At 40.7% G+C, this 60,948-nt stretch overlaps 3 protein-coding genes across 8 annotated transcripts; 2 read left to right on the plus strand and 1 right to left on the minus strand.

The window, feature by feature from the left end:
• The first annotated feature begins 2,669 nt into the window (after nucleotides 1-2,669).
• Nucleotides 2,670-24,201, plus strand: LOC133124522 (AP-1 complex subunit sigma-2). 2 transcript variants are annotated; one of them, XM_061235800.1, is made up of 5 exons: nucleotides 2,670-2,787; nucleotides 4,410-4,588; nucleotides 8,503-8,611; nucleotides 9,387-9,524; nucleotides 22,724-24,201. In XM_061235800.1, exons 2-5 carry the CDS (start codon nucleotides 4,410-4,412, stop codon nucleotides 22,769-22,771), a joined length of 474 nt encoding a protein of 157 aa, XP_061091784.1. In that variant the 5' UTR covers nucleotides 2,670-2,787; the 3' UTR covers nucleotides 22,772-24,201. The 2 variants fall into 2 exon arrangements, with proteins under 2 accessions (XP_061091784.1, XP_061091783.1); XM_061235799.1 differs by lacking the exon at nucleotides 22,724-24,201 and adding an exon at nucleotides 18,199-18,791.
• Nucleotides 24,202-27,632: 3,431 nt separating this feature from the next.
• On the plus strand, nucleotides 27,633-40,817 carry rbb4l (retinoblastoma binding protein 4, like). 4 transcript variants are annotated; one of them, XM_061237061.1, is made up of 12 exons: nucleotides 27,633-27,820; nucleotides 30,866-31,010; nucleotides 31,116-31,261; nucleotides 32,195-32,368; nucleotides 32,833-32,951; nucleotides 33,299-33,459; nucleotides 33,811-33,937; nucleotides 34,928-35,005; nucleotides 36,508-36,587; nucleotides 36,967-37,024; nucleotides 37,439-37,549; nucleotides 39,989-40,817. In XM_061237061.1, exons 1-12 carry the CDS (start codon nucleotides 27,805-27,807, stop codon nucleotides 40,055-40,057), a joined length of 1,284 nt encoding a protein of 427 aa, XP_061093045.1. In that variant the 5' UTR covers nucleotides 27,633-27,804; the 3' UTR covers nucleotides 40,058-40,817. The 4 variants fall into 4 exon arrangements, with proteins under 4 accessions (XP_061093045.1, XP_061093047.1, XP_061093048.1 ...); XM_061237063.1 differs by having other exon boundaries at nucleotides 36,511-36,587; XM_061237064.1 differs by having other exon boundaries at nucleotides 32,836-32,951.
• A 2,650-nt stretch (nucleotides 40,818-43,467) lies between these two features.
• Nucleotides 43,468-55,309, minus strand: txlng (taxilin gamma). Of its 2 annotated transcripts, none has more exons than XM_061237059.1 (10): nucleotides 55,170-55,309; nucleotides 53,270-53,528; nucleotides 52,765-52,856; nucleotides 52,238-52,408; nucleotides 50,535-50,729; nucleotides 48,329-48,448; nucleotides 47,281-47,355; nucleotides 46,612-46,704; nucleotides 46,191-46,286; nucleotides 43,468-44,780 (listed from the first exon to the last, which is right to left on the minus strand). In XM_061237059.1, the coding sequence occupies exons 1-10, from the start codon at nucleotides 55,218-55,220 to the stop codon at nucleotides 44,484-44,486; spliced, it is 1,449 nt and encodes a 482-aa protein (XP_061093043.1). In that variant the 5' UTR covers nucleotides 55,221-55,309; the 3' UTR covers nucleotides 43,468-44,483. The 2 variants fall into 2 exon arrangements, with proteins under 2 accessions (XP_061093043.1, XP_061093044.1); XM_061237060.1 differs by having other exon boundaries at nucleotides 53,270-53,483; nucleotides 55,170-55,299.
• Nucleotides 55,310-60,948: the final 5,639 nt, after the last annotated feature.

Here is a 60,948-nt window from a genome sequence, read left to right on the forward strand (position 1 = left end):
CAAGCTCTTTCAAAATAGGGTTATTTCCCCTAGTTGATCAGGTGCTTGCAGTCTGCCTTGGCCATTCCGCAGCTCTCTTGGTAGGTGGAGTGCAGAATGGAAGAGTGTGACTCCCTTGCAAATCTACAGATGGGTTACAATTTTCTATTTAATCAATTGGCAGATGATTTAAGCCTAAGCATATTACGAGTGCATTTACATGGTGGTAAGCAAACGCTTGAGCTATAGATATGTGCAGTTACAAATCAACAAGTGTTATCATCAAGGTGCAAGGTGTCTGCAGAACAACAACATAAAGGGAAAGGGGTTTGAACAGTGGGTATAGCCTATCTTTTTAAACATTTTCAGAAAAAAGTGAGTGCCTTCATGAATAATTGGTGAAGGTTGTTCCACCACTGGAGGAAATTGGGAAGGAAGGGATATTGTACAAAGGCATTTACATCTATGCGGCTTTTCCAGTGTGGTCGACACCGCTTACATTCATTCATACAGCGATTCAAGCAAAGTAACTAGCATCACTACAGCATCACTACATGACCTGGGAATCAAACCTGCATCCTTTGAAACTGCAAGCTCATTTCTCTTAAACACTAATGTAAAATGAAACAAGACTCGTTTTCTGAAGCATGAGCAAAAACAGGATGTCAGAATGTGATTGTGAAACCTGCATGGGTGGAGGAGGCAGAAGTGTGAAATAACCAAAGAGAACAATGTATCAGAAAGTCAAAACAAGATGAGCCACACAAATAAGTCAGGATAAGCTATTGCATGTTGCGAGGTGAAATTCTCTGATCAAATCCCAACTGTCATATTACAGGTATATAATATAGGTAATAGAGGTAAAATATAGGTATATTCTCATACTCTGACTCTGGTTTTTAAATGGGTAATACGTTAGGTACACCTATGAAAAGGGAGTGTTAACTGCTTCCACATTAAACAGACTGAAACTGGGACATCTATTGCAAAATATGTTTAAACACACGTAAAAAGAAATAAAAATCAGGAATTTGGAAATGTTCTCTTTGTATATTTTTGTGTGGTTAGGGTAAATAATCAGGGAAGCTGTTTTGTGATGAACACTAATGCTACTTATAGTGTTCTTTGTGTACTGTATATGGCCAGTAAATGATTATTCTCAAGTGATGCTGTGTAGTTGGCTGGGATACACATGTGAAGTAAATCTATTTATAAATGTATATCCATATTTTTCAGCCCCTGTGTAAAAAGCAATCTATTCTATTCTATCTATTGTTGTTTTGAATTGATTTTATGAGAGACAGAATGTCATTCAGAATATGTAGATCCTTCATAATTAGGGTCACCAGTTTCTTCAAAGCACTTTTTCCACCTGCATTTCTGCCATGCTTCATCATAAGGTCAGCAGATCTTTCTTTCATCACGTGATAAACAATTATTATGCTCCACCTTCATAGTCATTCATGTTGATACCTCAATTAATTGATAGCAGTGTTCCCACACTGTTAACCGCTGCATTCAGAGCAGTTCTTACAATGACATTTGTATAGTGTCACACTCATTGCTTTATTTAATCTGTGGGCCTACGCACATCAATTGCAGTTAAATTACCTTTACCAAAAAATGCTAAATAGAAGGCGATTCATAATAATAATGAAATGGTTTCAAGCTGTGCTATTCTAATAAAGCAATAAAAAGATAAAAAGAGATTAACTGAAATTAAACTATTAGTTTTAAACTTTGTGAATGTTTTAAATAGTATCATCTGTTACTGTGTGACAATGCTTGGTGGAAAATTGATACAATGTATCCATATGGAGAGACATATCTTTTCGCATTGACAGAGTTGGTTGGAACAGACAAAGATTTCCTCATCTCTATCTAGAAATCCCCCAGCGCCACTGCAAGGTTGTTTTCTTGTCAAATCATGGATTCAAGTCCGTTTTTATCATGTTTGCAGACTTATATGGGGTCAAAATTTCTAACAGGCATCTGTGCACTTGTTGAAAAAAACATGGTTTATTTTAAATATGCTGTCAGTTTCTCTGCCACTTCTCTGAATGTTTTGATTTTGATATTTGTTATTTTGATTACATTTTGCATTTGGTGAGTTTGCTGTTCGGTATTATTTATTTTTTTGTAATTCCGTCATACAGGTATCCCAGTTTTCCTACTCTGAGAACCATTAGATCATTTGGTTCTATTAACATGAACTGTGTCCTCAACCTTCATATTTGGGGTTTATCTGACCCCAAGTCATGTTTGACATCTTTTGAAAACCAGTTAACAAGATCATATTGATGATTGATTGATCTATTGTAAATGCTGATCTATTGTTGTTTTGAATTGATTTTATGAGGGTCACAAGGGTTGTAATTGGAGTTTAATCGTCTAGACACCGTCGACATGAGACCGTAAACAAGGGGACAGTTATGGTTGCTTCCTGCAATGGCCGCTCTAGGTAATTTCCAGATCTAGGATCAGCTTGTTGAACACAAACCTTTTACTGTACACTTTCTGTACTGATCTGGAATCAGCTTTTTGGGGGAAACCGACTGTACTGACTGTAGCTAAAACAGCAGTGGGGAGCTTTGTAGATGTGGGCGGGAATAACGGAATTTCTGAACCAATGAAAAACACAGAAGCTATTCGGTAAACCAATGAAGAAATAGCGGCTCCTTGATGGTCGTACGCGATTCCCACAGATAAAAAGGAAGGTGAGCTGAGCTGAGTATCTTGTAAATATTGAACTCTCAAGCAGCGTATGCCCACGTTTTGTGCATCAAGCGGCTAAATACAGGTTTCAAGGTAAGTCGTTAGGAGCTCTATGCATATTAGAGGAAGATTTTATTTCGCAAAATGGGAAAATATAGCTCTTCAGTGTTGTCTGTTAAAAGTCTAGACGTAGCAACTGCTGGGTTTCTGCTCGCTCGCTCGCTCGCTAGCAAGCTAACTGGCTAACGTTAGCGAGCTAGATAAATAACAACTCTGCAGAAAATGGAGTAGGCTGTACAACTCAATTTCACCGGCAATAGCCTAAAATACATTTATCTCGCGACCGTGTTCACGTTTCAGTTGTAGTATTGAAAGGTTGTCTGTCTTCTGAATCTGGAACTACAGTAGCTAGCTAACTAGCTCGCTAGCTCAGTAGGGATGGGCTGTAATGTGTGCACGGATGCTCCAGACGTGAGCGGCGGATTAGTGTCCCACTCACTCAGCACGAGTCCAGTCATACGTACAAAGAAGGCAGATGTCTTGCTAAAGTTTATTTAGATTTTTTATTCTTTTTACAATAGAATGCGAAAAGAACTCGCCATAATTAGTGCTATTAATCATGTTAAAATACATCGCTGAACAAATGAATTTGACCTAAAAAAAACAAAAGCAAAAAAGAAAAACCTCCTCAATAAATAACACACAATTTAAAGGTTCATGACTGTGAGCGGTGGTTTTTTAGCTCCCTCGTTGAAATGTGTTTCGGTCTGTGTTTAGATTAGCTGGTTACATCGATTATGGCAGATCATCGAGTTAACTAGCTAAACAAGTCCGAGAGATTTGTGGAGTGAAGATCCTAACGTGACATTTGAATTAAAGTGCCTGATAATTTTATTATCCACGTTAATTTCCCCCCTTTGCGGTTTATCGTATTAAGTATCGTAAGTTAATGAGATATTTCGGTGTTTTTGCGCAACGTGACGATTTTAGATGTATTGCCGGTGTGCTTTGCCGTCTTTTTACATTTACGTATAAACACATTTAAAATGTATTTGTAATTTATTGGCGCCGTCTGACAGTGTGCCTTCCATCTTAAATTTCTGGTGAATAATTGCCAACGTATAGTGCTTTGGCACGAGTTTAAAGAAGAGAATCTAGAACATTGATATCAATTTGTCAACATGGTCTAATGTTCTTCCATGTCAAGGGCACATGAGGCGGGTGTGTGGGGTAAAAATGCAGTTTAGCGGAAAGGAATGCAGCTTCAACACGTTTATATTTTGTATCCACTACTGTATTCATTCACTTGTACATTGTAGCAACTATGAAACCAGTGTGTTCAATGCCATATCTCTGTCGAAGTTTTAAAGAGCTGTGAATCTCGCTCCTGACATAGCTCAGCACATACCACTACACACTAAGCTGAACAAACTTATAACCAGGACACTGGACCATGGACGACATGGTTCCTTGTATTACTGTTTGATACAATTCTTGTTGTCTTTATAACGAGGATGGTAATGATAATGGTGGTGATTGTTGTTATTATTAATTAAAATATTTTAGCAGATTCATCAGTGCACCGTTTTATTGTCCCATCTCTTTCAAGGCGATATGGTGATTTGAAAGCCAGTTGTACCGTCTGTCCTGTAGTCCCCACTCACCTGCATGCGTGGCAGTGACTGAGTATCCTCTGTGAACCGCACCTCTTTCAGATGCAGTTCATGCTGCTGTTCAGCCGGCAGGGGAAGCTGAGGCTGCAGAAGTGGTACGTGCCGCTGTCAGACAAGGAGAAGAAGAAGATCACCCGCGAGCTGGTGCAGACTGTGCTGGCACGCAAACCCAAGATGTGCAGCTTCCTGGAGTGGAGGGATCTCAAGATCGTTTACAAGAGGTCAGCTGCACCTCTGTCAGACCTCTGTCCACTGAGGCCGTTTGGTGTTTGGATATATCTTTAGGGCTTTTGCAGCTTTATTGGACAGTACAGTGCAGAGAGATAGGCAGAATGGGAGCGCGAGTGGGGGAAAGACATGGTCGTGTGTCCGGATTCTAACCATCAATGTTGTGGCTGGGGCTGGGCGATATGGCCATCGCGGTATAACGATTTTCCTTTTTGTAAGCTCAGTGACAACTATCTCCGGCATGCGGTGTTAGATTTTTAAATTTTTTAATTTAATGATACCTGATGCATTACCACACCGCCAAAGTGAAATGCTTCCGGGAAAAAAAAAAAAAAATCCCTTGTATCTTTTCAATCTTGATATGATAGCAACAGGGCCGTGCTGTTTCCATGTGGTTGATTAGAAACATGACTACAAGGATAAAGAGTGAAAAAGTAAACCATATGTTTTTCAAAACTAATAGGTAAGTTAACCAACATTGAATAATGATGTTTTTTCTCCCCTGGAAGCATTTCACTGAAGTTTGGAGATGTGCCAAGTATGACTAACGATGAAAAGAAGGAACAAACTATTGAAAGTACCGTGATGGCTTTATCACCCAGCCCTAGTTGTGGTTCACAGTGAGCATGTGGACAGTGCTCTACAGGCTATGGCACAAGGCACCCCCACAGCGTTTATACATTTAATCACAACACAGCCAGCAGACATGCCATGTCCCCTCGCTGCCCACTTGTAGCCCGTGTCGGAACAGCTGTTGGGTTTGCTTGTGTTTTCCAAATTGGCAGACAGCAGTCCCCTAGCAGGCAGTTGAGGCGAGGCCGTTTAAATGAATTATTGAGCGGTCCTGCCACTGGTAGACTGCCGTAATGCTGATTTGCAAAAGGCTGGCAGAACGACAGTTGGCAAAGACTGCGGTCTGATGGGTGCTGGCTTGCTGGGCAATAATTATTGAATCAATCAGATGAAATGATAAATTGGTGAAATATCTTGACACTGGTAGTTTGAGTACTGGTCTAATTAATGAAATATGTTCTTGGTGGGCCAGAGAAGTGTTGGGTTTTATACTCAAGGCAAAAAAAACCGTGTTGCCTCTTCTTGTGAGTTACCTGTCATGTCTGGAGGTGCAGTAATGCCCATGCCTCCTCAGTGTCGCATATCGGAGGTGAAACCAACTTTCCAATTTTTTTCATTTTCACCAATTGCATTTAAAACCAACTGACATTATTAGTATGTCTGACATATAATTTGCCACTCAGACATGCTCCATTATATCACACAATATATCCTCAACAAATACTGAACTGGATAACTTGCTAGCTTTAAATGTGAGTTTATGAACCAGCTGTTCTATCTTGCTATTGTTAGACAAATTATAGAATGGGTGACCACAGCACCAAACTTTTTGTTAGTACATTGAAATAGTCACTTCAATAAGACAAATGAAGGTATGAAGGTATGAAGTGAACAGTGTGAGATGGCAGAGATGTGGGAACCTACATTTTGGATAATGATGTAAATTCCTATTGTTCTGTAATTGTGTTGTTAGCTAACTTGTATAACTGTTACATGATGCATGTTACTGCATCAGAATATAATATAATGACCCCACCCAGTGCTGACTGAATATTCAGCGTTCATCTGAATAGGTGTGCTTATCTTGTGTATGTTTGCAGTCGAACCCAAAAAGTGTGTTGCTGTTGTTGGGGCCATTTTCTGTGCGTTCTTTTTATTCAGGATGCAATAACACTTATGAAATGAATTCAATTTCTGTTTTCTATGGGGTAGGGAAGTACTGGACCTTTCCTCCTGATATTCTCTGATGTTTTTGGTGGTTCCATTTCTGGCATGCAGGAAACTTTGGGCCAGTTTTGCAGACACAGATTAAGCTTAGTCCTAGACTAAATTAAAATTTGAATAGAGATTCTTGATACAAAATTTGAAGTAGTCCAGGATTAAGCTTAATCTGTGTCTGTAAAACTGGCCCATTATTTTGTTATGTTCAATCATAGTCAGTGGTTTCCGTCAGACTACACCCCTGTTGAGAGCTACTGTTTGTGTGACCTTGCAATACCAGGAAACAAATTCTCCATCAATCAACTATAGAGAGGAATAGAAGTACATTGGGTCCTTTTTACAAGGGCACTGGCAACATTACTGCGTATGTGGCTACATATTAAAGGAAGCATGAGGGCCTTTTACTTTGCATGGATCATATGGCTGCTGGTGTGGACAATCAGGGTTTTTAAATCTTCTTTGGTGTCATTTAAATTTCTAAAGAAAAACGCCAACATTTTGGGAAATGTGCCCTTTTTCGACTTATCCAGACTGAGACGACATGTTCAATTTAATTTCCATTTCTGTGCATTCACTGGCTCAATTTCCATGTTAGCATAACATGTTAGCTTAGCATAAAGATTTGAAGCCAGTAGCCTACCTCCATCAAAGTGAAGAAATAAAAGTTACTGCAACTCCGAAGTTGTCTTATTTACACAAGGTATCATATGTATTTGCATGTGCAGGAAAAAAATTAAAATGAGCAAGACCCTTAACCCGGCGGCACGGATGGTGCAGTGGGTAGCACTGCCACCTCACAGCAAGGAGGTCCTGGGTTCGTTGGCCGGGGCCTCTCTGTGCGGAGTTTGCATGTTCTCCCCTTGTTTGCGTGGGTTTCCTCCGGGTACTCCGGTTTCCTCCCCAGGTCCAAAGACATGCAGGTTAGGCTGATTGGAGAGTCTAAATTGCCCGTAGGTATGAGTGTGTGTGCCCTGCGATGGACTGGCGACCTGTCCAGGGTGAATTCCTGCCTTTCGCCCAATGTATGCTGGGATAGGCTCCCCTGCGACCCTGTTCAGGATAAGTAGGTTAGGATAATGAATGAATGAATGAATGAAGACGCTTAACCCCCAATTGCTGGCTGATGCCTTGCATGGCAGCCGTTTTTGTTGGTCTCTCTGGTCAAAGGGCCACCTCATAGAGTACCTCTATGGTGGGTTTTTTAAAAATTGAAATATAATAAAAATATTTTTATTTTTATAGCCTATTCCTCATGCCCCTGTCTTACAAAGCATTTTCAGAACCAAAGTCAACTCCAGCAGCTCCAGGGGCTCACATTCAGTGTTCATTACTGTAATTCCATTTGCTACTAATGTACTAATAACTAATGTACTGCTCTTTTAAAAACATAGCCTACATGTAATAAGCATTCATCTCTGAAAACTGTATGTTCTTGAAGATTATATTCAATGTCATGGTCACTGCAAATCTGTGGAGAAGCAAGGGGGTCACCTCTCGCATCTGTCTGAGGTTGCCATTTACCAAAAATAAGCAGTGTAAGCATGTTTGTTGTTCTGTTTCCACACAGACATCTAACTATGCCATTTACCTAACTAGGCCTGTTCCATTTACCAAATATAAGCTGTTTCCGCTTCAGTTCTGTTTCCACACAGATGGGCAGAATTACCTGCTAGTTGTTTCTTGTCACAGACCAATCAATGTAATAGTCGCAGTGTAATAGTCTTGGCTGCAGAATATGTTGACTTGGTCCTGTGCGACTGCACCTAAAGTGATTGATGGAAACCTCATTGCTCAGCACTGTACTGGTGAAGCCACAATAACGGCCCTTTTGCCAGCTCATCATGTTGTGAAGATGTTCCAGGAGAACACTGCAGAACATGCTGTAACAAAGGCACAGAATGGCAGCCTGGTGGAAGACCACAACTTTCACACTAGCCCACCAGTCTACTGCTTTTATGCGGTTAACTCTGAAACTGACTGGAAGGTACACAAATGAAAAGAATTAAAATCCTTTATTGATTATGATTATTGATTATTGCATTATGGTGCTTGCTCTCATTTTGTCACTACAATCCATTGAGTTTGTGATGACAGTGACCCTGTTGTTTTCCAGGTATGCCAGCCTGTACTTCTGCTGTGCCATTGAGAACCAGGACAATGAGCTCATCACACTGGAGATCATCCACCGATATGTGGAGCTACTGGATAAGTACTTTGGCAGCGTGAGTCACCTCACCCTTTTAACATCCGCAACAGTTCATTATTTTATGCCAGTTAAGCTTTGAGTGATAAGATTTTAATGATGACTGCTTGATTTAGTTTTTAATTAGTATTATGATGCATCTACTGTTGTATAGGCAGCTGTCACACCTTGCGACGCAACCCATGGTGGAAAAACAAGTGCTTGGGTCAAAAAATTATTGGATTATTTTTATGAATGGATTTGTAAGGAATATGAATGTGTGTGTGTGTGATTACTTTAACAGTAGAGCACCCTTACAGCCTGTGCTAGCTTCTCTTCTCAGGATGTTTTCACATCTGCCTTGTTTGCTGGAGCCCAAACCAGATTGCGTTTGTCATTAGCTATTTTTCCCCACCTTGACTAATCTGGTTTCACACTCCACAAATTCTGCAGAAATGTGGTGCGTTTCCACATTATCATGATTTAGCATTTTCGGGAATTCTTTGAAAAGTGAGCCACTACTGACATTATCCTTTGTTTGCGTGTCCACTGCCTTATTTTGTGCGACTGCAGTGGATTAGTGCCACTGCTTATTTATAGCTGAACTAAACCCATTTTGTACAAACAAACTCCAGCATGTTTTTTTTTAGTTATGCCCTTTGGTGCAAAAAGTGTTCATGTTTGTCTGTTGAACCGGAATTAGAAGCCAAACCGGTTCACACAAAGCCTTCCAAATGAACCGAGTGCAGAAGCCACCGCGGAGTAGCTGTAGCGCCTCCGGTCTGCCAGTGTGCGTTACTGCAGTTCCCTCACAGGTGTGCGAGCTGGACATCATCTTCAACTTTGAGAAGGCGTATTTCATCCTGGACGAGTTCCTGCTGGGCGGAGAGGCCCAGGAGACCTCCAAGAAGAACGTGCTGAAGGCCATCGAGCAGGCTGACCTTCTGCAAGAGGTAAGGCAGAGAAATCCCCCACCCCCTACCTCTCTGTGCGGGCTCCCTCACATCTCTCACCCTGAGGGTGTTCTCCCTGGAGGACGGGAACCAGAGCCTTCACATCTGTCAGCTGTTGAGACATTATTGGAGGAAGCAGCTGTGGCTCGAGCCCCTCCAAGCCTGTTTTCGCTGCCGGTCCTTATTAGCCTGAGCTGATATGATGATGTGAGAGTAATGGGCAAACAGGGACTGTGCTTCCACAGCTTACACTTGATGTGTTGATACGCACATAATGTACGTATAGATGAGTCACATATGCCTGCAAACACATACACACGTGTATGTATAGGATGGCTTATTTATTAATTTATCCTTATTTATTTGTGTTGTTTTTTTTGTCTTTCACAAAAGACATGTGTTCAGGGATACAGAAATATGCATAATATGCAATTGTTAATATTAAACTTTCATAATAAGAATTAAATCAATTATTCACACTCACCCTTGTACTGGTAGGGTGTTGTGTGCACTTAAGTTGGTCGATGGTGAATTCTTATCGTTTTCTTCCTTTCTTCCCAAATGTGTATTGGAACCATGTTGCCACAACCAAGATACTGTGACTACTGCATTGCTGGAACTTCACAGTTCACATATATATTTCTCTCATTCCTCACTCTCGTTTCTGAATTTCAGAATTTAGACTTACAGATTCGCCTCTTTCCAGGTACAGTCCACTAATGCTAACCGCAGTTAATTGTATTAGCCTGTTAGCTATAGCTGTGTATATTGGCAAGTTGATCACCTACAGGCCTCCACATGCCAGTAACCACATAGATGCACATTTCTTAAAAGAATCAAATGTGTGAAGAAATAATGTTTGTTCAGGGCTGCTCCCTTACAGAATGTAATGTGTATAGCAATAAAAATATTTAAGTAAAAACATTTCTTTTAAGATCTGAAAAGATTATTATAGTAATTATAGTTGTGATAGATATTACAATTGTGATATAGTTTACATATTTACTATATATTACAATAAGTTTTATTTTAATTAGACTTTTTAAAGGTGGTTACTGGCATGAGGCAGACTAGTTTGAAAAATACCTTGCATTTTTACACTCTTAATTCCATGTAATAAATCAAGACTGCCTTAGACGCTGTGTAGGTGCAGTGCATTAGCATACATTCCCTCCTGGGAATATAAAACTATTGTTAGCGCAACCCCCAGACTTCCTTAATCTTAGTTGTTTGTGTCCCTGAATTTGTTCTGTAGTCTGCTACTGTGAAACACAGATTCTAATGGTCCTGTTAGTAATATTCCTGTTAGTCCCTTTTTAGCAGCAAATCCATAATCCATTTTATGGATTTGAAAATAAAATTTGAAGACCACTTCATTAGCTGGTCATAGAGCCAAAAAGCAGACCAGATAGCAATGGGAGATTTGGTTAAATGAACCCTATATTGGGTAGAGCTACAATGAGGCATCAATCACTTGTTGGACCAATCAAAATATTTTGGCTCCCTACAGGGAAAAAAATACAAAATTTGGCTCAAATCCGTGATTCACTATGGCATATAGTAGCCCTGCTCATTTTTGGTTAATGAGTCCTCAATCTACCATCACTGGGAAACCCATTCGCTGTTACGCAATTGCAGATTTTTCAGCATTGAGCAAAGAAAGCCCTGATATAACACACTGTTTCATATCCACAGAATGCAGAGAAATCTCTATTGTTTTGTTCAGTCCCAAGGCTCAATTACCAAAAAAACATAAAATGAGGACATGCGGTGTTTGACTTTGACTTTGTTTGACTGTAACACAGCTTTATACACATGTATACTAGAAACAAAATTATTAATTCTCTCAATTTGGCAGCTATGCTTTAGCCAGATCTGTCACCGATAATTCGACTATAAATTCGTACCATAATAGCAAAGGTGCTACGGTTACCTACGTAGAATGATTTCCTGTTTTATTTTTAAATGTCATGAAATCAATCAAGGGTAGATGTGGTCTTTCCTATAGCCTTTTTGAAAAGAGTAGCAGGACGACAGGCAAGCAGGCAGCCGCCCACGATGGGCTCCAGCAACAAAGCACGATTGCAGAGAACAAAAGCTGCAGAGAACAAAAGCACAGCCTTGACCTAAATGTGCAGTCTGCTGAGTGGAGGGGAGGAGAATGACAATGATTTCTCATCAGAAAAACAGCCTGTCCCTTTAACACTTCAGCAGCTTGGCGCTAGTGTAGCATCTTCAGTTGTGTGTGTGTGTATGTGTTGTGTTGTACAGATAGCTGTAGCGTTTACCCTAAGACTTTTATTTTAATGTTCAGAAAGCCGTAGTCCTTCCTATTGTCATTTACCAGCCATTCAAGAACTGGAATTTACTACAGTGTATTGTAAATATGTGCACTTTTTGAAATATATTTCACTATTCTGAATAAAAAATAACAAAAGCAAGATAAAATTACATGAATGTAAATTTAAATTACACAATAATTTGTGCATTTGCCCTAGTATTGCAATATCTTTTAATAAAATTACATAACATCCATTAGTGTAATTCGTCTAATTGGAGTGGAGCAGCAGGTGAGACTTTGGGATGGACCCCAAGCGAGTGCATAAATGGAAGGGGTAAAATAAAACATAAGTTTTCCACAGCCCAAACTGCTAAAGCGGGCAAGACGCACAAGTTAAGTGTAGAAAAGTATGCTATGCATAGTGTCGCAATATGCTTTAATAAATGTATTTTCAGTTCACCTAGTCTTTTATAAGAGTCTAGTTTCACAATTTTTGTTAAATTGTCAAAGTTAATATACTGGCGGATTTAATTTCCGTAGCATAGTTTTAGAATGAGTTGCTATATGTAGTAGGAAACTATGCTTCAGTCCAGGCTTGCTTCTGTTGTAAGCAGTTAAACACCTCAGCTATAAATTGATGTTTTATGGGATATTTTATTTCAGTAGATGTTCAGTTTTCAAAAGGTGTAATTGTAGCTGATACAGATGGGTCTTTGGTGCCACTTGTCACTGTAGACACTCTTTTCATCTTGTAGCATCGCAGACGGTACTGGAAAATATAGGTTGGTTTTTTTGGTTTTCTTTTTTTTCTTCCCCTGTTGTAGGTTGACTATACTGTAGTTCTGACACCTGCAGTCCTTACATCCCTCTACATAGTATAGTGTCTCCACAGTGTGTCATGCAGCCAGATCGTTGTGTAATTTAGCTCCACTTTATTCAAATCTCTTTTAGTTGTGTTTCTTTTCGTTTTTTGTTTGTCATCAGTAGTTGACCTGGTTGCACCTGGCCCATATTCATAAAGTGCGGGAGGGTGTTAATCTAGGACAAACTTTTTATGTTTTGTTTTAGTTTAATGAATAAACTTACTGAGTGACTTTGTCATGGATACAGTTGGGTGGTGGACAGGGGAAATCTGGTCGGAGATTGAAACTCATACAGTAAATTGAAACCTTTTGTGAATATGGACCCTGGTCTCCTTTGAAAATTATTTCTCATCTCAGTTGGACCTTGTGAAATGCAGGGATAGTGTATGGGGGATTGGACAGTCGTAGCATCACCCTACACCCGAGAAGAAAAAATCTTCAATTGGAGCTCCACCAATTGAAAAGGACTTTGGCTAAAGGCAGTAGAACAACAGCAGCGCTGATTGCTGGATACGCTTGCAGTTGGCCTGCAGACAGCCAGGAAGTAGTATCCACCAATCACAATTGCTGTGATTCTATAGATTTGTTTCCAGTGTCCTCCAAGATTAGTGGAGTCCTCCATTTTCTACCAGTGAAGTGACATGTGTCTGGATTTCATTATCCCTTGAAAAATGCAGGTAAAATTAACCAACAAAGAATTTGCAAGAGGATCCTGGGAGTTTTCACCATCCCAGGAGCAGGCTGAACGAGGCGGGTGGCTCTGACTTGCACAGTTTTGTATTGTGTTGTGTAGATCCAGAGTGAAGACTGGGGCGGTCTGGCTTCTGAGGATATCTAGCACAGAAAGAGGAGGCTGGTTCCTCTGAAGGTTGTTCCCCTGGCTGTTGGTAAATACCAGACAGGCCCAAAGAGGCAGTGTGGTCCTGCAGAGTGTGCAGAGAGTGCAGTTTGGATGCACCACACTTTGATACTCTTGGCTTGTGTCGTGTCCCGGGAAAATGCACAAGGCTATATCGAAGTGACCAGGCTTTTAAAACCCCCAAATTGCATGCCTGGGGAAAGCCTTTTTGAAATGATGTATATTCCTTATGATACTTTTTAACATCTTTTTTTTCCCCATTCAGTTTGAAGTGTTTTTTTTTTTTTTTTTTTTTTTTTTTTTTTTCTCTCCCTTTTCTGCTTGGTGAGAACATTATGAGTGCTTTTCAAGATCTCTTACTTGCCCAGGGGAAAGTGTTTGGTGTTTTTTTCTCTGTGACTTTGTTACCCCTGTTGTCTTCCTTCATGGTGAAATCACTCATGGGACTGTGATTGGTTCTTGAGAGGAAGTGATAGTGACTGCTGCTCATCACTCGTGTCATGCATCACCGGTGCAATCAGCTCCAGTAGTGCTCTTGCTCACATGCAGGCAAGAAGAATACTAATGAACCATCTCATAAAGATGGTCATTACACACCTCATGATCTAGGTATCTGTATTATCTGCACAGTTCTCCTATTTCTGGGGGGATTTTTCCTTTAATAACAGCCAGTGCCATTCTGATGAAATTGGATTAAGAGGCCCACGGCTGTCTGAGCCGTATGAGGGTGCTTTTCTACAGAAGAGGACATAATTGGCAACAAGATGACCTTATGTCATTAACCTTTTAATGGAATTTTTGTGTGGGTGTCAACACAATACAAGCAACAAATGTGTCTACTCACGTTTTGCTAGCATGTGGAAGATATGGCTCGAGACTGTTATCTAGCTATCGGAGAACTAACTGTGATTTTTCTTGTGGAAAAAAAAAAACTTTATATAATGTAAAACTTCCCAGAGGAATATTCTGCTGAAGCCTTAGTTCTCCGTGCAGTGATGTGCCCTGACATTCTAGATCATTCTTGACTATACTCATCTTGTTCTCATTGCTGCAAGCTCCTCTGGCAATTTGGGTGAGCGTAACCAAGCTCTCCTCTGAAATATGTGATCAAACCTGACTTTGCAGTTCACCAGCTAAGCCAGCACGGACATGTCACAGAAGGACTGTTTGTGTACATCTGGTGCAGCTAGACTGTGACCACCCTGACCAGTAGGGCGTCACTGGTGAGCATTGGCAAGGAGTCCTCATTACTCAATCCTCCCCCTCCCCCACCCCTTCAACCCTCACTGCAGAAGACTTTGCCATATTCTTTGACAGGAAAGTTGCGGACATCTGCGATTTTTGCGATGCGATGTCCTCCAACACACTAGTCAGTCCTCTCTCCAGGCAACCCTCCCACTCCTTAGTCAATACCCCCACTCTCCCTCTGCCTTCTCTACTCTTACAGATGACATTCCTCTACTCCCATCTCAACCGTCCTACTACCTGCTCCCTGGATCCCATCCTTACACCCCAATATTTTGATAGAAACCCATCAAGAAACCCACCCTTGACCCCACTGTAATCTAGAACCACCTTTCTGTCTCCCATTTCTCTCCAAAACTTTTGAATGTACACCTTTTCCTTTTCTGCCATGGAATAACCTTGTTGATCCTCCCCAGACTGGCTTCAGGGCTGACCATTGAATTCAGTCTATCATCGCTGCAGTCAGTGAGGAGCTACACACTGCAAAGGCAGCTTCTTTCCTGTGTTTTTTTTTTATCCTGCTTGACCTCTCTCCAGTATTTAACGCTGTTGGCCACCAACTGCCATCTTCCCTGACTACCTTGATCACTGGGGATTCGCGATATAGCTCTCAACTGGTTTACTTTCTGAGCTGTTTCTCCTACCAGGGTGCAATTTTGAGGACCTCAGGATCCCCTTTAACCGGTATCCCCGAAGGCTCAGTCCTCTATACAAAGTCCCCTGACTCATCTCCCATAGCCAGTTTTATCATCCCTATGTATATGATGCACAACTATTCTCTCCTTCCTCTCCTCTGATACTCTGGTCTCAGCGTCTCATCTCACCCAGTTCTCATAGCCTCTCAGGCAGATCTCTGTTATTTCTTCAAAAGATCATCAGACCGTATACACCAACTTTTTTGGTGCCCTGACGTCCTTTAGATATAGATTTTCTTTCTTTACATTTCTTTAGATTTTCTTTCTTTACAGTTCTTTATATCAGCTTGCTAATGTGCACCTTTCTCGATAAGTCTGCAAGCTGTAGGTCAGGTGCTCTGAAAATGATCAGAGAGCTGCTGAAATGCAAAGATACAAAAGTTCAACTTGTGGCGTGAGGTGTGAATATAAGAGCCAGTGGTTAAATGAAGTTTAAATCCATCTGGCTACCTATGATTGATGTCTAATGTCTCTATCAGGCAAGTATATACAGTTGTGATCTGGTGGATCATTGCCATTTATCAGTGGTCCAGTTTTGGCAAAAAGTGTAATTCACACCGGTCTCTACCCTGTAGGCATACTGGTTCCCAGTATGGCTTCTGAGTCCTCTGGTCTGTTCCAGCACTAGAAGTACAGAGGTGAATATATTTATGTGGAAGTTTTATTTGTTCCACCTCTAGTTAATGGAGGACGTTGTAGTCGTTTTCCCTCCCACCCCCCTCCCCAGGCTTAGAGTTGCAAGACCATTTCTACTCCTCTCCTACCGTTTTTGCCCTTCAGAGAACACCGTGAGCATAGCAGCTAGTTACTCTGAGGCATATGTATGTGTGTGTATTGCCCTTGGTAGCTCTAGAAATGTGTATTATGTAGTAGATTTAATAAGAGTGCACTAGACTGCAGTGTCACAGGTAAGTTCGTGATCGGTAATGCTACGCTAAAGGAGGAAAAACTGCTTGCTAGTAATTTGCCTCGGTCCTAATCTGCAACATTTAACCGTAACCAGGGCTCAAAATTAATTTTACTGGGTGGCATTGGTGGTCCCAACTTCAGAATGTTAGCACCAACTTAAAATTAAAGGTGCAACAATTAAATTATGTAGAAAAGTGTGGATGTCTTGGTTGACATCTTGTGATTGCTGGAGACGCACATACTTTGCAGCAACTGTCAGAATGAGAAAATGTGAGAAACCGCGCAGGTCTGTGCACCTATGCTAGCATCTTTACAGCCATTCATTTGTGTGAACGATAATATTAAATAATTAAGTTAGCTAGCTAGCTACCATTATTGTTACTGTGTACCAGCTGCCATTAATGTTTTCTCAGTTAATGGAGTGTGTTGGTAAAATGGTATGTTAATTACTGTGACTTGTGTTTTCTTGATGCATTACTACACTTTGTTTCTTTAGTTTTAGATGGCAAGGCATGGTTAGTGGTGCCAAGGATGCAGGGAATGTGTATCTGTCCTGTCACAAATGGCAATAAATTCCAGGGTGAAATGCCAGCATTTGTTTATTGTTTAAATGGAATGAACAGTCTTTGGATAGGCTTTATGAGTTTAGAACGTTTTGAAATGGTGAAATGCCAGCATTCTATTCGCCTGTTGTGATTTTTTTCACATTGATGCTACATTTTCATGGAATGTTTCATTTTAACCGATCGAAAATCACGATAGATGTAAGGAAAAGTTATCCTTCATGTGCTTTGTTTTTAAACGTAAGTCTACACCTACGCTGTTTTCCATTGCTAAAATGAAACCGGTGCAAGTCACACCAGGGAAATTATTTGCAGTTGCTCCAAATTTGTATTTCCAGGTTGCATATGTACCACAACCAATGGAATTTTGAGCCCTGATAACCTTTCTCAACCCTGTCTCCTTAGCCTTGTTTCTGTGGTTTTATACTGGGAGTTACAGTGTGCGTGAAGATAAAACATGCACTGCAGTAACAGCAAATATCGTTTATACAGCTATTTATTGTGCATCATATTCCAGTACAGCTCATTAAAGATACCAAAATTCCTCAAAAAATAAAATGATGCTGCATTTCTTTGCTGTAAAAAGTTACAACTTTGGGTGCTTCCTGTTAAAGCACTGTTCCAGTGTGTGAATGGGCCTCAGTGTTGTATTGAATGTCAGTGCTTACTGTGGCCAGCAGCCCCACAGGGTATTGCACAATTGGCTGTAGCTTTGCCGAGAGGGAGGCCCACAAAAGCTGCTCATGAAGTCTTTTCTTCAGCTCATGTCAGTGTGAGTTCACTCCCTGTTGCCTGTGGTCTAAAAGAAGAGAGACTTGTCATCTGAGTTTGATCAGGTCCTGATTTGATTGTCTGAGCTCTCCTGATTTGATAGTGGAGGGTACAGCAATGAATGCAGCTTGTGAAGACAATTCGGCCTTCCAAATTGGAAGAGAAGGGTAAAATGCATTAAGTTATTGGTTAGCTGGTTTGGCTGTGTTGAGGGCAGGAGGCCATCAGAAAAGGCTATTCAATAAAACCACAACTCTGTGTCCTCTCTCCCACCACCCCTCTCCACCCCAGTGTGTAGTTCAGCCTTGAGACCAGTGAGTGGGTATTGGGTACCCCAACACTTCTCTCTGTGTTTTTGTACCCCGTTACCCCCCCCCCCCCCCCCCCATTATTTTGTTTGTCGACTTTGTGGAATTGTTCTGTCCCCGGCAGACTTCCTGCACTATGACTTGAGTGTCATTTATTTTTTCCGCATTTCTCTCCCATAGCTCCAACATGACTATTTTAACCAGCCTGTGTGCTGTGTTGCCACCACTCCAGCCTGCCCTGAATGCAGAGTCCTGGCCCCCTGCCCACGTCTGCACCTGGCTCAATGTCGTCCTGCTGAACAGCCACATCTGTTGGTCCTGGGGCTAGACCCCTTTACTGAACTCCAGCGAACCTGTCACACATGCATCTCTCATCACCGTCTTCCCACCCAGTCTTCTTTCAGTGTGTGTGTTACTTTAGATGTCAGGGAAACTCTTACATATTACTGGCTCTCATTTTATATTATTTTGAAAGTACAAGTAATTAGCTGAGGCTTTTATCCAAAGTAACGTACAGTTGATTAGATTAAGCAAGGGACAATATCCCCCCGGAGCAATGCAGGGTTAAAGGCCTTGTTGAAGTGTCCAACAGTTGTGCTGATGTTATCATGACTACATCAGGGTTTGAACCACCAAGCCTTTGGGCCCCAGTCATGTCTCTTAACCTTAAGCTGAAGGCTGGCCCCAAGTATGTCAGAACGACGGATATGCATGTGACCCTTTCACAGGGTGGCTTCAATAGATCTTTGGGAGAAAATAAATACATAGCAGTAGTGTTACTGTTTAGTGCTTTATTTTTCTTTTGGTTTGTTTGTTTGGTTCATTTATTGCAGGGTGTCAAATCATATCGGAAAAGGGCTGGTGTGGGTGCAGCTTTTTTCTTTAAACCCAGCACAAGGACATCTGATTCATCTAATGAACTAATGGTCTTCAATAGTGACCTTAAGTCAAATCAGGTGTGGTAGTGATGGCCTAAAACAAAAATTGGCATCCATATCAGCATCGGTATTCGAGAGTCTCCATGGTAACCATTGATTGAGTATGTACACTCAGTGAGCAATTTATTAAGTAGACCTGTGCACCAGCTTGTTAATGCAAATATTTCATAAGCCAATCATGTGGCAGCAACTAAATTCATGAAGGCATGCAGATGTAGTCAAGATGTTCAGCTGTTGGCCAGACCAAATGTCAGAATGGGGAAAAAATTTGATCCAAGTGACTTTGACCGTGGAATGATTGTGCCGGACAGGGTGGTTTGAGTATCTCAGAAACTGCTCACTGCAAACTGATTTTCACACACAACAGTTTTTAGAGAATGGTGTGAAAAACAAAAAACATCCAGTGGGCAGCGGTTCTGCAGGCAAAAATGCATTGTTAATGAGGTCACAGGAGAAGGGCCTGACAGTAATGCAAATAACCACGAAATTGCATATTTGCAAACAACAAAGCCAACAACAAACCTCTAAGTAGATGGGCTACAGCAGCAGAAAACCAAGAAGTTAAAAAATAAGTCTAGTAAATACCCTATGAAGTCCTCACTGAGTCTATAGCTCATTTTAAAAACATGAAATACAGAACATGTGGTTATGGAATAGTTTTACGGATGGAATAGTTTTACAACAAAAATACCTACACCCTCGCTCATAAATTTAGAATCGTCCTGCTTTTTCCTTATTTTAATGTTTTATTCTCTCTGTTTGTATTCAAACAATTCACACAAGGTCAAAGCACAGTCTCTGAGCTTTTATTAAAGGGTATTTTTATACATTTTGTTTTCACCATGTAGTAATATCCAGACTGATGATGTTGATGCTGTCTTATTTTCAGGTTGTCCTACAAGCGATACTAAGACCATTTACCATTTGAATGGATCTCTATGGGAATTGGGGGGTGGGACTCGATTCAACTGTATGTAAAGCTGATGCAGTTTGGAACACATTTGTTGGCTTATTTTTTCGATTCAGTTTAACAGAAAAATTTGTCAGGAGAAATAATAAAAGATTTACAAAAATACCCTTTAATAAAAGCTCTGGGTTTGGGCTTTGACTGCGTGAGCTGTTCAATTGCAAAGAGAAAATCAGAAAAGGGCAAAGTGATTCCAAAGTGGGGGTGTATTTATACCTCATGTTGGAAGAAAGATCATGATAGAATGGCTGTTTGCTGTTTGGTGGTTAATGGGTATGTAACAGACATTGTAACAATATTGTATTTGCTGCTGTTGGTGAAACATTCAAAATTAACTATATATATCGATAGTTTCACATTAACGCTTGTGAAACATATTTTGCCCATTATATTTATGACACCAGTTGAACTAATTCGGCACCCATTTTGTGTTTCCACACTTGTCATTGCTGCTTGAAGCTGTACAGAAATGCAGAATTCTGTTTTCGTCATAGTGTTGATCAATTTGTACAACTGAATGTCATTGTGTTAGTGAATTTTTTACTTCTTTCGTTTGTTTGAATGTGTTTGGTAGTAGCATAGAATAATAAATCTCGAAGACATGCCTAGATGTGCCAGTAATTGTTCTGAAAAATGTTTGAACGGTCGGTCCCATTTTGAGTTGACACATACATGTATTGAAACCATATGTAAAGGACTTTGTTACTCAAATCTTTCAGTTTGGTTACCTAATGTATTTATGTAATACGCAGGTACACACATGGGCATAATACAAGCAGGCTGTTACTTCTGGTTCTGGAGGTTCACAGCATTGATGAATTTCAAGCAGCAGCTGAGCGATACCTGGAACAGGGGGTGATTCAGTTTTCCATTCGCTCTGGCTCCTGTACTGTAATTAAGACCTGGGTACTGTGGCTCTCCAGCGGACACCATTTGCATTTCACACGTTGAATTGTGGCCCGTTGCACATAATAGAAGCTGACTGTTGCTAGGCAGAAGCAGGTCACACAGCTGGCTAAGACTGGATGAAGGCTCATGTGTGCCTCCACTTTGAATATCCCTGAAGGACATCTGCCATAATTAAGATGTAGTTAATTCCAGTTTAACTTCTGGAAAAAGGAAGGCTTCTTTGTTTCAGATTATCTCTGTCTCTTAATGGCAAAAGACAAATCTTCCTGATAATCCTTTGTCTTGACTGTGAATCATTTGTTATTAAGGGGCAAAATGGAGTTTGGATATTATTTTTAGTAATTACAGTATAAACACCACGTACACAATACATGTCCTAGGATGCATTGCTTTCAACTTCATGAAAATTGTAATGTCTAGAGAGGTGTCATAACAAGGCAACAAGCAAGCAAAGGGCAAAGCAAGGTAATGTAAAACCTACCACAGATCTTTTTTTTAACCTTCTCCTCTGAGCACTTGACCTGTACTGTAGGGGCTAGGTTACATTGATATTTTCCATAGAAATGCACCGTTTAGACCTGGTATTTGCAATGAAATTAGTAGTTGAGTGCAGGAGTGAGAGCATCAATGCAGGAGAAGGACATTTTGTGCATACATTAAATATTTTAGGCCATGATTCCAGAATTATATGATAATGTGTTGATTTAGCCATCATTATGTCAGAATGATTTCTTATTTGCCTCTTAGGAGTGTGTGTTTTTATGCTTAAAACCTTTTATTTTACAATAAAATTCATTTTTGCAATGTCAAATCTAGTGAACTAAATCTGGTTACTTTGCTAGGCACATGGAAGATTTGAAAAAGAAGATTTGTTGACAAAGACAAATAGAATTGTAGGGTTTTGGTATATTCATCGAAGCTGCAAAAGTAACTCCTTTTGAAGCTCTTGTTTCTATACTGTGCTAAATTGAGAAATTAAATTGGAAATGGTGAGATTAATTTAAAAATATGTAATAAATTAGTTTTAGTACTTTAAAATGCCAGTCACATTTGCTGAATCTAATGACATTTAGAGCAGTCCCAGTGAAGCAGACCGGTTTGGCTTTTAATTGGATTTTCTATCCAGCAGGGAAAGACCTATATTTTATTAATAATTTATGAATCCTGGACATAGATCTGTAGTAAATTGAGAACGATCTTTCTGGGATGAAAGTGAGATGGTTTATACTTCCCTTGTCCCTCTGCACTGAATAAATGCTGACTCTTGTGCTTACACAATTCTCTTTATTTTGTGCTAATCCTCATGTTAGGATGCAAAAGTAAGTGTTGCTGACTATGTGTTCCATCTAGCAGTTAAAGAGACGGCACCTGAAACCTCGCACCTCTCCTTTAAAGGCAGGACACCTACTTATATGGTAGGTGTGGATCTGCAGTATTGGCATTCGCTGTACAGCATGCAGTTAAGGTTCACACCATCCATCAAACTGGACCTTGTAGCATAGCTTCATTAATTTGCTGATTTAGTTTGTTTTTATCGGACTTAAGAACCAATACACACATAAAAAGGATTTAAAAGGTGGTCAATGTGCTGTCTCTTTAATTCTAGTCCAAATGTCCCCCATAGTGACAGTCTTGAAATCCAACCTCATCCCAGAACTTAATCCCCAGTAGTGACCATTCAAACGTTAAATCTCGTCACTCATAGAAATGCATTTCACCTCCCCCGCCCACCCCCCCGTGACTTCATTCGCTCTCATCTGCGGATTTTTGACCCCTCTCTTCCCCCTGGTGCCAGTGTGTGTAAATCGCCCCCATGTCTTTCATGAGTGAGATGATTGTCCTGCTGCCAAGCTCGTCTCACCCACGCTGCTGTTCCTTTCTCTACCTGCAGGAGGCAGAGACCCCACGGAGTGTTCTGGAAGAGATTGGACTGACATAAACCTGGCCTGCCGCCACCAGCTCAGCCACCGCACTCCTCTGCCCACTTGTGTTTCCTGTGTCTGCTAAATGACGTAACACTGTGTTCACAAGCATTTCAGTATTGGGACAAGTCCTGTTCCGCATCATGCCTTTTTCTTTTTAATATTATTTACGGTGTGCTGTACATACACAATGTAGCACTGTACAGAGTGGACAAACTAAGGGAGCACTAGGTCACAATCATCATTATTATTATTATTATTCCTTATCAGTAATTTTTCCAATTGCCTTAAGATTACTCCACAGTATTTCTTCTATTGCCAGCACCTTGATCAAATTCCATTGACTACACTTGTGTGTGTGTGTGTGTTTGAGTACAGCAAAATACACAAAGCCCAGTATTGGAAAGGAAGGCAGGGTCCTAAAGCAGGGGTCGCCAACCCTGTTCCAGGAGATCTACCATCCAGTAGGTTTTTAACCATAATTTGGCCCACCTGATTCTACCAATTAGCAGCTTGATGAGTTCTCTGGCTGTTGAATGAGGTGCACTGTGTTAGGGTTGGAGTGAAAACCTATAGGATGGTAGATCTCCAGGAACAGGGTTGGTGACCCCTGTCTTAAAGGGTAGAGTAAATCCTTTGTATTCCGGTACATTCTGATGTGTGTCTTGTGCAAATAGAATAAAGGAAATACATTCGAACATTTTCCCAGATGGGGGACAGGAGAGTTTAAAAACCAGATATCCCATTCCATTTACAAGGGATGATTTGTATTAAAAAGAAGGGAAAAGAACAGTATTATAGGTGACTCTTCCCATAATTTCCAGGACACCATTTATTGTTTACAACCAAAGAAATACTGTGCTATGAATGCAAAATTACATTCAGAGATTAACTCTGTTATCTGTGCTAATTTGTGCTGTGTTAAATGGGAAGTAGAAATGGGATTTGTTTGAGACCAAAGAGGTTTTTTTTTCTCTCTATTCTTTGACTTTTTGTAAAATCCTAAGCATTGATACGATTCAGTTCGGCATATCATTTTTTTTATTTTTTTATTTATTTTTTTTTAAAGAAGGAAGCACAAAGTATTTGATTTCACTGCCCAATATTTATATATTTTTAAAGGAAATCACTGTGTAAGTCATGGTTAAATACTGTACTATATACATGTCCCCCTATAACATACAGTAAAACCGGAATTTATTTGGCTCTGGGTAGCCTCAACCTTACTTTGCATGTATTTCCTCTATACTGCAGAAAAGGGATGCGATGTGTATTTTGTGTATTTTGTTGTGCCCACCTCAGTTAATGCATTACAAGCGTTTGTTGTATCACTTTTACTACTGCCATGTACAGGTCTGTCTCATGTGGAAATGTTGTGTACCATCGTCTCAGTGGACTAGTGCTGCAGTGTTTGGTGTTCAAAAGGAAAATAAATTTGTTTACAATCGTTCATGATCTTTTTTGAAACCACAGTGGCTACAACTGAGCAAAAATATTCCTATATCCTTATGGAAATGGAATCTAATGAAATATTTTAAATGTGACCATTTTGGAGTTGTTAATGTTTAAAAAATGCATTGCAGAGTCTTAGTATTTGCCTAGAAGTTTAGTGTCGCAAAATGTTTCATACATTTACATAAATTGGTAATCGACAAGAAACCTTTGTGCCACCCTTCCAAAGAGTTTGCTGGTATGGAGGTGCCATTGACTTGACTTGGTGACCCCAAACCAGTCTGCAATTCTTTTTTTTATTATTTATATCTGATTTTCCCCTTTTTCTCCCAATTTGGTAGCTAATTGTACCCCGTCTGATCCAATTACAGTTAGTATTAGATACACCGCCCCATCCCTCAGCGGCCCGAAAGAGAGCGTCACGCCTTCTTCAAGCCATCTCGTCTCATGCTTGTGACCGTGATTCAGAGGCACCTGAGGTGCTTTACTGTGCGGCGATCTACTAACCCTGCCAAGTCCCTCCCTCTGGAGCAGTGAGCCAATTATGCCGCTCCACGTGAGCCGGGCCAAACTGACCGGGAATCGAACCCCAGTCCCTGGTGTGCAACTGCAGCGAACTGCAACCGCAAGTCTGCAAGTCTGCATCTTAGCCTGTTGCACCACCGCGTCTCCATAATCTCTGGAATTCTTCTGTGACCCTTTAGTTATTATTCCCTCACCATCGTCTTTACTGTCCATAGGGATAATATGCACATGCCTCCTCTTCCCGGCAAGTTTGCAACCATTATGTATGTTTTACACCTTTGTACACTAGTATTTTTAACTGTTTATGTATGTTTTTATACCCATCACCCAACTTGTGATGGTCAATTACCATCTGTGTCTTCTGAATTAACAGTTCTTTGGCTTTTCCCATACTGATGGTTGACAAATGGATTTTCAAAGTCAAATTGTATTTCCAATTTCATTTAGTTTGATTTTACATATTATTCTATACTATTGATTTTATTTAGAATAATTGTTAGGGTGCCAATAATTCTGGCACCTGTGGTTTTCAGAAAAAAAATAAGATCACTAAATAAACATATAATGTGGAAGCAATAAAGTGAGGCCAGAAAAAAAGAATAGTGAATGAAGAACTGAACAGAAGTGAGATGGAGGCAATTCTGCATTGAATTCCATATATGCCAGGCAAGGGTTTTGCTCTGTGTAATATACCATGGCATGACCCACTCAAACTTTAGAAACATAAATAGCCCGCAGATTATGCTTAAAACTATGCAAACAGTAACACACAATGATGTAGGCTATTGTTGCTATTCACTCAGCAGGCAAAGCAAAATGGAGAATGGCGGCAATGACTCTTGTCTGAGAAACTTCCCGGCCGGTAACCTATGGATGCCAGAGATACCTGCAGATTAGTTTGCGATCCAGTTTGCTGCAATACTGCCGATTTTATCAAAAACATTTCTTATTTCTGGACTGTGTGAAAGTGCTGGATTAAATATTTTATTTGGCATTGAAGTCAACTTCCACCTGAACCCACAGCTTTTCGTGGGAAGACGCGCAGGGAAGTGGGTTTGTTAAATGGAAAACGCCGGTTGCAGGAGCATCCGACAAAGCGCATAGCCTGGCAACATGAAAATATTTCTGGACTTCTGCGAAGGTAAAAATATTACATTTTATTTATATCAGATTTGTATGGTTCAAAGAATCCTGTCTGAGTCTTACCTGCAATGCCTTCCCTACCACCCTATGCCGCAAAAACATCGGGTCCCTATCAAGTACAATTGAGTCGCAAAGGATGATGATAGCTATAACAACTTTTGTAAAACTTACGTTGAATTCCCAATATTTCCGACGTTTGTTTTTGCTGCAGTCTTCAACTTTTTCCTAAAACTTTGATAAATCTGCTTCAATTCATTAGAAATATCGAACTCAAGCCCGCACTACAATTGAATAACTTTAATTCTGCATGGCCATGTTATTTCTATTTTACTCATTTTCTTTAATTTCTTCATTAATATCCTTTGTATGATAATATCTTCCACAAACAGTGTCAAATTATGTCATGTATCACCCATATGCCCTTCAGATGTTTCCCGGCCCATACCTATGTCACGTTATATTTTCCCAATGTTTATGCAAATGTTAATCTGACTAATTATATAATTTGCCCACCTTCGATGGTTCCCCTGTCTCTCCCCCCACATACTGTCCCACTGCAATATGTTAACCACTTACATTGCACTCCCCCATCCCTTTCTGCGCATCTATCTGTCCATACACCATTGCTCCAAATGAGTGCTCGAGAGCCACAACCTCTCCACACACGCACGTGCATGCATAAAAACAAAAGCAAATGTAGGCATCGATGGCAAAAAGTCCAGCCCCTAACCTGTCCTGAAAGACTTAATTTGTTAAAGGCATTAAAATATGTAATCTCAGCTCACTGTTCGTAGTCTGCTTCCCAAACTATTAAGGTGGGGCTTTGTCAATCAAAAGCTGAAATCTTGGCGGTATCGGAAACTTGTTTATGTGCAACAGTTCCAGACTCATTCATTAATATCGACTACAAAGCCTAGCGTAAAGACAGGATCTCGGCATTTGGCAAATTATGTCTGTGCTATTCAAACGAACTCCGCGACACTTGTTTTGAAACTGAATCTGACTCCAACTCACATGATTACGCTTATAACTTCCTACAAACCCCCAGATGTACCATCCAAGCTATATGTAAATCAGTTATCCGATATTCTATCCTCAATGGAAACGAAGGAATGTCTGAAGGAATATATATTATTGGTGACTTTAACTTAAACTGATCTCAAGATAGTTAAACCTTTGAAAGGGCTGTTACTTCAACGGAATCGAACCCAATTAATAAATGAACCTACACGAATTAGTCAGCCGAAATTATCAATAATTTATTTTATATTTACCAATCAAGAAAACAAATATAACCATTCTGGTGTAATAAAAACTTATATTTCTGATAATTTCTTAATTTACACCATTAGAAAATTAAAAGGCCAGATAAAATAGCTAAAAAGCAACCCTTACATTGTACTAGAATATCAAAAAATGTCTGCCTATAATAATGAAATTGAATCCACAAATTGGTTGGAAAAAGCAAACAGTGATGAGATGCCATTGACATTATCAAGTAAACAAAAACTTCAAAAGTTCGCAAAACGAAACTTCACTCTCCCCTGGAATAATTCTGACATCACACCTATATATTAATCATATCCGAAGTATTTTTTTATTCGAATATAAATTAGGCTCATCTTGACGTTATGCTCACCTCATATTATTTACTAAAGATGCATTTTTGCTAACATGCAGTAAAGCAGCAGACTAAGATCTGGAAGTGCGCATGAGCACAAAATTATTTATCTTGGTCGTCCAAGCACTCTTGCGCATGCTCCGTGAGTTCAATCGGAAGCACCGATTGAAAAACAGCGGGCTGAAACGGGTGGTCAAACTAAAACATACTCCAAGACGAATTGAAATCGAAGACGGAATTATTTTCCGTCCGGACCGTAGGTTCAGTTGTTGATTCGCTACTTCATTCGTCTCCTGCACACACCAAGAAATGGCGGACAAAGAAGGTACAATGAGCACGCCTTTTCTGCGTTCAGCCGGCGTTGTTCTTCTTTTCAAGCACTCTTGCTAGCTAATGCTTGCCAGGCTAGCATGAAAAATCTGAACATTAACAATACAAAAATGATTATGTTGGCCGTTAAGTGCCGTCCAGGTAGCAGCATGTTACTTTGTAATGAATAGCTCTTTAGCTTGATTATTCACATAGCTAGCTAGCCAGCAATGTTTTTTTGTGAATTAATGTGAAGACCGTGTAATTCTGAAATTTTATTGTCGACGCGATATAAGCGAACAAGCTGCTAGCTAATTAATAGTAACTTAGTTTCTATCGCTTGCTAGATTAATTTATGGCTTTTGCAGAACGCTGGTAATGTTGGGCAGTCTTTCAGCTAGTTAATGCGAGCTACCTAGCTATCATATGTATATATTCGGTAATGTTAGCTAGCAGCTAGCTATTGTGTGCGTCTCGTGCATTCTACACAAAATGTTTCGGTACCATCAGCCATTTTGATGTAACGTTCTGACAGCTAGCTAGCAGTGCTGCATACCATGTCACTAAGTTGACTAATACATCGTGTTTTTGCAGCATGCAAGTAACTGGAGTTGTCCAGTGAGCTTCGTGTTTCTGGTTTGGCCTGTCCTCAACGTGGCTCACCTCATCATGTTCAAACTAAAACATAGGGAGGTAGGGGTCGTAAAGACCCGTTGCAGAAAAGTACCCTTTTCTTCGTCTTTTTTTATTTAGTTGAGGCGAATCAAAACTGCCTAGGTGTCGATCCTATATAATGTTAGCTAAGTTAGGTGAAATGTACGGATCACAAAGCGAGTTGAAGTGCTCATGAATTAAAACTCTGAATGTTCATAAGCAGCTGCGATGTTGAAAAATATTGAAATGGACTCCGGAAGAAGAAACTTTAGTGTGGATCGCAGCTTATAAATTGATCACTCCATAAAGAAAGTATTTCACCATAGTGTCGCAGTATAGTAGCTAAGGCAAGAAGACACTGTTAAACGCGAAATTTGGCTCATGTAATGTGTGGCGGCATCAAATGACTGCTAGTGTTGCGCAGTCGGTGAACGAACGAATCTTTTTAGCTAAACGAATCTTTAATGTGAACTGAGTGTTCTGGTGCATCACTACAAATGATTCGTTCGTATGTTCGTGCGCGACCGTCGGCGGAAAGGCTGGTATTCTTATGGAAATTAAAGAAAATCTGGCTGGTTGTCCTCTGAGGATGTCATAGGCCAGATGTACGAGGCAGCCTATCACAATTAAGATTGTGTGAACGGGGGTAGAATTTTCAAAGGAACGGTACTGACCACTGAACTGTCACAGTGGTACTGACCTGCTGAATAGTAGGTTACTATGAACTCAGAAACATTAAATTATAAATTATAAAAAGAGAGTTGTTAAAAGTATAATTAAACAGATACATTTGCTCTTAAAATGTATTTGATAAAACTGGCTTGATTTGATAAGTATCTTTATCGTCCATCACAACTTTCGTTTGCCATTTATCGTTCAACGTGTTCACTGTTGGGATCGTTTAATGTACACCTGCAATTGTACAACCATAGGCCACGCCCATGGAATGTCCCCCCATTTTTGTGATTTTTATTAATATCACCTAGGCTACTCCAAAGCACAGGCCTACCACAATGTGTATCCAGCCTATATCTATAGCTATCCATCTTCAGTGTCATAGCCTATTATTTTGATGATATTATTATGCAAAATCTGTCTTGTGTCCATTGTTCATGGCCATGAATCGTGATGATAAATGGAAAATAAATAAAGCTAGTGCCTTATGGATGTGACATTAGGACACAAAATGACTAACAAAATCCCTCAGAAAAATTACTCCTCTTACATGAGACATTTTTAAAATATCTTAAATATTTATGATACGCTGGTATTTCCTCATAAAAATCAAGACGAGCAAATAAATATTTTATAAATTGCTATTTTTATACTCAGCCAAGCCTCCATTACATGAATATCGAACTTTCTGCATTAGACTTTAAAATTAGTAAAGTTTTTAGGAAGTTTATAGTCTCCCCAAAATACGTGTCTTTTTTTTTTGTCACGTTCATAACACAAGTTATTTGTCACATTTTCTCTGGCTTAATATTTGTAAAATAATTTTTGTTGGCCCCTCACCCAAGTGGGTGCTATGATAATATGCATTAACATGTTTTATGTAAGAGGAGTAATTTTTCTGAGGGATTTGTTGATCATTCTCTGTCCAAATGTCACATACATAATGCTGGAATTGCCCGTGTCCCAATTTGTTTTTGTCTATGGTGTTACTCATTTATCACATGAAGGATAGCTTTTGGATGTAAAACAATAATGAATGGTGGATATCTTATGTTTCCACATGTCTCTTATTGCTTATAGCTAAAATGGCTGTATTTTCCCTTTGAAGAAATTCTATTTCTGTGCAGTTGTCTTTGGTGTTACCACCCTTCATGGTAACACCACGTAACTGTCTTACATCGCTTCACAATAGAGATTGTAAGTTTTTATTCAGCATCCTAGTATAAATTGCACTTCCGGGAACAAAATGATCCTATCACCTGATGTGTTAACAAAGAATCACCCATATTTTATGCCATATCTCAGTGGCATATTAGCCATTTATGTTCTTGTCACTCTCAGCCAGACGCACCTTAGAAGAGCACAGAGACTGCGGCTTATTTCTAAGCCCTGTGCCCTGTGCCTTACAGCATATGAATCTCCAACATGGCCGTGGGCAAAATAATAATAAAGAATAAAAAAATCATGTTAAACGATAAATGCTCATATGAGTGAACACATTGAACGATAAATGGGAAACGGAATGGTGATGAACGATAAAGATACTTATCAAATCAATACGGTTTGATGTTTTTGATAAAAATCGAGCGTTTCCTTCGGCCGCATATTCCAGACGGTTTAGCACCAGGGTTACCCCATGAATGATCACAGAAGATTGCGCACGCAATCAAGTGGTTTGCGATGGTCGGTAGCTAGCTCACTTTAACTTTGATTGTTTCTCTCCCTCTTCCAGTGTACGATGATGCCGTGGAGGAGCGGGTTATAAACGAGGAATACAAAATATGGAAGAAGAACACGCCTTTTCTATACGACCTAGTAATGACACACGCGCTGGAATGGCCGAGCCTCACCGTGCAGTGGCTTCCTGACGTCAGCCGGTACGGTATTATCAAATACACGTGTCCAATTGTGCTTACCGCTTCCGCTTAGTGTTAGGAATATATTCCACTGACGATGTCTACGCCTCTTCTGCCACTGTGCAGGCCGGAGGGAAAGGACTACGCCATCCACCGACTAGTTTTGGGCACCCACACATCAGACGAGCAGAACCACCTGGTCATCGCGAGCGTCCAGATCCCTAACGATGATGCTCAGTTTGACGCCTCCCACTACGACAGCGAGAAAGGAGGTGAGTGGCGTGGGATGTTTGAATAGTTATCTCATCTTTACTCTGCCGTGAATCAATTTGTCCTTTTGTGATGTAACGCATCAGATCTTATTAACCCAACTATGTGTACGTTGCATTTGTTGCCCAAATACATGAACCAGTTTTTTTAGGTGTAAACTTGATATTTGATGTCAGTTTAATGCTGAAATGTTTTTCCCCACCTATCAGCAGGTAAGCACATCCGTGTCTTAGAAGTGGTGAGACTGGCTGTTTGTTGGGAAGGCATTCAGAATCACGGGCAGGGATGGGGGAGGGAAGACTCGTGAATGGAGGCAGTCATAATTCAGTGGAAAAAAATCCTTGGTTAAGTATTTACTTAATGGTATTTACTTTGATTAATTCATTCTGCTTCATCAAATCAAGTTCTGTTCTGAAAGTGAAGTGATTTGTAATGGTGGAAAAAAAGATTAACTCTAGTGAGTGGATGGCTTGTAGTCACATATCAGCTGAGAATTAAGTAGTAGTTGCATGTAATGGGTGAGGATGAATCAACTCAATCTTGACTCGACAAGACATGAACTGGACATGTATGGGCTTACTAGCCGACCTATGCAACATAATATTATGCTCTCGTTTGCTACTTACAGCACTATATGCTATATGCCCTCTTGCCGCTATGATGGCACTTAACATTATGTAGTTGGTTTATCTGCCGACTAATAATGTTGGTTGCAACTAATGACCTATTATTGACATTGCTCTCTGCTCTTCATGCAAGTCACTGGAAAAGAGTATCTGGTAAATGTAAATGTATGTAATGCAACCTGTCCCACTGTTAAATTTACAATGAATCAAAGCGGTTTCTCTTTTCTATTTTTTTTATCGCATGTTCATTAAAATATGCGCAAAGTGTAAAATACTGGCTGCAGGGTTTCTTACTGTGGTCTCTGTTAGAATTTGGGGGATTTGGCTCCGTGAGTGGAAAGATCGAAATCGAGATCAAGATCAACCACGAGGGGGAGGTGAACCGGGCCCGCTACATGCCCCAGAACCCCTGCATCATCGCCACCAAGACCCCCACCTCCGATGTGCTGGTGTTCGACTACACCAAGCACCCCTCAAAACCAGGCTAGTGCAACTTTCTGTCAAAGGCCCGAAACACATCCTGCTTGTGAACGCAGATGATAATGCCAGGCCCACACATTGCAAACGCATGGTCCGGTTGTGCGTACTCGACGTGCATACTTGTGTCCCAGTGGTGGTCCAGGATAGTTGGGAAAGAAAGCGCTAAATGTTATATAATATTTGATACTGCAGCTTGTGCTTGCATTGTGTTAAATTTCTTCATCGCATCTTAGAATGCAATGACACTTGAAGTTGAATTTGCGTAGCTGGAAGCAACTGCTTTTGCGTGCTTGCATAGGGTATGTTTCGGGCCTAAGTCTGCTCCCGGGAGTTTTGGTTGAAACTGTTAATGAAATGCCTTGGTGTCCATCCTCGGCCATCTTGCAGTGCCCTGTTGTGTGTTGTGTTTATGGCGTTGTTGTTGAGCGTGGTGTGGTAAAGTTTCTGTCTGTCTCTCCTGCCCCCAGTAGATCCTAGCGGAGACTGCAGCCCAGATCTTAGGCTGCGGGGTCACCAGAAGGAGGGCTACGGCCTGTCCTGGAACCCTAACCTGAGCGGGAACCTCCTCAGTGCCTCTGACGACCACGTGAGTGTCTGCAGGAGCCATCTTACGCAGATGCACACACCCACCCACCCACACACGAATCCACACATACACATACACATGCACACACAGATCCACACACAGATGCACACAACACAAATGCATTTACATATGCATAAGGCCCACAAACACTTTTTTGTATGTACTTGTCACATGCATGCATATGGAAACAAACCTTTCATATACATGTATGTGCAAACATGGCAACATTATTTTTAAACAAATTAAGCTTGAGCATTAGGCTAGTGCCAATTGCTTCCTGGCTGACAACACTAGGTATGATAAAGGTTTACTGTAGCCTAAGGTGCCATTTTTGTTTTTTTGGCTAGACGATCTGTTTGTGGGACATTAGCGGAGGACCGAAGGAGGGCAAGATCGTTGATGCGAAGACCATCTTCACCGGGCACACGGCCGTGGTGGAGGACGTGTCATGGCACTTGCTCCACGAGTCGCTCTTTGGTTCCGTGGCTGACGACCAGAAGCTGATGATGTGAGCACCCCAAAACATTTGCTTGGTTTAGTGGTTTATAGTTACTTCTTTTCCAACCCTCACCCTTGTGGTAGGACTACTATATTCAAAAACAATACGTTTGCATTAATACACCCACATGCTGGGGAAGGCACTGTTTTTATTTAACCTAATAATTTAGTCGGTTTAATTGTTTGAAAACCGACGGGTATGGATATTGATGCTGGGAAGTTCTTGAGACTTCCCTGATGTTTTAATGAAAGAATGGAGCCTATGTTTAGCCCCAGTATTGATAAATAATTGTCTTTATCCACTTAATGTTCTCAATATCGAGAATGGTAATGGCATCGGTTTAAACTGTGTGTTACACAGCTGGGACACTCGCTCTAACAACACCTCCAAGCCTAGTCACTCGGTGGATGCTCACACCGCTGAGGTCAACTGCCTGTCCTTCAACCCCTACAGCGAGTTCATCCTCGCCACTGGCTCTGCAGACAAGGTGCTTGCTTACTGCTTCCTCTCAGCACCACACAAGAAATCCATATTCCTCAGTCAACCAAAGCTGTGTTATAGCTACACTACACACAACCACGGCTGTGTTGTAGCCACACTGTACTCAACCACGGCTGTGTTGTAGCCACACTGCACTCAACCACGTCTGTTGTAGCCACACTGCACTCAACCACGTCTGTTGTAGCCACACTACACTCAACCACGTCTGTGCTGTAGCCACACTGCACACAACCACACTGCACATAGCCACGGCTGTGTTGTAGCCACACTGCACACAACATGGCCACGGCCGTGTTGTAGCCCCATTCCACACCAACTAAGCTGTGGTTGTACAGTAATAGTATAGTACAGGGCATGTAGGTATTGTTGGAAACCGTAGTAATCTACTTGTGTAAACTAAACTAATTATTGCCCTTAGACGGTTGTGCAGATGAACCGTTAGTGTTGTGCAATAAAGAATAAAACCCCATTTTCTTACACTCCAAAGAGAAAAGCTCCAATTTTCTCCCTCCAAAGAAAGAAATATCAACATATGGTGACTAAAATGTTCACGGTTTCTTTGGAGCGCAAGTGTTTGTTCTTGTTCCCTCATATAACATTTAAAGCACGGCTGCCCAACTCCAGTTCTCAAGGGCCGTTCTGCACACTGGTTTTTGTTCCAAACGATTGCCTTGTTTTTAATTTGCTTTGACGGATTTATACTGGTTCAAGCCTGTACTTGAGCACAGTAAAATCATTAGGTTACACTTGCGGCCTGCAGTTGTAGCCAGTACTCATAAGCATGTCAGATAAGATATGATTAAGTCAGTTAAAGAAGACTGTCAGGAAACAAAATCCTGAAACGGATCGGCCCTTGTTGTGCACCCCTGATTTAAACTGTGCATCTTACTCCAAAGTCTCTGTGGTGTGTGCGTCTGTGCTCTCGTACGATATTTCCTGGTGTTGTTCAGCTCTTGAGTACAGCCTCTCTCCTCAGACGGTGGCTCTTTGGGATCTGCGAAACCTGAAGCTGAAGCTCCACTCCTTTGAATCGCACAAGGACGAGATCTTCCAAGTATATGTTTTATTTTTTATTTCACCTTTATTTTCCCATTTCACACACATTCTCTCTCTTAAAAGGAGACCTGGCCAAGAGGGCAGCTTGGCTTAAAATGATATTACAGGGCAAAACAATATATTTAAAATTCTATTAACTATTCGGGATCAGACAAAGATGCATACACAACCAGAATAATGGTGATGTGTACATAAGCAGCATGATGTAACTGATTAAGTGTTAAAACTGCTACATTTAATGGGTAGTATTTCTCTGAGATCTTTGCCAAGGAGTTAAGTGTGTCAAATTTGAGATTATCTTGCAACTCATTCCAAGACCTGGGGCCATAATAAAACACTCCTCTTGCCAACTTCTGTCTGCACTTTAGATACCTTGAAATGCAGCCCTTTTTTAGCTCGAGTTATATGTACTTTGTATGAATAAAAACTTTGAACTTGTATATGTAGGTACCTTTCCAAGAATGGCCCTCTGGATTAACATGCTGCACCCTACCAAGGAATGTCCAGTTTACCAAATGATATAAGGGCAGTGTGATAAAAGGGGACGAGTTTGGACAAAGTTGATGGAGAAGTAAAAGTGGCAAATTGTATAACCATAATCTTGAGGCAGGACTAAATCTTCTACCAGCTTCAAGACATAGAAAAGCATGCCGTCAACCTGTTAGAAAAAGCCCAGTGTCATCTAAAGTTTCTTAGTAATTAATTAAATGTGGTTTTATGTGAAAGCTTTTGTCCAGCCAGATACCAAGATGCATAAAAGTATCAACAAACTCCGTATCTACACCTTCAATGGCTGGAACCTTGACACTACTTGGAGCAAATCATTACATGAGTTTTGTATGCATTTAAATGCAGCTTCTGGTCAGTAATGTTACACCTACTGTAACATGAATTGCCATCGTTCCCTTGTCTCAAGATATTGATGCCAGCCTCATGAAACAATTCCAGCATTATATAATACAGAAATGAATGTGTCCTGTTCCTTGTGTATAGTTTGTAAATATATTGTGTATTGTCCCTGCAGGTGATGCTGTGATGCTTGTTAGTGAAGCAGTTGCCTATTTTCAGATTGATGCAGTATGCACTACTAAAACCTCCTAGTATCGCTAATGCTACTAGTATTAGTACCACAACTAAAAATGAATATGCAGTACATGCTATATCTTGGTTGATGCCTTGCATGGCAGCCATGGTGTGTGAGTGTGTGTGAATGGGTGAATGAGAAGCATGAATTGTAAAGCTTTTTGGATAAAGGTGCTATATAAATGCCAACCATTTACCATTTACCATCTTGGTTTACCCGGGGTAAGAATATAGCCCTGCTTCAAGATGGATTCCTTAATTTTTTCACATACAGTGTAAAAACATGTAAATAAAACATCATCATGAACCTCAATGAGGGCATTTGTAAATGACCAGAAACATTATAAATGTTTATTATTTAATAATGTTTTTGTGTTGGACTTTATTGCACTGACAGTGAATTACTGATTTCTCCGGCAGGTGCAATGGTCCCCTCACAATGAAACCATCCTGGCTTCAAGTGGAACAGACAGAAGGCTCAATGTGTGGGATTTAAGGTGAAGATTTGTGTCCCTTTTCCTATTGTGTGGTGCTAAAAAAAAGAATAATCCCGACTACCCGGGTTCGGTACATTTGGGTGCCAGGAAGGCCATATGACTAATTAATGGTAGTGGTCTGCGAGATGATCAGGGTGGAATTGGCTGTGTGAGCACAGTCAAGACCTCCCCACCTGCAAACATTTTGTTTGCAATTTGAAAATCTAACACGTTGCTACTGACGCTACAAAAACTACTGCTCCCAGACCAATAATGTACAGGCTGCTTTTTGTTTTACGCAGTTACATTTTGGGATTCACAAACCACTTGAGACAGCGTGTGTCTATGAACAGAAATGTGATAGGCCCATGACTGGCAATGTTTGCCTCCGTTTCTCTAGTAAAATTGGAGAGGAGCAGTCAGCTGAGGATGCTGAGGATGGACCTCCTGAACTGCTGGTGAGTTGTAGCATTGCATGCAACGAATTTACATGACTAACACGGAAGTCCTGGTGTAGACACGCTAAGATCAGTGCTGCTGTTGGGCCCTTGAGGCAAGACCCTTAACCCTGCATTTCTTCTGAGGGGATTGTCTCCTGTTTAGCCTAATCAATTAAGTTGCTTTGGGATAAAAGCGTCCGCCAAATTATTAATGTAATGTAAACCCTGTAGGTCGTTAAGTTGCAAGTTTGATTGCCTGGGCTCATCAACTGTTGGTTCTTTGATCGGATCCTAGTTTGTGTAATCTGACAGTTGTGGGGAGCTCTTCATGCAGTCTGTAGTAATGAGATAAAATTAAGTTATGGATTAGGGGGTGTGGCATGAAAGATTGCCTTTCATATTAATCAAGAACCCTCTTCCACTCTTGCACAGTTCATCCACGGTGGGCACACAGCAAAGATCTCAGACTTCTCCTGGAACCCCAATGAACCCTGGGTAATCTGCTCTGTGTCTGAGGACAACATCATGCAGGTTTGGCAGATGGTAAGTGCCAATTAAAACCCCTGGTGTCTGTCACCATATTAGAAACTGCTCAAAATTAAGGGAACACATCAGATCTTAATGAATGATTTATTCAAGTTGAAAATCTTTACTGATGTACACTGCATACTTTGTTGAGAACAAAATGACATAACAACGGTCAAAGGAAACCAGAACCATCAACCCATTGAGGGCTAGATTGAAAATCACACCGAAAATCCAAGTAAAAAAATTGAAATCACAGGCTGATCTAACTTGTGTGAATTTTATCACGGCAACTCATAATGTGACTCAGTAGTGTGTATGGTGTGTATTGTACGCACTCCCGACAACATCTGGGCATGCTCCTGATGAGTCGGAGGATGGTGTCCTGGGGGATCTCCTCCCAGACCTGGATCAGGGCATCATTGAGCTCCTGGACAGTCTGTGGCGGTACTTGATGGCGTCGGATGCACCGATACATAACATCCCATAGGTGCTCAATTGGATTTAGGTCAGGGGAACATGAGGGCCGGTCAATGGCATCAATGCCTTCCTCATCCAGGAACTGCCTACACACTCTGGCCACATGAGGCCGGGCATTGTCCTGCACCAGGAGGAACCCCGGGCCCACTGAACCAGCGTAAGGTCTGACAATCGGTCTAATTTCATCCCGGTACCTAACGGCAGTCAGGGTACTGTTGGCTATGACATGGAGGTCTGTGCGACCCTCCAAGGATACGCCTCCCCAGACCATCACTGACCCACTGCCAAACCAGTCATGCTGGATGATGTTACAGGCAGCATAATGTTCACCACAGCGTCTCCAGACTCTTTCACGCCTGTCACATGTGCTCAGTGTGAACCTGCTCTCATCTGTGAAGAGAACAGGGTGCCAGTGGCAGACCTGCCATTTCTGGTGGTCCATCGCGAATGCCAAGCTGCACGGTGCTGGGCTGTGAGCACAGGTCCCACTAGAGGACGTTGGGTTCTCATGCCACCCTCATGGAGTCTGTTTCTCACAGCTGTAGCCTGCTGGCGGTCATTTTGTTGGGCTCTGGCAGTGCTCCTCCTGTTCCTTCTCGCACAAAGGAGCAGATGGGTTGATGCCCTTCTACAGCCCTGTCCAGCTCTCCTTGTGTGATGGTCGGTCTCCTGGTGTCTCCTCCATGCTCTTGAGACTGTGCTGAGAGACACAGCAAACCTTCTTGCGACCGCACGTATGGATGTGCCATCCTGGAGGAGCTGGACTACCTGTACAACTAGAGAAGAATCAGTCAGGAAGGATAACTTGTGCTTCCTAAATGGACAGATTGATATCCCTGAAGTTTAACTGACTTTGTGTTACACTGTGATGATTAAGTGTTCCCTTAATTTTTTGAGCAGTGTATATAGACTGTAAAGTACTTAGAATTGTTTAGCTGAATCAAAACCAAATTAAATAAATGATAGGAGATTCAGGTACGAAATGGAAATTGAGCTATCCTATGCTACCAGTAACTCACCGATTTGAACCCACTCCTGTTGTGAAGAGTAAAGCCTTTTGATTGGTTTGAATATGGACAACATTGCCCTATTGCTAGCTTGCAATATAAACCTTTATCAAAATAGGATGTAAAATAATATTTTGCAGTGAGTTTAGTTATGCAGATACTTGAATATTTAAGTGGCTTGTACTTTATTTACAATGACAGGATTGTTTCCATCAAAAAACTTTTTTTTTTTTTGTGGTGAAAATATTTTTGGGTTATTTTAATGGAGGAAGAAAACATCGAGTGCAAATGTGAACTGTCTAGCAGCAGATTCCTATTGCACACAATTTCAGATTGCCCACCATTGTGAGAAAAATGTGGAGCATAAATAGTTTAACAACTAATCTGTGTTACTGAGGATTTTACTGATGCACGACAAGCAGGTGATAGTGTAGTATAATGATTAGCCAACTGGGCTTGTAACTTAAAGGTTGCAGGTTTGATTCTCAAGTCGAGAACTTAGTATAGTATACTGTTTTAATTGTCTATATTCCACCAATAATGGAGTACATCAATTTCTCCAGTTACATTTGTGTATTCATTGTTGTTAAAAATAATTTTGTAATGAAATGGGCGGCCTGTAGCGTAGTGGTTAAGGTAAATGACTGGGACACGCAAGGTCGGTGGTTCTAATCCCGGTGTAGCCACAATAAGATCCGCACAGCCGTTGAGCCCTTGAGCAAGGCCCTCAACCCTGTATTGCTCCAGGGGAGGATTGTCTCCTGTTTAGTCTAATAAACTGTACGTCGCTCTGGATAAGAGCGTCTGCCAAATGCCAATAATGTAATGTAATGAAATGGATTGAGTTGAATCATATGGAAATGAGATATCAAGATGCATTCAAAAGTTTCCTTAAGAATCATCATTAAATTGTTTGGTCAGAGATTTACACCCCTACTTAACTGTAAATGATATTGGTTCTCCTTTCCAGGCAGAGAATATCTACAATGACGAGGAGCCAGACACCCCGGCCTCTGAGCTGGAGGGCCAGGGTTCGTAACCCCTCCAGTCTCTACTCAGTAGTGCTTAGGAGTCTGCTGGGGTTTGGGGAGACCTGCCCTGCACCTCACAGGCCCCCCCGTGGCTGCTGAAGTCAGTCTTCGCCTGAATAAATACAGCAACTCGAATGCTGTCTAAAGGGCCAATGCTGGACTAACTCATGGCTAAGTTCTCCTTTACCTTTTTTTGTTTCCCTTTTTTCTTTTCTTTTTTTTGATGTACATTGACATTTCTGTAAACTGGTCTCAAAAAGAACAGTATTTATCCATCTTTCTTTGAAAAAAGATACTTTGTTAAACACAGGAGACAGTTGTAACATTATTTAATGACCTTGGTATTACAAGCTGCAGTTATTTTAGTTCTGTCTTAATTTTGGCCGCCATATCAGAAGAGCACATAGCCTAATTACCTTCTCCCTCCAGTGTAATTACACATTACACACGTACAACCTGGTATAAAAATGCAATAAAATCTTTTGTACCAACTGAATGGAATTGTACAGTTTTTATAGTGTTAAATTTACGATGAATTGATACATATTTGGTCACTTTGCCACAAGAAAACTCTTGGGCAGTCATAAGTACAGTGTATATTGATGCCATGCAAATACTGTATAGGCATTTAAATAAAAACAGACATGGAGTAATGTGGAAAAATTCTACAAAATGTTTTATTGAAAAGCATGACAGGACTCAACATTTTACAATCAAAGGGAAAAATGGGCAAATTTTGAAAAATAAAAATCTTTTTTCCTCTTCAAAGCATTAAGTTGATTTTTTTTTTTTTTTTTTCCTCCTTCTTTCACAGTTAGTCTCATGCACAACCTGCAGAGGTAGATTTCTTGCATAACCTGAGAAACAAACTGCGGCATTGCCAAAGAAAGGGGGTTTCAGGAGGCTGGGTGGGGGAACACAGGCTGGGCACATCCACAAAGTCAGTACCATCCCTTTACAACAAAGCTTTTTCAACAGCCAAACACTCCAAAACAGGGATGAGGACTTCAATAAAAAGACCTAGAAAAAGCAGTACTAAGGGGATTACAGAATTATAAGCATGATGTCAAGCCCTCATTCCAGATGACAACGAAGACTGGAGGTTTTAGATTTAAAATGTAAAATAATTTCAATAGTAATGGACAGGGCATTTAGCTTATGTTTCCTCCAATCTGTTGGCGCTTTCACATTCATTTTTCAGTCCTCCATGGAAACTAACCTTATCCTCTTTGGTTTGAGGTATTAAGGCGTGGGTGTCAGAATCCAGTCCTGGAGGGCCAGTGCTGTTTTTTGGTGCATTTCAGTCACTGATCGGCTGAAGAATACACACCCTGTTCAAAGCCTAGATTGGTTGCTGATTGAAAGGAAATTACATATACCTGCAGACAAAGTGGTCCTCTGAGTTTGACATCCCCGTCTTAAAGCAAGGACATCCACAAAGAAATAACATTTTGTATTTGACATGGATTGTTCCAGTGGTATATCAAATTGAATATTGGGGAAAGAAAACTCCAAAGAAAAGCAAAGCAGCTGATCTCCCTACACATAAAATAAATGCTATAGGAAACAGGTATACATCACGATACATCAGAACAGATACATCAGAACAAAAATCACGAATTTTGAGGCTCAACTTGCCTCGTGCATGTATTAGGTGAAACTTGCACAATGGTGTATTACAATGCAGGAGGTTGGCTGGACAATCTGCATGCATTTTTTGATATTTTTTTCTTAGTATGAAGCCCTGGCATTACGGAGGTGGAAATGTTTTTGCCTCCCATCCAAATTTAATCACCTGTTCAGTTAAATCATGTACTCAAGGTACACCGATTTTTACAATATAAAAATGCAGAAGTTCAGAACAGGGTTGTGTACAACCTAATTTTGCTCCACAAAATATTTCACCTCCTTTGTACGGTCTACCATTCAAGACTCAAGTAATATCAGGATGAAGATGGCTGATACCCTATGTTTTTAAGAATAGGTGCCAGTCCAGGAGGGGTATATGTCTGGATTTCCAACTTCTGAGTTATTATTTGATTATTTGACCCAATAATTTATTGATTTCATGATTGACAAATGCGAAGTCATTATTTTCCTATGTGATCAAATATGTGTAACCTGTATTGGTGTATACGGTTAGCCAAAAGGAGCTGGATTAATTGGTCTAAAGCAAAACCCAGAAAAAGACAGCCCTCCAAGAACAGGGTTCCAAACCTCCCATTTAGAATAATACTGCTGTACGTGTCTGAAAATGCACTTTTCTGTGTTACAGGTAGTAAATGTGTAAAAGTTCTCTACTCATGTTCCACAAGGAACGAGGAATCTGAACTTCAAAACTTCAACAAAGTGCAGACACAAATATGATGTGATGGAGAAGATTGGAATTAACGGTATGAGCACTGAGCAGGAATACGTTTCAAAACTGTTCATGACCAAGTGGTATCCTAATGCTGGTGATGGAAGTGCAAGAGAGACAAAACTCCTTACTCATATAACTGAAGAAAATGTATGCATGTCGACACAACATTCTTAGATTAGCTTTCATTTTCATAGTCAAATGGCCGTAGTGGCTTCAACAGTAGAGGACCCTGCTCCATAATGGTATGGGAGAATATATGGGGAATGGTGGCCTGCACAGATATGGGGGTTAATTCCTCTCTGCAGACATTAGATTCTCTGCAGAAAACCTGAGGTCAAGGGTCTGGGTCACGTTAGCAGCAATGACATCACTAGTACAAAAGCATAATGCGACATTCCACATGTAGACACAATTTGTTGAACTTCATATTGAATGAATATAAATCGGTTTGAGAGTGTGAAATTCAGCATCATAATTGATCTAAAAATAAAAATAAAAAAAAATGCATTAATACTAACGATTCAAAACATGGAATAAAGACATGTACAGAAAGCGGAAATTATATATTTCAGTGATCAGTGACGGCGCCAACCTGAAACGGGCTATAGGGGAGAACAGTCGCAGAAAGGGGTGTGGGAACCCGAACTAGACTGTGGCAATCTGGGTTGGGGATCAATTCCATTTCAATTCAGTCAAATCTCCAAATGGAATTGAAACTCAATTCACATATTAAAAAATAGCAATAATGTTCTAAGAGAATTTTTAATTAATTGCAGTAAATTTCCAAAATGCCTCATATGAAAGTGAATTGATCTCCCATCGTTGGTGAAAATGAACCCCCATTCATGGTTTGCCAGCAGAGGTAAGAAGGCAGGAAGGCAAGTTCAATCACTTATTCAGACCCACAAAAAAGCTGAACATGAGCTTGGCAACAAGTGAGAAAAGTAGTACGTCTACATTCATTAATTTGGGTCTTTTCACTTTGTATCACATTGTCAAAAATGATCTACAATGCCTTTTGAGTTCCTCTGCAACATTAGCATCAAGTGCAATGGCTGGATTAGATGCAATTTATTTGTGTTCATTTCAAAGTACAAAAAAGAAATCACATTCTGTATCTCCAATATAATGGATTAAAGACATGAGAAGGAAGAGGTCACTTAAAATACACAAGTATCTTAGTCAACTTAAGTTTAAGAAGGGAAACAAAGGACACTACATGACACTACACTGAGATGCTACTGTCTGTCAAAGTTAGCAGGGCGATATGTTTGAAAACTGAAGATTATTTTGGAATGCAAAACATTCATTAGGACCCTAACCTAGACTGCATCTGCCAAGACGTTAACTGGTACGTATTCCATAAAACTGTAAATTTCCAAACACAAATGTTAAAGCTACAGTACAATCCAGTCAGCACTGAGATAGGCTGTTCTGAGGAGATCAGAGAGAATGTACCATTTAGCTCAAGCTGTAAACCATCATCACACATGAACTGTGGTCAACAGCAAGTATTCATTCCTCTAAATTTAACCAAAGGATGATGAAGATTTTAAATCTTACGCTGTGTGCGAGTTCTAATCCTTGAGAACTAATCCTCAGCAAACTATACTACGAAAAATCTGTTAAAATACCATCAACATAACAGATTAAGTGATACTAATTAAATATAGCCCTATACGTTCTTTTCTTAAATGATTTTGAAATGTTAATTCACATGAATATTAGTGGCGAGACTTGGAATCGTCAATTGGAAAGAATAATTCATAAAAATGAGGCAGATATGCGCAAAAAAAAAAATAAAAGAAGTACAAAGCAAGAACCTAACGCTAAAGCATCACAGCTGCCCTTCACCACATTAAGTTTCCTAAGAAAATACAGATGTAGAAAACGGGAGTATGAAATCCTCACCACAAAGCCATATATTTACCATGTACAGAGTAAATATTATATTCACTATTGCAAGTATTCTTCTTACTTTATCATTAATCATTACACAAAAATATATATACCTCCAAACAAAAGCCCCTCTGGGCCTGGCTCAGTCAACGAGGGGCTGTACCTGGGCAGGGTTATGGGCAGAGTCCCCCCTCTGAAACAGGGGGAGGAGGCTGTAGCCCCACGCCCTCCCTGTCAGACTCTACCCCTTCCTCTTCCTCTTCAGAGGACTGCCCGTCAGGTTGGTCCTCCAGCTGGAGGCCAGGGGGCCCAGTCCCCTCCCCCGCCCCGGCCCCCTGCACCGGGGAGCACTGCAGACCCTCCAGCGTGTGATTGAGGTCGTTGCGCTCCCTCTGTAGGGCCCTACCCAGGTTTTCCAGTCTCTCCAGTTTTGCCTGGAGGGCCTTGTAGTGCTTGTCTTGCACAGTTTTCTGCAAGGACAAAGATGGGTAGAATGAGCCAATGAGCAGCAGTGGAGGAGACATGAGAATTTTGTCAATGAACGGCAGCTGACCTTGGCCAGACAAACTTGTGTAAAGCAGTACTGACTGCTAAAATCGGTGCCGAATTTGCACTGAAACCAATAAAATCAAATAGATTTGTACAGTGCATTTCATTGAACATCTGTTACAGTAGCCTTCACAGCTGAACCCAACCTAAATTTCCTGGGACAAGGGGGCAAAGGAGACTCCATAGGTGGGCAAAGGGGTGGCCTGTAGTGTAGTGGTTAAGGTAAATGACTGGGACACGCTAGGTTGGTGGTTCTAATCCTGGTGTAGCCACAATAAAATCCGGACAGCCGTTGGGCCCTTGAGCAAGGCCCTTGACCCTGCATTGCTCCAGGGGAGGATTGTCTCCTGCTTAGTCTAATCAACTGTACGTCGCTCTGGATAACAGCGTCTGTCAAATGCAAATAATGTCATGCAAAGGAGAAGAAACTTTGGAGTAAGCCGACTTTACAAAAGAGACTGTCAGTTGGTCGACTCGGTGTGAAACTGTTGTGCATGTGAAGGGATATTTTGAGCATACAAACCTAATTTAAGAAAAATCTATCACCGTGCAAATAATCATACATATTGAGAAAAGGAAAATCAGGTTTGTACACAATAGAAATTTATTTGCATGTGTGCTAAAGTCCATATATGCACTCACATTGCCTGACCTCTTCTCTGCCTGACCTCTTCTCTCCACTCGCTCAAGAGAGCACAGCGTTGAAATTTATTGTATACAAAATGGATGGCACATGTACAGTAAACAGCCAAAAGGGTGATAGAAATAGGCTTTTAGCTCTTTAGTAATAGCCACTTCTAGCATTTGGTAGTTGCCTCTGCCAAATTGACTTAAAAATACCCTAAGATTACGAACCAAAAATGCTAAGGGATTCAAGTCAAAGTAAAAAGTAACATAATGCAAGATACTTAACATGAATAACTTCAAATATACAAAAGGTCCAGTAAGAAATGTTCTGTGATAGGGAGAATTTTTTTTAAAGGTTATTGATCGGAGGGGCATGGAGAATTGACAGACATTTTATCAACATACATACCCCCCCGGTACAAGATGACGCACAGTAAAAAACTCAAAATCTTGTTTTCCAGGAAGTGGGTGGAAAACTTGTGAAAATATTAGTATTACATTCAAATATACACTCAGTGAGCAGTATTTATTACATTAATTTTCTTGACTTATTGTTCTTCTGCTGCTGTAGCCTATCCACTTAGTGGTTTGATGCCGTAGGCTCTGCGTAGATTCGACGCAGAAGTATAAATCAGGCTTTAGACCACACTGGTGCACCCCATCAGACATGCCCCTCTCCAGTCCCACAGCACTGCCTGCCTTACCTCCTCAGCCATCTGAAGCAAGGCCTGGTTGTTGTTCTCCCACTTTGTACGCCACAGCATCAGCTCCTTCTCCAGCTTCTTGATCTTCTTCGTCATCTGTGGGGCAAACAGAGAGGTTTGGCCATTAATGTCTAGAAGAAGGGTGATGACATTTCTTCAGCTCGGGACAGCAAAGTGTTAAATTCCACTCAAGTCTTTAACAAAAATTAACAAAATTAACAAAAATCATGAACACGTCTACAGCTGTAGGCCAACTGCCATCATCTTAAAGCCTGGATATATGAAAAATATTTGCTGGTCCATTGGTTGATCAAGCTTTCATTTGCCTTTGCCTTTTAATCACTAACAGTCCATAGATATGAATCTAAATGTACACATCATTTATGAATGCACTTTTTTTAAACGCATAGAATCCACCCACCTTCTCCATTTCTTGCCGGAAAGTTGTGAACACTTCATTGCTCTTAGCAAGGGTTGTCTGAAACTCCTCAAATTTGTCCATATATAGAGAGAGCTGCATTGAGATGAACGAAGAGTCAAAATCATTCTGTAACTTATATCTTATATAACTTATATCTCTGGTGGGACCATCAAAGCTTTCCTTGCTTCTCACCTGTATTTACACACAAAATAGGCCTTCTACGCCTCCATTTCCAACCCCACCTATACCCTCAAAATGATTCTGGCTAGCTGTTGGTAGCACCATAACAGAATACCGTGTGATAGCCATGATAGGAATGGGGCAAGAACAGCACAGTCTAATATGATTCATAAAACATTTTAAAAAAAAACCTGCAATACCAGTCTAAATTATGCCAAAATGCTCACTAACATATCTTATAGCAAATGCCATATGCAGAAAAGGGTAGCCAACTTTAAAGATGTGACTGAATGAATCAATGACTCAATGCTAGCTAACACCAGTCTGCTCTAGCCTGCCTGGAATTATACAAATGTACATTGTACAATTCTGTATCAGCACAAACGCATAAATAGAATGCAGAGTATGTACCTAAATCTGATCAAATCTCTGTTGTACTCCAATAAGGAAAGAGTCACTCTTTAGTAGCACAGGGCTTTGGGACTGTACCTGCTGTTTGAGCTGGGATTCCTGTTCTTTCATCAGCTCACATTTGTGCTTGGACTCCGTAGCTTCCTTAAGGAGCTGGAAAAGGAGTGGGAGACATTTAGCTCTCACCAGCATAGGGTCTGTTCTGGTGCTTACAAGCTGTGGCAGTTACTATCCACATTCAGCTTTAAAGCCATAGGGTCTCCCAAACCTGACCTTGGAGAGTTATGTCCACCTGGTTTTTGTTTTTAACCTAAAAATCAGTTTAGACCTCAGGAACCAGATGTGGGTTTACAGAGCAATCAATTGCTTTAAAAGAGCACACAGCAACAAAACACCAGCTCTCCCAAGAACCAGGGCAGGGTTAAATAAATAAGCAGCTTAAATACAAATATAATAAACAAGAATCTGGAAATAAAGCAAGAAAATTCGCTAATCGCTGTATCACAAAAGTACATCAATTTATTTGAGCAAAATCCAAGACAGCCGAGGTCAACAAATCTTAAACATGGCCAGCACGGATAATGAACATTACAACGCTGGTTATAAACTCACTCTGCAGATGGCTTTGAGTTTAGTTCCAGGGTTGGCAGTTTGATAGAAAAGGGCCTAAGTTTGTAACAATGAGCCAATCGCACAATCAGTTATAGATTTCATGGTTTCCACTTACATTTTAATTATGACAGGGTTGTGACATGTAGGCTAGTGTATGAAAAAAGAAACGTCAGTTAAAAGGTCGGCATTAATTTGAAAATGAATTTAAATTGCCATGATTTTTGTCACATGAAATCTACACCAAATGCAATTTCCGATTAGATTTTTAATTTTTATGCTTCCAGAAACAGGAACCTCCAATAATACACGTGCCATGTTTGAAGTTAGCCGATTGGTCGGGCACAGTTTAGCGCAGCAGCATAATTGGTCCACACAAAAGGGATGGACTTTCATAATACCAGAAACTCTAGAGAAAGCACGAAGCTAGCTGGCAAACCGACTCAACCTGCTTCGTGTACAGGCCCCAAGTTTCCCAAAACTGCCCCAGGCAGATGCTGCTCTCGGCAACACTCACAAAATCCCTTTCCCTCTGGTGCTTCTCCTCCACCTCCCTCATCAGCTCTGCGGTCCTCTGCAGCTTGGCATCCACCAGTTGCTGCTGTAGCTCCTTGTGCTTGAACACCTTGTCTATGTGCTGAGAGATGAGGGAGACAAACAACTTGATCAGAATCAAATCTCAGCAGCTCCTGTTCAAGTGCATCTTTTACAAAACTTATGCAATAACATTTTACAAATGCAAGTGTGGTTCTGATGTAATTACATACCTTTACTTTGAATACAGATCCAGTTCTGTTAATAATTTGAATCTTTTTTTGCCAATGGAAATGCCTGTGGACACTTTGGAAATATATGCTGAATATAGACAATCTAACAGGCAAATCCTGTCCTGCCAAAGAGAACATGGCTTCGCAATGATATCTGCAATGAAGAAACTAATACCATACTGATGACTCCATTGTTCTTTTCTATGCAAATTTACAAAAACATATGGCACAACAAATACTAAAATGTTTTTGTTGTTACATAATTATATAACAAAAATAATTGTTATATTATAGAATAAAGATTTTCATATGTAAACAAGATTTTGATAGTTTTCCTGCAAGATAAAATAGTTTAAATTTTTATGAGTACAGAAAGGGGTTACAGAACTTTTGCAACATTATGGCATTTATTGTGTGCATTATGTTGATTTTAGGTTCTCATCAAATTCTGATCTAGAAAACAAATTGTTCTTGTTCAGTTTTATGGTCTAAAATTAATCACATCACTCCAAAAATAAAACCCCAATCGACTCAACAAATAATATCAAAGCTATTCAGTTTGCTCGATAGTGACAACAGTGATGTTATTGCTGTGTTTGTGCATACCAAACATACAGGATCTCAGGTAATTTCCTCATTAGCCATACATGTCAGGATTATAGCTGTCTGCTATAAGTCTGGTGAACATACTGATGCTCAGAGTGATAAACCCACCTGCTTTTGGAATGTCCCCAATATATTCAACAGTACAGGCACTGAACAGATGCTCATCCAGAGTGACCTACACAATTTTTTTTACATTTACACGTAGTATCCATTTATACAGCTGGATTAGGGATGTTCATGATTAATCGATGATCAATTATTTGCCGTTTAGAATGTGATTGATCAAGTTAAACTACCAAATGAACCAATTTGGAGTAGATCAACTGTCGCGTTTTTGCTGAAATGCCGCTATAATTTAATTTCTACACAAGGTGATGCACTGTGGCATCGTGCAGCATACTAAGCAGCATTTAATATAGCACAAAACAAGAGCGATCAAAAAATGGGTGATTCCTCTGACATCTACAATAGTGTGGCTGATGGCGGAATCACATATCAGTTCTGTGAGAAGAATACATTAGCTACAAGCCACAAAGCTTCTGCAGGCGAAGCTGAAGACAAACTTGGAAAAGCCTGTGTCGTGGATAAAACCTTGTGATGCCAGTAACGTACCGTACCCAGATATATCGGTTAACTGGAGTCAGCCAAGTGATTAAATCAAATTAATGTTTATTTGTCAAATGCGCCAATAACATGCAGCAGCCAGATAGGCATTTGTTAGCTAGCAGGCAATTAAATACTTAACGTCCCTGTGAGTGTCCTTGTGTAGATAGGTGAAGGGAAAACAGTGAAACAAGAAAGTAACACTAATGTTTTGACAAACTATCTCTAGGCTAAAATCATGGCTAACATTAACAAGCACAATGGTTACTTTTCTGTAATCCTTGCTGCAGTAGTCTAGCTACTGTTAGTTGGTCTAAGGTGATTCAAATGAACAACGACAGGGGTGCCCAATCATGTGCCATGGTGGGCCAAGAGTTTTCAGGTTTCACCTATTACTACAATGGCTGAATTAGTTCCCTCCTGTCAGGTTGAATGGGAGTTAATTAGAGAAATCGGCTGTGATTGGTTGGAATGAGAACCTGCATACTCTGCATACCCTCCATGGCACATGAATGGGTACCCCTCGACAACAGGGACGTGGTTGAATAATTCCACAAACTGACCTCTCAGCATCAGACAAATTACCAAGCTGGCACATCCCTGGTGTGGCCCCATCACTGGGACAGAAAGTATTACACCAAGACAGCCAAGCAAGAGCATCTTAAGATCTCATACATCTGACCATCTGGGTTTCTGAGACGGTTTTGCCATCTGCATGGATTTGCAAGGCCACGCCCCCAGGCTCACCTCCTCCCTGAGCTCGTACTGCTCAATGAGTTTCTTCAGCTTTTCGGCAAGCTCGGCGTTCTCCTGCCGCAGCTTGCTGTTGTGCACGTTGTGCTGCTCCATCTGGACCTCGATCTCATTGAGCGTCATCTGAAAGTGCAACGTGGCTTCCTTGCGCCTGTCCTCATACTCCCGGGATTTCTGGGTATTTTCCTCCTGTGTAGAACAAAGCACTGTTTAGTAGAACGACATGATACACCAACACAGGCAATTGATCAATCATTTGTAAGAAAATGGTAGGATCACACTTGCAAGGACATAAGGACCAATTAGAACCCTTTTAAATCTGGTACGTGGGGATTTTTCTCCCCGTTCCTGACCCCATAATGGTAATAGGAGAGTACAGTTGCTTACTTCCCCCTTGGTGGCGGGGGGGGCACATTTCTATTATGTAATGATGGTAATCAAGGAATAGGGGAATAGCTTGTGAGATCTCCAGTCCAAGTCCAAATTGGACGCATGGAATAAATCCACCGTATCTACTAAAATTGAAAAGCAGATGTTTGCAACCTTGTCCTGGGGGTGTACTACGATGGAAGCCTAGAAGCTTAACATATCATGTTAATTCAGTCCCAGCCCAGCAAACCTCAAAGGGAACATCCTAGAGACCCCCCTTTACAAGGAGATAATTGGTTGAAGGACGGTGCTTTTATAACCAGAATATAAACTGCCCCGGCCAGGTTAGGCATGCAGCATACGTTGCGCGTTTGGCTGTTTGGCATGGTCATGAAGCAAACTCAGTAATCCAGCTTTGTGAAACACCCCCCAGGTGAGGTTGAGGTGGGTCAATGAGCAGCTTTAATTGATCAATTAAGTGCTCAGTAACTGTGACAACAAAACCTGTGCGCTCGCTCACCAGGACCAGGGCTGCAGATCCCTGGCAAAATATGAACATACCCAAACGTTACAGTGGTGTACACGACACCAAAGATAATAAAATGGGGATAAAGCAGTCATGACTTCACCTTACCAGAAGAAAACAGGGAGGATCTCCACGCAATACACAATACATGGACTACAACCAATAGAACACCGTATCCACCAATCACCATCAATGTTGTTCTATGGCAGTGGTTCTCACTGTTGGTCCTGGGAGTATACTACGAAGCAAGACTGCGGGGTTAACAAGGTAACTGAAGCTCTAATCCTGGGTTTCCCGCACTATGAAGCTGAGTTCGTTTAAATCTGGATATATTGCCATTGTTTCATGTTCTAATTTTGTATCCATCCATTATATTTATTCATATCAGTTTTTTTCTCAGGCGAGAAATATGCCATTCAAGTAGCCTACAGCCCAAGTTATACTGCCACTTTTACAGGAACACGCACAGATCATGGTTAATAAAGCCTGTCTACACTTAGCAAGTTGGTAACCACCTTCATAGTACCGGTTAAGCCCGATAGCGGTCGTTTGATTTTGTGAAGCAAAGTTACACAAAGAAACCCTGGGTATCTTAAACTCCCTTTACCGTGTTACTTGGGTCTGAATTGGTTCCTGATATTAAGGTGAAAACAAAAACCAGCAAACCCTGTGGCTCTCTAGGAGAAGGAGTGAGAACCACTGTTGGGCTTTCAAAAGTATCAAAAGTACTCAGAATCCCCTCGGTTTTCTACGAGTAAGGTGGCTGACGCATCCCTTTTCATGGTCCCTCTCCCTGCCGCACCTTCAGTGTCTTGTTGTGTCTCTGCAGCTCCCTGCACAGGCTCTCCAGCTTGCTGCGTGCCAGAATGGCCTTGCTGTGCTCGCCCTGCAGGTGGATCTTCTCCTTGACGATCTGAGACTGCTTCTTCTGCAGCACCTTCATCTGCTTCTGCATGCTCCGGCTCTCCTCCAGCTGAGGGACAGGAGAGTGGGAAGGCTTTAAGAGAAGTCCCTAATCCTGACCCCAGAGCAGCCTGTGGTCAGCTATCGGTGTTCTCTGCTCTCATTTAACAATTTCATCTGATAATTATTCTAAAGCCTACATCATTTCATGCAGGAAATCATTTTACAACAGCTCGGAAAAATAGCAGTTAAATAAGCATACTTCTACCAAAGTTGCAATTGTTTTACTTGAATCAGTATGGAATATTAATCAAAAGCTCCAAGATGACATGAAAAGCCCAAAAACGCAAACAATATGCTTGTGGGCCTTTAAATTGATAAAAAAAAACTGAAGTTTTTGAAATTTTGAATTTGAAAACTGCTCACCAGGTCAGCGTATTTCTTGCACAAGGCAGCCAGTTTCTCCTCCGGTGATGCCAGTGTGTTCAGGGCTTGCATTAACAACAAAACCTCTTTTCCTGTGGTAAAAGAAGTGACAGACATTGCTGCACTATGAATTAACAGTCACCTCTCACCTCAGTTCACATGCGTACAGCATGACAAATGAAGTATTTGGAAATTGAACAAAATACATTTACAAAGACACTACACACTCGCTTACACAATGTTTATGCAATAATTAATCAGTTTCAGGGAAGATTAGTCGGTCAAACAGCCCAAATCACTAATCGCTAAAGATATATAATAACAATATGTGGCATGGATAAATATACAAACTAGCACTAATAATGAACAGTTAAATGTTCATAGTTGTAAAGTGATTTGTGCCATTCATAAACTTTGCTAGGTGTGTAAATGTTCAGACATCCAATTAATTGTGCCGTTTGTACACATGGGTCACAGGTCAACCACACATTATCCATAAGCCTACCTAAACCTTTCTTTTCCTTTGTTTTTTCACCGTCAGGGTCGAGCTCTCCGTCAGGGGGGTCGATACGGCTGTCCTCGCGCCCCGGGGTCTCCCCCCTGGACTCCTCGCTGCAGCAGGCAATGGACAACTCTCCAAGGCCTTCCAGTGCAGCACGGCTGGAGCTGTCCAGGTCAGGGAGGGAGCAACTGCTCCCCAAAAGCCCCCGGGACGCCACCTGCATCCCACAAACCCCGGCTGTCTCCATGAAAGAGCTACCAAACTGATCCAGAGGGACAGTCAGAGAAAAATCGACATAATCGGTCAGATTTGAACCTGAAATTAATCCAGAGACCTACACAGAGAAAAAGAAGCATCTTCACTCACAACGAGTTTCGAGGGGGAAAATAACTGAATTGCCAATAACAGTTTGTGGCTAAATGGTGCAGTTGCTGCACAATTTTCTAACCTGAATTTCCCCTGGTTTAAAAAAATGCTAACTGTACGAAGGAATGCGCATTAACGTTACCGATTGCTATGAAGTCCGTGTGCCCCCGAGAGTTTTTTTAAAAAGGAAAGAGCCCTTTCTCCCGTAAACAACTCAAATCTTAGTATATAAAAGGCTTCGAACTTGTTAGACTTTACATCAAACCCTTGATTCTACTTCATGTTACTGCAGTCTTTCGAGACAGGATTCATAACGCCTGTGAAGTTTAACCACGTGCTTGACAGAACAGGATCAATACCAGCGCCGTCTACAACCACATGGTTGCCAATTCCAGTGCTAAATCCGAACTGGTTAACGTGAAGTCGAAACCAAGATTGGTTTTCCTGTGGCGACGTTAGCAAATGCCGACAGTAAACTATTGGTACACGGACCGCCACCGCCGCCGCCGCCCTCCGACCCGCAAAAAAGAGCAATCCAACTCGCATCTAACTGAACTCGTTACCGATGTTAATCTAGCTAACTCACGAACCAGTTCCACTGCGTTAGATCCACTACGGTCTATTCATCATTTTTATTTGAAGCATTTGCCAAGTATGGATATGCTTATACAACATATTAGTTGCCACTAGCTGGCTAGATCGCCAAGATTCGTTGCATGCTTCTCCAGCCAACTAGCCACTTTATCTCTCGCACAATACTGAAAGCACATTTCGCAACACTTATTTACATGAAACTGTGGCTAGTCAAGTTAACGAAAAAGAAATGAAAGGAGAGGCTACGTAGTGACAGTACAAGGAACAACTTTAAACAAGTAAAAACCGATTACTGTCACTAGACAGATGGTTAGCTAGCTAGATAACATTATATCAGTCTGACGACAGCTTGTGCCAATTCGTAGTAACATTACATACGTTTCAAGGCTAGCTCTCTAGCAGTTGAAGAGTTGTGTTGATCAGCTAACGTTAGTTGAAGCGATTTATATAATCCCTTTAGGGCCTTGATGGGACAAGCAATTTAGCTGGATGCGCTACACACATGATGAACTTTACATTATCTAGCTTAGCTAAGTTACCTATCGTAAATGGGACTGCTTTCGTTACATAGCTAGTTTAGCTTGATAGGAACGATAACATTGGTGTGTCATCAGCTAACTAGGTAGAGCAAGCTCGTGCAAAGTTCCTGTCAGAATGTTCAACAGCATGCGTACACCAGCTAGGACATTTGCTATAAAATAATGCGTAGCTTTGCTAACTTGGCTACAGATACAAACGTGAACGCAAACAACCTGCTGAGGACAGTCCACTTCTTGCTAGCTAGCGAGCTAGTAGCAGCATTTCCTGGTTTTCAAATGCTTGTTTTACAGACCCACACAGTACAGTCACCTGGACATCCAAACTAAACATTTGATTTGGGGTCATTCTCGCATGAATTATATCACTGTACAGTTTGAAACAATGTGAGCAGAACAATCGGTACCTGGTTGTTTTCTGGGTTTAAATCGACCCTGGCATCAGAATGCGTCGCCATGTTGTGACGAAATATAAAGTGGGGAAATATCTCGCTAGCTATATAAGAAGGGGAGGGACTTTAGCAAGAGTACCGACTGCAAATCCAGTAGAGTTAGAACTAAGGTTACAACACCTGTGTGGGCTATTTATTGACTTTGCAGGGCATACATTTCGTTCACGCTAACTAGTATGTTGTCGCACTTGTGCGTGGAAATGACACATAGGACTACTGTGAGTCACCGATGATGATATAATTGTTATAATTAAGAAGATTACACTCTATACCAGCCGACGAGAACTTGCCTTCCATAAGCCTTCGGCTAACGCTAGTGTCTAAGTTCAACATGAGTTCAACTCAATGTATCAGTAAGGTTCATGATTAACTTGGGAGATCTTAAGACCAGTTTTGCAGACAGGTTAAGTTGAGTCCTCGACTAAATTCAATTCCACCCATGTAAATTCTGACTAAGACCAGTTGGGATTCTAAAATTATTTTAGGTGGTTTAATCTGTGTTCTCGACACTTCCAGCTGATGCAAGCGGGGCCTCTGGGATAAATAGGTCATATGACCAGATTTGACTGTAAATTGTGCCTACAGCACAATCCACAACAACATTGAGATTTATAAACTTGAAATTATCGTGAAAATATCCGTACCTTTACACATGCTCCAGACCATCCATACAAACTATTCTTTGTGACTGTTCAGCTGTACTTTCCATATGTCAACAGGCATTATATCTGAAGAGCATAAACATGTAGCCTATGAACTGGGCAGTGCCTTTGTATCAGTTTGGTTGTTTAAAAGCAATATGTGAATAATATAGACAGCATTCTAACATATAAATGTTATCCCCTTAAGTCTCACTGGCCAGTGTGGGTTTTCTTTTTGCATTCATTCCTTTTTTCACACTGAAATTTTCACTATGGTAACAGGATCTACCCTTTTAAAAGCGTTAAAACCCATGGTTCAACAGTACTGTGCGAAAGTTTTGGGCAGGTGTGAAAAAAATGCTGTAAAGTAAGAATGCTTCCAAAAATAGAAATGTTAATAGCTTATTTTTATCAATTAAGTGAGTGAACAGAAGATAAGTCTAAATAAAATCAATATTTGGTGTAACCACCCTTTGCCTTCAAACAAACATCAATTCTTCTAGGTACACTTGCACAAAGTCAGGGATATAGTCCAGTGTGTGATTAACCAATTATACCAAACAGGAGCTAATGATCATCAATTTAATATGTAGATTGAAACACAATCATTAACTGAAACAGAAACAGCTGTATAGGAAGGTTAAAACTGGGTGAGGAACAGCCAAACTCTGCTTCCACGGTGAGGGTGCTGAAGACAGTTTAATGCCAGAAGTCATAGACCATAGCAAAACTGAGCACAGCAACAAGACACAAGGTAGTTATACTGCATCAGCAAGGTCTCTCCCAGGCAGAAATGTCAAGGCAGACAGGGGTTTCAGATGTGCTGTTCAAGCTCTATTGAAGAAGCACAAAGAAATGGGCAACATTGAGGACCATAGACGCAGTGGTCGGCCAAGGAAACTTGGTGCAGCAGATGAAAGACACATCATGCTTACTTCCTTTCCCAAACGGAAGATGTCCAGCAGTGCTATCAGCTCAGAATTGGCAGAAACCAGTGGGACCCAGGTACACCCATCTACTGTGCAGAGAAGTCTGGTCAGAAATGGTCTTCATGGAAGAATTGCGGGCAAAAAGCCATACCTCCATATATATATGGTGCAGTGGGTAGCACTGGGTCTGGCTCAGGTGCGGCACAACCTTGGGTGAGAGCTATTCTGCCGGATGTCCAATTTGTTTGTCACAAACAAACAGGTCACATTAAGTAGCTTACTGTTATTTCATATTTCATTAAAACCTGATATTATGTAACTTTACGACAGCTTTCCATTTCGATAGCATTAGCTAGCTAGCTAACTATAATGTTATTTGTTCCAATTAGCAAGCTAGCTAACATTGGCTATAACATAAACCTGAGAGGAATACTGTTTGCTAGCTAGGTCACTAACAAGTGTTTATATACATCTAGCTGCAAGTATATCTGTATCTCAAAGTAGTTTGCTATGTTGGATGATTTGTTAAATATAAGTTAGACAAATTATAATATAACGAATATAAGTTAGCCAGTAAGCAGGATCCCCGCTGTGCGTACTCCCCCTGCCCGCAAAGTTTTCCAAGATCTGATAACTGTAGAAAGTATGAAAAAAAAAGTTTATAATGTCCTGCTTTTGTTTTATTATTCTGAGCTGAAGAGATAGGCTACTCACCTTTTTAGCTTTAGAAGCGTCTCCTGCACACTCTGAGAGTAAACTATTGGTGTTTGTGCAATGTGGCTGGAGGTAAAGCAATAATTTCTGTGATACATCATATGGAAAAAGGCTCATATGAAGTATCAATTGCGCAAAAACGAATGGATGTCAATTTGAAAATTAATTTTGCAATTACATTTATTACAGGCTATGGACTTGCAGTAGAAAAATGAGGTAACAAGCATACAAAATACTTTTGTCATCCATCACTATGGTAAAATGACAAAGAACTGTCAATTCAAAAGAGACAGATGTTAATTGATGATCACATGTCTGTTAATGAGTACAAAGAAATACAAAAACAGATAAACATACCACTTAGCACCCATGGATGGTGAGGAAGATGGTAAGGGAGGACATAAAGAACCGAAGGATCCTGATTCACGAATTGCAGAGATTGGTTGCATTAGGTCACCAAGTCTAAATAAGAACCAAAAGATGCCACTTCCATACCAACAAACTATTTAGAAGGGTTGCACAAAGACAGCACTTACTGAGCACAATAAACAAAACCAATCTGGAGAAGTGCTATGGTCAGATGAGACCAAGATTGAACGATGTGGCCATACACACCGTCAACATGTTTGGCAGCAAAAAAGGAATGCATACAAGGAGAAACACCTCATACCTACTGTCAAATAGGGATGAGGTGAGGTGATGTTTTGGAGCCAGTGGTCCAGGGACATTATTTATGGCCTGGTGTCCCACAGGTCTCAGTTCTTGGTCCCCTCCTCTTCTCTCTGTACACCATGCCTCTTGCATCTGTTATCTCTTCACTTGGCTTTTCTTAACACTCATATGCCAATGACAACCAACTCTTTCTTTCCTTCCCTCCGGATACTCAAGTCAAATGCCAACCAAGTCACCATGCAGATCTCTGCCTGCTTGGTTGACATCTCTGCGTGAATGACCTCCCACCACCTGAAATTAAACCTTGGCCTCTCCAACAATTGACAACTGCAGGTTCGCAACAGATGCCGTGGCCATCATCTCCTGATGGAGAAAGCCACCCAGATCCTCGTCCAGGCACTCGTCATCTCTTGTCCGGATTATTGCAACTCCCTTGTGGCCAGTCTCCCAACTTGTGCCATCAGGCCACTCCAGCTGATCCAGAATGCTGCAGCCTGCCTGACCACCACTCAGCCCAGGTTGGCTCACGTCACCCAACCTTTAATTGCCCTCCACTATTGCTCCACTATTGCTGCATGCATCCGCTTCAAGCAAAATCCCTCCCTGTATTTCGACACAGGCTGAAAACACACTACCTTAGTCCTCCCACCTGATTTACCCCCCTCAATATCCCTTTTCTATCCCCTATATAAAAATAATTCCTTTACAATGACTGTTGCTGCTCTAAATGCATGTTTTGCCATTTATGTATTTGATGCTTTTCACATGTTGTGGAACTTGTGCACTTTGTCACTTTGGATTAAACGTCTGCTAAAATGTATTTAAGATCACAATGAATTAAGGCACAATGAATTAAGGCACAATTAATTCAGTACCAGGAAATTTTGGCCGAATATCAGGCTGTCTGTGCTAGGAAGCTGAGACTTGGTCATAGGTAAGTAGAACAATGGGTCTCATGCAAGAACATTTTCATATTTGTAGCATACATTCCTGTATGAGTCACTCTTGCATGAGGCCCATTGATTCCAAAAATAAATAGGTCCATAATTCCTTAACTTGAATCAACTGTTTAGATCATGATCTCCTTTTTTGACAAAACTGCCTTCAACCTTTTAACATTTTAACATTTGTCTATGCTGGGCTATATTTCTAATATAGGTACATTAAGTTTTGTTGGGATTCAACCAACATGCTCCCTTGATTTTGCTATTGGCCTAAATGCAAGTGTTTTATATTTTCTTCACAAACGCCATTTGCTTTCTGAACTAACCAAACTGTGAAGACAAAAATGTTCTTGCTTAGTCAAGGATAAATGCTGACTGGATTCCAGCCAAAGGTTTCTTAAATGTACCTGCCAATTACATGTGTAGGCCTACTAATAAGACTATTGTTAAGTGTTTTACTGCCCTTGAGGTCTGTCTGCAAATTCAAATAGCAGTGGATATTAATAGGACCCGTCTCCCCATAAAATATCATGAAATGCTAATGAAACAGGAAAAAGCACCAGGGACACTAGACAATGTAGGTAATCTGAATTTAAATGAGAAAGCGGTGTAATTGATGCAGAATATTTTATTTCATAATGCTAAAGAGAACGCTAAGGACATTTGGTTGGTTGAGTCAGCACCAGAATTACTGGCTAAAAAGGAAGAAAAATATAATAAACAAAGATAATAATCTACAGTGGTCTCCAGAATTACTGGCACCCCTAACTGAATGTTTCAAAACCAGGCATACATTTAAAAAAAATCTATTTCACCGAAATCAAGGTTTCTTGTTATTGGCACCCCTGGTTTAGTGGTGTAAAGTCTTGATCCCATGGTATGCAACCATAATTAATTGTTGAATCACTGCCAATATGGTTGTGTATACAATGAAATTGCATTGATTGTTATTGTTTATTGTATGCAGTACAGGGCACTGAGTATGATACTTTATGAGTATAATAAATAATAAATACACATCAGCTAGATACAATCCTGGTTGCATTAAGGCCATTTACAGTATATTGAGGGAGTAGGCGTTTTTGAGAATATTATTTTGTTAGTCTTATTCAGCTGAAACTAAAGGTGAGATCAAATAAATAAATACATGGAATAATGCTGGAAATGTACAGACCCCTTCACTTTTTGCACACGTTATTGTGTTTAAAATAGATAGAAATGCCATTCTAGCCCATCAATCTTTACTCAATAATTATTACAAATCAAGAACTGAAATCCCAGATCCTTTGGTGTGGCACTCCAAATTGTGGTCAGGTGCATCATGTTTGCTTTAATTATCCTTAAGGTGTGTCTAGAACTTAATTGGAGTCCACCTGTGCAAACTGAATTGATTGGACATAGTTTAGAAAGGCACACACCTGTGTATATACAGTGCCCTACATAATATTTGGGACAAAAACCCATCATTTATTTAACTTGGTAATAAAAGATTTTGTATCACAGATTTGTAATAAAAATGGTCAATTTCCCAAGAAATCACATGGTTAAAAGCACAGATTTTAAGAAAGGGAATTTTTATACATTTTGGTTTCACCATGTAGAAATTACAGCAGTGTTTATACATAGTCCCTCCATTTCAGGGCACCATAAGGTTTAGGACACAGCAATGTTACATAAATTAAAGTAATCATTTAGTATTTTCTTGTATATCCTTTGCAAGCAATGGCTGCTTGAAGTCTGCGATTCATAGACATCACCAGTTGCTGGGTGTCTTCTCTGGTCTTCTGTGGAAAATCAAGACATGTGTCCCAAACATTATGGAGGGCACTGTAAG

This window comes from Conger conger, chromosome 3, assembly GCF_963514075.1.
Source record: "Conger conger chromosome 3, fConCon1.1, whole genome shotgun sequence".
Taxonomy (NCBI): domain Eukaryota; kingdom Metazoa; phylum Chordata; class Actinopteri; order Anguilliformes; family Congridae; genus Conger; species Conger conger.

What these genes read in the sequence shown, in the direction of transcription:
- LOC133124522 (XM_061235799.1), top strand. Translation starts at nt 4,410, where the DNA reads ATGCAGTTCATGCTGCTGTTCAGCCGGCAGGGGAAGCTGAGGCTGCAG. An exon ending in TGGATAAGTACTTTGGCAGC is followed by an intron (nt 8,612 to 9,386) that starts GTGAGTCACCTC and finishes GTTCCCTCACAG; the next exon opens with GTGTGCGAGCTGGACATCAT. An exon ending in AGGCTGACCTTCTGCAAGAG is followed by an intron (nt 9,525 to 18,198) that starts GTAAGGCAGAGA and finishes TCTCTCCCATAG; the next exon opens with CTCCAACATGACTATTTTAA.
- rbb4l (XM_061237061.1), top strand. An exon ending in CTACGACAGCGAGAAAGGAG is followed by an intron (nt 31,262 to 32,194) that starts GTGAGTGGCGTG and finishes GGTCTCTGTTAG; the next exon opens with AATTTGGGGGATTTGGCTCC. An exon ending in CCACTGGCTCTGCAGACAAG is followed by an intron (nt 33,938 to 34,927) that starts GTGCTTGCTTAC and finishes CTCTCTCCTCAG; the next exon opens with ACGGTGGCTCTTTGGGATCT.
- txlng (XM_061237059.1), bottom strand. Translation starts at nt 55,220, where the DNA reads ATGGCGACGCATTCTGATGCCAGGGTCGATTTAAACCCAGAAAACAAC. An exon ending in TCCGGCAAGAAATGGAGAAG is followed by an intron (nt 46,287 to 46,611) that starts GTGGGTGGATTC and finishes TTTGCCCCACAG; the next exon opens with ATGACGAAGAAGATCAAGAA. An exon ending in TGCTTCAGATGGCTGAGGAG is followed by an intron (nt 44,781 to 46,190) that starts GTAAGGCAGGCA and finishes TTGTCCTTGCAG; the next exon opens with AAAACTGTGCAAGACAAGCA.